Source organism: Macadamia integrifolia, chromosome 10 (assembly GCF_013358625.1).
Source record: "Macadamia integrifolia cultivar HAES 741 chromosome 10, SCU_Mint_v3, whole genome shotgun sequence".
In the NCBI taxonomy this organism is placed as follows: Eukaryota; Viridiplantae; Streptophyta; class Magnoliopsida; order Proteales; family Proteaceae; genus Macadamia; species Macadamia integrifolia.
The window spans coordinates 32,883,813-32,952,209 of NC_056566.1; the positions used below are offsets into that span (position 1 = coordinate 32,883,813).

Sequence of the window (68,397 nt, forward strand, 5' to 3'; positions counted from 1 at the left end):
GAAGAAGGATAAACCTCCTCACCCTCCCTACCCAAATGAAAAAAAAAATGAAAAAGGTGGATCTGATGTTTATAAATCCACTTTTATGATAGACCTGGATAGCTTTGAACATGAAACAAAAATGCGGTTTTGCTTCCTTCTTCATGGTGGTTATTTCCACTTCCATTAGGTTGATCTTGATGTCAGAGTGTCAGACTATACTTCAGTACCTTTTGGGTACCCGTGGCTACTTTACTATTTGGTGGGTCCCCAGACCCAAATTGGCGTGGGGATGGAACTGTAGATTTTAATAGTGTCTGGATCTTGGTATACATAGACCTGGAAAGTTGTTGACACCCTTGGTGGAGGCTTCTTGTGGTTGGTGCTTGTGTGTCATGATACAGTGAGGACCATTCTGTCTTCTTTTTCTACTTTGCATCTTTCTTTTGCCTTTTGTTACGTGAGCATTTGGGTTGGCTTGATTTACATAACTCTTCTATGATCTTTAAACTTCTTGATGGATTTATTGCCATTTTGGAATAAAAATTGTAGTCTGCGTCTTTTTCCTTCCATGATATTTTGATATTGCATTGAAGTGCTTGTTCTTCTTTGAGGTCCTACTTTTTCTTCAATTTGCTAGATGCCTACTTATGCATTTCATGTATTTATATGTTTTTCATTGTCATAGGCCACATTACAATGTCAATATGGAGGGGGTTGAGGTGGGTGGCGTTATTCTCAAAGTTCCTAGGGATGTATTTGAGACTGGGCCACGAAAAGGGACAGTAATTGATAGCGGTACAACCTTAGCCTATCTTCCTGAGATAATCTATGAGCCATTAATTAAGGAGGTGTGGAATAGTTTCTGAAGCTTGTTCTTTTTGGCAACCTTTATCTAAATGTCTTGCTTATTTTGTTTTGATATCTTTATAGATTTTGGCTCAGCACTCTAATTTGAAAATACGTACTGTCCAGAAGGATTTTTCGTGCTTTCAATATTCTCAAAGGTATGATCCACCCACCATATTGCCTTATTGTAGGTTCTCTACGAATAATTTAGATTAAAGCCAATTTTGGAAGTTGTGTATTCTTTCTGTAAGAGTTTGTACATATTCCAACTCCCTCCACCATTTTTTTTTATGTTTTTAACATATAATTTACTCCAAAAGATGCATTTGGCTTGAAAAAGGAGAGAGACCCTCATTGCTGGAGCATATCAATTTTATCGTTTTGATTTTTGATTTTTTTTAAATTTATAAGATTGTTCATATTTAGGCCTTTTTTATGTTTCACCATTTCTATTTTCTTATTATTTTCTGATTCTTTTTTATGCAAAAGTATATTCCAGACCTTTGTCAAACTTTTCCATGTTTTGACTGAAGTCTTGTATTTTCTGTAATTAACATTATATATACTATCAGAATCAAAACAGTGTAAAACTGAAACTTTAATGAAGTACAATGTTGGTCATTTCTTAAAAATTGAATTTTTTGAGTATGTTTTGGCTGAGATAAGCCAATTTTGGGGACAATGATTTAGAAATGTGAATCTCCAAGAGAGGGTGAGCTGATATTTAATCTAATGGGAGAACCTTCGAAAAGGCATCCTGTTTTCAGTTACCATCTCAAAGGGTGTTCTGAAGAGAAAAATAAAAAGAATGAGATTTTAATAAAATGGGAAAATTTGTTGTTGAAAAAATCACAAAAACAATGGTAATTTTTAACATGAAATTTATTCCTTTTAGCAACACCATTTTAAATGGGAATTGGTGTTTCATTAGAAAGCATATGAAAAAATGCCAAGAGTAAGAAAAATGAGAAATGGATGGAGAACTCCATGTAGCTGACCCAAATATAAGTGGGATAAGGTTTTGTTGATTTAGTTGACTTTATTATGGAGGCCTCAGTTGTAATCTTTGGGAAAAGAGGCATGTGGCTTTACCATTGAGCCATAACTTAAAAATATTGTGAAAGAAAACTGTAGTTGATATTTACTGCAACTGTTGCTTATTTATATTTTAAGATCATAGTCATTTGATCAGTGGTTGACTTGTGGGTCAACCCAGTGACCAGTCTTCTTGACCCCAGCACCCAGCTTCATTGTTGAGTCAGTTTGTGGACTGTGTATAAATTTGCAACCCAGAGACCTGCCAACCAAGTTGACTATCCTGCTGCCAATATTGCTTCATCTTACATGATTATACAACCACCCATAATTCACATTCTGATGTGGGGTCCTTTAATCAAAACTACTATGAAAGTTTACATATTGTATTGTGGTTCCAACGAAGGGACTACACTGTTTTTCTCATGAGAAAATCTAATGACACCACAAACCAAGGATATTAGATGATAAGTGATACTAGAAAACTCTGTAATTATCTCCTTAGTATTATGGGTTCTGTAGCAAGGTGGAGCACCAAAAGAAGTGCTTCTAGTGCTTCTCTGTATTCTTGAATCTTGGAAATTCGTAGGATTTTCCTATCAATTCCTTCTAGCATTCTGCAAAATTCGTATTTTAGAAACAATCATCCCTACAAGAGCCCCAAAAGGAGGGAGCCACACATGCACTGCCTACTTGTATCCCCCAAATGTTCTCTGATCTCACCAAGTTTATCTCTGCATGCTTTTCTGTGTGGTTTAGGGTAGGTTGGTGGTTGGATATGTGTGTGTTCATCCAAGTTTCTTGTGTGTATGTATATAATTGTTCTTCTCTGTACTTCTTTCAAGAAATTATATTGGATGTATGGTTGCAGTGTCCACCACAGTCATGTTGTACTTAATCATATATTCTATTTCATTTTGAAGAATTCAAGAATGGAATTCCATTCTTTATGTTTTTTATTTTTTATTTTTTAACTAATATAATCTTGGCCCTTTATTATTGCAGCGTGGATGATGGGTTTCCTGCTGTTACTTTTCATTTTGAAAATTCACTTTTGCTGGTGGTTTATCCTCGTGACTATTTATTCCAGATCTCGGTAAGTAAATTGAGGGGACAGTGTTCAAAGGTGTTCCTTTTCTTTTCCGTGTGTATGTTTTGGCCTCTTTTCATTTTCTGTTGTATGACAAAATTTGCACGTCTTATTGCAGTTATCTGGCATGTTTGTTATTACACTGTAGTTCTTTGCATTCTGATATTTAGGTCTATCATATACATGCTACAGAAGTTTAGGCCAATTATATGCTTGTTATTTGATATTTTCTGATGGAAAAGAACTGCTTGCCTGCTTACCAATTTGTGTTACACACACACACACGCACACACTCACTCACACAGACACACAGAGACACAGAGAGAGAGAGACAGGTGTAATCAGGTGTATTGGGGGACTTCTTTATCATTGTAATTAGTGCCATTATTTGTTTTGATTTTCCTCAAATTTTATTCTGCTCGTATACATTCTATCTCGATAAATTAGTTAACCTACTAGGATTTAGGAGAACAAAGACCAGAAAGAGAGAAGGCGTATTATTTTCATTCTACAGAACTGTCAGAACATAAGTCTTGTCACTCTTTATTTTAATCCTTATTTTTAGTAATAGATTCTGGTTTTCTAATAAGCTCCTGCATTGGTTACATCGTTGCATTCTTAATCATCTCAGTAACCTTCATTTATGATGCTGATTTTTTTTTTGACATATTTACAGGAAAACGAATGGTGTATTGGTTGGCAAAGTAGTGGGAAGCAGTCCATGGATTCCTGGAACTTGACTATTTTTGGAGGTATACAGCATCTCAGTTTTCATTTCAAGCTGCTGTTTTGACTGCATCATAATATATGCACCATTGTTTAGTATGGCTAATGTTTATATATTTTCAATAGCTAATATACACTAGATATTTGTTGACATTCAAATATTGATGGAGAAGTAGTTGTTCCCTGCAATTATGCTTCAATATCCTTCAGTGTCTTGCAACCAAGTAGAAGATAAATATTCATTAAGAAGCATATACATGTGCACATGCGGCACATGTAAAAAGACGTGTAGGAGTAGAAGACAATGAGACTGCACAACCTTTCTAATACAGAAACTGGGTCTAGCCTAATGGGTGATGTAGACTGTTGGTGGTTAATTTGGAGTGTTACCTCAGGCTTCTTGGCTTTTACTAGTTTCACTTGTTAATACCAGGTTGATTAATTGATCTATTTTCCAAAAAAAAAAAAAAAATCATAATTAATTGATCATTAAGATCTATTGGAATATATTAAGATGCACTGGGAGAAGATTCTACAGTTTGTTCACATGAATCAGGTTGCATACTCAACAAAAATGTGTTTACAAGATATTAATTTGCAGTCTCTGCCCAAGCTGAGTGTACTACTCACCCATCTTTCTCTTCATCCCTCCTTTAATATATACTTCTCTATGACCTTTTCCCTTTTTCTCAAAAGAGGAAAAATAATCGTGGTCCACATCCAGTTCTGAGGATGTCTATGAACTAAGTGTTCGAACAAGTCCTGGGTGCAACTTTTATGAGCTTTTTCTCAAAAGATGGAAAAAGAAATCGTGATCAACATTTTACAGTTCTAAAAATGTCTTTTGAGTGTTTGAACAAGTCCTTGTTGCAACTTTGAGATTGAAAAAACCATAGTTGTAATGGCGTTGCCTTGGCAGGCGCTTTGGAGTCCATGTGCCTTGACAACTAGGGTCGCCTCATGTCCAGGCCCCCTCCAACGCCCTGGGTTTCCTGTCGTACCAAAGGGGAGTGGGAACTGAGCCCCTTCCTATTTAAGGTTCAAAATTTTTATAAATAGTTTAGACTTGACCCTAATTTTTTACATTTTTATGGTATATATACAGAAATTTAGAAGTTTATTATGTTCTCAAAATTTTGTCAAAGAAAATTATGCCTCATTCATAGAGTTTTAACTATTGAAAATTTTACTGTGATTTTAATGGAAAATGTCTTATTAGATAAAACTTAAACTGATCACATTTTTTGCTATAAGGTTTCTTATTTATAAAATAATTAAAAAAAAAAAAGGCATACCTAGTGCATGAGGCTCTTGCCACTGCGGGGTTTGGAGGGGTCATAATGTATCCAGCCCTACCCCTGATTCGCGGAGACTGTTTCGTACTCAAACCCGCATCACTAGGTCCGCAATGGAGAAACTCTATAGTTTTTATGGTAATAATGTCTGAACTTTATATTAATGATGTAAAAAAAATGTTATGTAATAATACATATAATTTTCATCAACAAAAAGATAGAAATATGTATATATGAGATATGTGAGATTAAACTCTTGTTTTTATATATATATATATATATAATATTCATATTTAGTTTAATTGCAATGTTAATATGTTTAAAGTTCAAAAGATGGATTAATTAAGGTAAATATAGGATAAAGTAATAGAAGTACTTGACACGTTTGGTAGCCACTTATGGGTACTTCAATCCGAGCTACCAATTTATTACTCTATGTGGTTAGTATGTGGATGTATAACTATATCATAAACAAATAACATTCGGAGTCTCTGACTACATTATGGTTTGATAGATGTGCAACCATAACTACATTCATTGCCACTAAATGTTTGTCATAATGAGGGTATCTGCATAATGCCCAGATGTTGGTATGCATACCAACATAATGCTTGATATTATATTATGATAATCTAAACCAAGTATTTGAACTCTGTTGGGGAGAACTAGCATTATTTCCCCCTTTCTTAAGATAAGATGACAATTGAAATTTAGCATGGTACCAGAGCTCATCTATCATTTTGTATGTGTAGATTTCTTATGAGGCATCAATCATAGTCATGAATCTTGGTCAAAATCACTCCAATGATAAATGGAAGATGTAGTTTACAAATTTATTCATTTGCAAAGAGCTTGATGGACCAGATTAATGGTTATTTCTTGACATTCTATTTATTGTTATGTTCTCCATGCAGATTTAGTATTATCAAATAAGCTTGTTTCATATGACCTTGAGAATCAGGTCATTGGGTGGACCGAATACAATTGTGAGTTTCTTCCTTTTTCCTTGGTTGATCCCATGACTTTTTTTTCCTCTCTTAGAGAAGTTACTTAACATTGTTACTTTAATTATTTTATTTATTTATGTTTTATGAATAGTATTCTCATGTATGATGGCTATATGCTGTATTGATCTTCATGGAGTACTGAAACCTGAAAATTATCCAAACGTAATTGTATGGAACTTCTTGAAGTGAACCTGCACCTATTCCAGTTGAATGAGGCATATATTTGCAAATATACACTGTTTATCTATTTTTCCTTTACTTCCAAACTGAAATAGGTTCTATAGATATCATTGGTTTATTACAGGAAACATGGTAATGGAATTGTATGTCCAATGTGTGAGCTGCTTAGCTGAAACTGGTGATAAACATGTTCATGTCCGTATATGTACATATTATCTGTTTCTGTTTGTGTCTGTGTGTAAACCATCGCTATTTTGTCCAAGGTCAAAAATCACCCATCGTTAGTAGGTTCCAATAGCATATCAAACCATTCAGCCTTTTTTCCCCAATTTAATTGTGAGATGACGAGGCTATTACAGAATATTATCTTGGCCTTCTTTGAATAAACTTATTCTCCTTGTGGTACTCCTTTTCATTCTGGGCCTGGGCCTACTGTATCTGTATGGGGGATTTGGCTGGATTCTCTAGAAGGTATTTATGTATGATGTGGGAGGATCCAAAGCTTCAAATAGTGATTCTGTTTCTTTCGGAAGTCTATATTCAACTCAATGAGATCATGCATATATGGAACAACATTTTCAATTTCCTTTTTGAATTTGAAGTCATCATACTGGTTATTCCATTCAATTTCTTTTGGGCCAGCTTTCGGTGGTCAAAACTTGTATCTTTGGTCACTTTCTTTCAGACTACTTGAATGTTTATTCATTTACCTTCCATCAAGGCCAAGATCTTGAGATTCTTAGCTGTATTTGGGAAGCTATTGTCAAAATACATCGGTAGGGTATCAATTCGTGGTTGGATTTTTGTTTTGGTAATTTTAATTTGGTTAAGAATTCTGTTGGGAGACCATTCATTAAATTGACACTTTCATTTTTCAAGAAAAGGTTGAGGACAATTTGGAGTTGCTAAATTGTAATTGAAGCCTTATTAAAATGGGAGCCTGAGGTGAGGTAGCGCTTGCCATAGTTGCTTGCAAGGTCGAGCTAGCCCGGATATAGTCTTTCAATCCTTCTCTGATAAACAAGACGACTCATAGCGAAAAAGAGAGATTTATTTACAGAAAGATACCGTGCCATTTAGCCTAACATTCTTTTGTCTCATTTGCAAAAAACCATTAGAAAGTTCTTTCAGGTTTTGAGACCTTTAAACTACTCTTTTCTTTGCCAACCTATTTCATACTGTACTCGTCGTTGGAGCTGAAAAACAAAGATTTTGTCCATTTACCACCGAAAAACAATAATACCTTTGTGACCATGACGGATGCTAGACATCCTGATCATATTAGATGTTGTCTTATTGGGAGTTGAGTTGATTCTATGAGAATCATTGTAGTTCAGAGTTTTAGTTTTGGACACATGACTACTGGTTTCCTGTAGGATTCCTTGGATTTTGGGTCCCCAAGCTTTTGCTGGTGTTTGGCTATTTCTATTGCCGTGTGTTGCAGTTTGATTGCTTTCTTACTACTGTTCTTGTAAATTTTGTTCTGGTCTTCTCTTATATTCGAGCTTGTAGTTGTGGTTGTAAGAAAAATTGGCAAGCCTAGCCTTAATTTTGATTCTATGGGCCCCTTACCTACAAAATGGTTGGGCCACTGAACTATCCTATATCACCTTCGCTATTGTTTAGTGCCTTGTGAGGAAATGGAAAAATATTTTAAATAGTAACATGTCCAATCACCAATAAAAGGATTTGTGAGAATAGTTGGAATTACTCAATGGGGTTTTCCCCTATGCTTACGGTACTATGCTTTATAACAAATACAATAGAAAAGGAGGGGAAAAGTTCGGGGAGGATTACCATCTATTGGAGCAAGGGATAAGATGCTCTTTCTGGATCCAATGAAACACACTCCTTAAGTTGGTGAGAAAGTCTTAAACGTTCAGATCTCCTACTGCAATGGAATCTTTCCTATAGATCAGCAATCAACCTAAGCTGCAAAACTGCCCGACACAGGAGCAATGGCTACCCTGAGACACCGATGGATTTCCGAATATCGTCTGTAATTGAGTCACCAGTTCTTGGAGTCCCAGCATGATAATTACTACTCCCATGTGATTCCTGAAATTCCATCTTTACCCAAATTCCTATATAATATGTCCAACAGCCACAGAATTTTGGTCTATTCATGTTGGAGTGAGGATGGAAGCCCTGAATTCTCTGTTGGTTAGTGCGCTGGTATAGAATCTTGTACCACTTCCTCTTAAGAGTTTTTGGATATACACTTGAATAGGTTGTCTGTTCAGCTACAGTAACAGCAACTAAACTGATTTTTTTTTTTTTTGGGGGGGGGGTGGGGATGTTGTGGGGAGGTGGACTGAAAAAATATTGTTACATATTGCATTTCTACATTGTGTTCTTCATTATTACTTTGTTTCTATCTACCTTTATCTTCCTGTGCTTTTACTTAAATGTTTATTTGTCTAAATTCTGGATTTGATTCATGCCTAAAACATGAAGCTCACACTGTTGGATGTTGTACTGAAAAAAAATTTGTTACTTTGATGAGAGCATGGATCTTTTACGTCCTCATCCATGCATACATGTTGAGAAACTACATTAATTTCCAAAAACAGAAATAAATTCAAACACTACCAGTGGCAACACAATTAAGTGCTTACAGCCAATCAGAATCCAACATTGTTCTTATTGAAAAGCAGGGGATGTGGAGGTGTTAGTCTAGTTGGCTAGACTTCCAAGGACAAGAAAAAAAGTATATATAAAAGGGGAGAGGATTCCCTACACTGCCAGGGTGGGAGAAGTCTCCTACGCCACACCAATCACAGTGCAGGAAACGGTTTTGTCAGTAAGGGGGTCCACATGTAGAGAGAGAGACTACATGGTCAGGAAGTTGGCATGGGGATATTTTTCCCATATAAAAAATAACAAAAGCATTTCAATTGACTTGGCCCCTTGTTTTGCAGGTTCTTCGAGCATTAAACTTAAAGATGAACAGTCTGGAGCTTCATATGAAGTAGGTGCTAAAAATGTGTCTTCTTCTGCTGGGGGCTTGGATATGGGGAAGCGTATGATATTGTTTCTGACCACCATGCTGCATACTTTAGTTTACTGGAATCATTGCAACTCATGGGCTGTATAGGTTCCCTTGATGTTGTAGTATTATAATTTGTTTCATTAGCCAACCCCATTCAGTGGTGATAAGGCTGCTTTTTTTTCTTGATGTTTCAATGAAAATATCAAGCTTTTTCTACATTCGTACATGCCTGAATCTTGGAATGTGTATCTTCCCTAAAAAATACAGGTCTCCCATGGTTTCCATACCATTCGTATCATAACGTCCCCTGCCCCCACCGACCCAAGAATGGAGAGTGTACTCAATGCACAAGGCTCCTGCCACTATGGGGTCTTGGGAAGGTCATATGCAGTCTTACAATCGCTTAACGGAAAGGTTGTTCCATGATTCAAACCCATGACCACTTGGTCACAATGGTTCTCTTTCTCTCTCTGAAGGTAGAACCTTGGTTAATTTACTTTGAACTTGAGCTCTGCTGATGGCATTGTCAAAGGTCAAGTATCAAATTTTTTTTTTTTTTTTGGTAGAAAATGGACTACTCATTAGAAAGAGGAGCTCCTTAAATCAGAGTTACAAGAAGTCTGAATCCATGGAGTGTATATAGGTCAATCTATCCTACTCGGAATGGATAGAGCCTTCAGGCCAGGGCATCAGCTAAAGAGTTGCTTACTTTGGAAACATGCAAAAAAGAGCAATGTAAGAAATATGCGGACATCTAGACTATATCATTGATGATAGGGGAGACCAGCAAGCTTGGTGTGCTGAGAGGGCACTTGATGAAGGAGAGAAGCTCTTTATTATCTGAACAAATTTCGACCTTGTCAATGCAGTCTCCAATAGCCTAAAAAAGCCCACTTCGAACTGCCAACGCCCAAGGAGGATTGATTGGAAATCAGCAGCTTCAGAGGTTTCAGACTTCACCTCTCCACGATGGTCTTTTATGATATTAGCCCAAACCACCACAGTTGATATATGGGTTATGTGAAGCATCACAATTGATCTTGAAATGTCCCATAGCTGGGGGAGCCAAAGATTTGAGAGGGGTATTTCCAACAAGACGAGTAGGAGCTGATAGGTTGCAAGAATGATCACAAGCTTGTTGGAACTCCAATGCAGCCTGGTAAGCGGGTGATCACATCTGAAGGGGATTTTGAAGAACCCTTAAATAATAACTCATTTCGCGTAATCTAAATGTACCAGATAATGAAGCTATTTAAGGTCATATTCCAACGCCATTCCTTCTTCCCACTAATGTTCAAGGAATTCCAGCCTTCAATCCAGTCCCTCACCGAAGGATCAACAATAGTAGCCGCCCGCCGGGGGGGGGGGAGGGGGGAGTATACGATAGGGAGCTGCCGAACCATACGGCTCTCGCAAAGCTACAGGACAACAAAATATGATCAATGGTTTCCAACTCTCCCACATCTGGGGCATTGCATATCAAGAGGGATTCTCCTTTGTTGAAGAGCTGACCACATAAAATTTCTTATGAAGGGATGGGCAATGCCAAATTTTTTTCCAAACAGGGGCTGGAGTAGAGTGATGGGTAGGCCCAGAAGTGGAAGGTTTTTGGGCTTGCTTGGCATCTTCCAAATTGCACACAAGATGGTAGGCAGATTTAATACTGAACTGACTAGGGGTGTCAATTTGTGGCCCGAACCAGCTAAACCGACCGGGACCGACCGTTTATAGACCGGCCCGGCTCGGACCGTTTATTAAACGTGTCGGGCTTGAGCCCGGCCCGTTTATAAACGGTCGGTCTTGGTTTTGCTACTTGGACCGTCGGGCGCCCGACCGAGACCGACCGTTTAATACCTGACCGAGATCGGCCTATTGTGCACCGGCCTAGCCCGACCCTTTAATGATTGTAGAATACCTATTTTACCCCCCAAATTAAAAAGTAAAAACATGTTCACATTTTAAATAATGGTTATATTTGGTATCATTTATTAATTAATTGTCATTTTTTTGGGCTTGCATGAGTGGGCCGGAATATAAGAGCACATTTTAAAGAGGGCCCGTTTAAAAACCGATTGAAGCCCGTTTAACATTAAACATGTCCGTAGCCCGGTTAAGGCCCGACTAAAGCCCGATTAAGGTGGCCCGATTATAGCCCGAGGCCGACCGACCGAATATAAAGCGTACCATGCCCTCAATAACTAAGCCCGATTAGTTAAATGGGCGGACACGGTGTAGCCTTTGAAAGTCTTCAAGCCCGATTAAGCCCGATTGAAACCGAACCGGCCCGACCGGTTGACACCCCTAGAACTGACCATTTTTCAGACACACCCCAAATCAGATTTCCAGGATGGCCCCCTTGTCTTCAGGTTGAAAATATTCATCGAGAAGCTCCATCTTCCAGACAAGGTTTGCATGGTCGATAATATCGTACACCAAATGTAGAAGGCAATTAAGAGGTCTTGGATGCTTAAGTCTGAAACCTGGAATAGAGGGCACCCATTTGTCACCCCAGATGCTGATCTGCTTCCCTATTTCCACTTGCCATAGAGCACCTAATTTCACAAATTTTCTGCCTTCCAATGTGCTACGTCAAGCCGAAGAAGGCTGAGTCCCCATAGTGGCATAGATGAAATCAGATGTAGGATAGTAACAACAACAATCTCATCCCAACTGAATGGGGTCGGCTACACATAGATCCAATATGGAATACGAAAAATAGAAAATAAAGAAACATAAAAGATAGGTTAAAAGGAAGAAACATGGAGATAATTTCTACCAAAAAAAAAAAACGAAACATGGGATAATAGAAGAAGGCAAGTAGGGGCTACACCAAACCACCTTTGCAAACATCACTTGATTATGGAGTTTGGGGTACTTAAAATGCGTCAAAATCATGTGCGGTGAGGTAGTGAAGTATAGTGAGCATTCAATGGCTGTGGTGTATGGTTAGACTCTCCCAAACGTTAGATGCTCACTACACCTCACCACCGCTCACTACAGACAATTTGGACTCCCTTAAAACCCAGGCCACCACGTTCCTTTGATCTACAAAATTTCTTCCATGAGATCCAATGGATCTTTCTCTTTACTTCATTCTCTCCCCAAAAGAAAATCATAGACGGCCGATTTCAATTTATCAAGGTGAGCTGTTGGAAGCTTGAAGTGGGCCGATGGAAAGGAGATCATGGCAAGGGCTTTGGATTTCAAGAGAATTTCCTTCCCCAACTTGAGATAAGAATTGATGCTTCTAGCTCTGTAACAGACCAAGAGATATGTCGTTAATATCACAGGGAGACCTAGATATTTCCTAGGGCCGTCTCCATAGGGAATTTTTAGAACTCTGGAGAACCAGCGAGAGGTAGTATTTGGGCTAAAGATTAAGGAGGATTTCTTCAAGTTTATAGCTTGCTCACTGGCCTTACAATACTGGTTAAGGCAATCCTTAATGGTTGAGAGATAATTTGTTCTTGCTTATGAGAATAGAAGATAGTCATCTACAAATAGCAGATGACAATTGGAATGCCCCTATTTTTTACCTTGATTCCTCTAATAGAACCAGAATTGTAAGCCTCTGTCAATATAGCACTAAGTGCTTGGGCACATAGAATAAATAAGGCAGGGGACAGAGGATCCCCTTGCCTAGTCTCTCTAGTAGGAGTAAATAATCACACATATTCCCATTTATCAGCAACTTGTAGGAAGCCGAAGTAATGCAAGCCATCACTAAGGGCCCGTTTGATTTTATTTCTGCTATTTTCGTATGTGGAAATAGTAGAAACAGTTCTTCCGTTTCTGTGCTAAGAAACGATTTTTGTAATTGCAAAGGTGTTTGATTTTTCTGCTTCCTGAAATGTTTTCAACAGTATAGTCAGGTTCAAGACACGAGTGAAGGCACGAGGTTAGAGTTGCATGCATGCAACTCACGAGTGATGGTATGATGTTGGAGTTGTAGGTATGCTTCGTGGAGATGAGCTTCAGAAGGATGAAGGCAGAATGGAACTATGAGCTTTGCACAACTAAGTTGGAGTCATTGCTTTCGGATAGCAAGAAGTTTCAACAATGGGTTGGGGTTAGGGTAGATCGAGTGAAGTATCAGGTTTTTCACAATTTTTGTCTCTCCCACTTATTTCTAGAAACAGAAAAATTAGTTTGACTTGTTTCTCCATTCTTGTTTTCAGACACAAGAAATAGGCATAAATTTCTATTTCTAATTCGGAAAACAAGTGAAATGGAGTAGAAAAATCAAACGGTTTGGGGGTGTTTTTCCATTTCTGAATACAGAAAAATGGAAAAACACATTTCTGAAAACAAAATCAGATGGACCCTAAGTTCACCCATCTCTTGTAAAAACCCAATCTCAAGAGCATTTGTTCTATGAAGGACCCTTTTAGGCGATCATATTACCTTTTTCATATCGAGCTTGATCACGACAAACATCTTCTTTCCTTTCTTCCTCCTCTTTATATAGTGAAACATCTCATGTGTTGTATATGTGTTATCTGAGATGTACCTATCCGAAAGAAACATGGATTGAGCTGGAGAAATGATACTTGGGAAGAAAGCTTGTAAGTGGATGGCCATGATCTTCATTATAAACTTAGTGACAACCATAGTTAGCAAAAAGGGGAACGACAAGGAAACAAAAATGGATGGTACGGGTTTTAACCAAAGAAAAATTCCGAACAATAAAGTAAAATAAAAGGTAAAAAAATAAAGAACGGTAAAAAAAGGGAAAATGGGCGGTACATGTTTTAAATGTATAGATCTAAAACAAAATGAGACCAAAAAAATGGTACTATACTCATACAAATTAAGGAATTATTACATGAATATTTGCACCCAATGTTCAAAACAACTACAAAACCATTGAATTGTTGGCGGAAACCCAATTGCACAGTGGAAGGGATTGGATTGGGATCTCTTGTGTTTGAAATCATTGTACAAACAAAAATTAATTAATTGGGAACGAAACGGTTTACCTTAGAACCACAAGTGAAGTTCCTCCTCCTGATAATAACTTTTTAACAATCAAGCAATGCAAGGAATCGATTCCTTCAACTCCTTGAATGAACCAGAATCTCCAATGCTTTAATACACATTTTCTCTCTCTATTTAGGGTTAGGGTTTCACAAACCCTTTCTCTCAAGAACACAAGTAAGGAGAGGGGGAGAGATGACAAGCAAATTGGGAGGGGAAAGCCAAAAACGTGTAGCTCCTCTCCCCCTTTTCTTGCTTTAATAAAGTAACCCCCAAGTTAGGGATTGGTTGCCTTGTTTGACTAGGATTCAACTTTCCTTGTGTATATACTAGATATCTAATTCCAATATTGCTACTAAATAGTGAAATGGTAAAATCATAAAGGGATTCTATCTTTACTATTATGGGTGATAATATAATCCAATTATATCTTATCCACTTTCATAAAAAAAGATAATTAACCATTTAATATTCTCAAATTTTGTCATGCATAATTAAACTCTTTAATTTGCATATAAGACCCTCCACTTTTTCAATATCACATAATGAGCTATAGGACAAGTAATATAATGCTGCCTAACCCCAATTCATTATACATGTATGTTTCAGAGATTCCATGATTGTGATCGGACACCTAAAAATATTTTAAATAAAATTTAATAAATAAAATATTATTTTTCATATCAAAAAATAATTTCATAAATAATTTACAAAAATGACATTGGTACCAGATTTTTGTCTGATCAAGTGTAGACATTCTCTCTCCTAGATATTTCTCAATTAAGGGCAGTGGATTCCATGTTGACGATCTCTTTCATTAATAACATAGGAACCACGTGTCCAGCATACCGATATATACTCCGTTGGACGTCAATCATTGGTTTACCAAAACTCATGATACAACACTGTAACAAATATGATCTCTCAAGTCAAAGGTCAAGCGATGGGTACAAATCTCATCCTCACACAACTGGCAGTAATACATATGAGATTCTTACTAGATTCTTTTCTATACACACACAGTATGTGTACTTACATTTATGTACCAGAATCACATCCTTGGTGACATACAATGTAAACAGGATGCCCGGTCCTATCCCTAGCAGAGAACAATTTTGGGTTTTAAAACAACTTACAAGCCCAATAAATAAATTACATGCATAAATGAAAATAACAGTCTTATTAATAAACCGGGTTTGCTGGGACATATATATCTAACAATCTCCCACTTGTACATCAAACCCAATCTCCCATATGCTTTACACCCATAGATTTCACATGTTTCAAAAACATATTAGGAGCTAAGCCTTTAATCATGTGATCCGATAAATTATCTGTGAGTCAACGTTCATGACAATTACATCACCTTGACCAATAATCTCCCTTATTAGGTGATATTTTCACTAGCTACTTCACTGGCTGCTATGTATTCAATCTTAGTGGTAGAATCAACTATAGATTTTTGTTTTGTACTCCTCCAAATAACTCCTCCACCACCTATCATAAAAATCATCCCGATGTGGATTTTCTATCATCTTAGTCAATTTGAAAATTGGAATCCGTGTACCCCATAACTGATAACTGATCTGACCCATAAACCAATAACTGATTCTTAGTATTTCTTAAATACTTGAGGATATTCTTGATAGCAGTCCAATGCTCAAGTCCTAGATTGGACTAATACTGGCTCACAATCCTTATAGAATAGCAGATGTTTGGCCTGGTACACAACATAGCGTACATGAGACTTCCCACTATCGAAGCATAGGGAATTCTCTTCATCTCCTTAGTATCCTTTTAAGATTAAGGGCGTTGGGATTTGGAGAGGCTTACTCTATGCCACAAAGGAACATTTCTTCTCTTAGAGTTCTACATATTAAATCTGGCCAAGACTTTGTCTATATATGTGGATTGTGACAAGCCTAACATCCTTCTCTTGTGATCCCTCACAAACTTAATCCCAAGGATGTAACTGGCTTCGCTGAAGTCTTTCATGGAGAATGTAGTGGACAACCACTTCTTCACCGTTGAAAGCATACCTACATCATTCCCTATCAGTAGTATGTCATCTACATACAATAATAGGAAAAAAACCACACTCCCACTAAATTTCTTGTAAACACAGGGTTCATCCATGTTTTGTTCAAAGCCAAACGTTTTGACTATTTGATCAAAATAGATGTTCCAACTTCTAGAAGATTGTTTGAGACCATAAATGGATCTCTGCAATTTGCACACTTTGTTCATTTGATGATGCATGTAAATTTCTTTATTATAAATCCATTAAGAAACGCAGTTTGCACATCCATCTGCTAGATTTCATAATCAAAGTGTGTTGCGATTGCTAACAAAATCCTAATTGATTTCATCATCGCTATTAGAGAAAAGGTTTCTTCAAATCTATACCCTCTTGTTAGGTATAACCTTTAGCTACAAGTCTTGCTTTTAATCTTTCTAACGCTCCCATTCGCACCTCTCTTCCTCTTGAAGATCCACTTACATCCAATGGGCTTGACGCCTTGTGGTGGATCTACAAGAGTCCAAACTTGGTTTGAGCGCATTGAATCGATTTCACTGCGTATAGCTTCCAGCCACTTACTTACATCAACATCTTTAAGTGCCTCTGAATAAGTGTACGGATCATCATTCGTTTTAGTGGAGACCATGTGGAATTCTTCCACGGTCTTATCTTCTTCAGTAAGAAGAGTGAAATGATCGGGTGGCCTTATAGACCTCCCACTACATCAAGGCTCTTGAGTGCTAGCATGTGTGGGGTTTATGTCAACTAGTTCAACTATAGGTGCACATAGCATAGGCACAGAAGATTCTTCTTCTATAACCACTGGTTCAGTTCTTTTGGGGCCAAGGTCTTTCTCAAGAAAAGTAACATGTTTACTTATAATAACTTTTTGGTCAGTGGGGTCAGAGAAATAGTAACCAATCGTGCCCTTGGGGTATCCCAAGAAATGACATCTGGAAGTGCAAGGTTTCAACTTATTTTTCTGTTGTTTGCATACATGCGCGAGACAACCCCAAACCCTAAAATGATTTAGGCTTGGCTTGTGCCCATTCCATAACTCAAATGGGGTTTTAGGTACAGATTTAGATGGAACCCTAATCAAAATATAAATCTTAGTTTCTAGAGAAAAACCCCAGAAGGATAAACATAATTCACTGAAGGTGAGCACAGTCCTGACCATATCTAATAAAGTCCTATTGCGTCTCTCAGATACACCATTTTGTTGTGGTGTACTGGGATTTGTCAGTTATGAGACAATCCCTTTAGAAGTGAGATACCCTTTGAACTCATCTAACAAGTATTCTCCTCATCGATCTGATCGAAGGGACTTGATGCATTTATCTAGTTGTCTTTCGACTTCTACCTGAAACTCCTTGAACTTTTCAAAGGTTTTAGAATTTTTATGCATTAAATAGGTATAGCCATACCTAGAATAATAGTCAATGAATGTAACAAAGTTTTCAAAATCATATCTCACCTGAATATTCATGGGTCCACACACATCAGTATGTATAAATTCTAACAAACTATTGGTTCTCTTGCCTTTATTACTAAAGAGCTTCTTAGTCATTTTACCTTATAGGCATGATTTACAAGTTGGGTAAGGTTCAAATTTTAGACATTCTAATGGTCCATCCTTGACCAACCTGTTAATCCTTTTCCAAGTTAACATGACCTAACCTGAGATCCCATAGGTATGTAGAACTCACTGGAGCTCTTTTACGTTTCAAATCAATATTTGAAACCTCATTCATTTTCACATGAGAATCTAGAAAATACAAACCACTTTGCATATATCCAGAAACAATAAATTTATTATTAAAATGAATGGTGAGAACAGTATTAAAGGAAAAAGCATAACCGCCTTTAACTAACTTAGAGACAGAAATAATGTTCCTTTTAAAAGAAGGAACATGATAGCAATCCTTTAATAAAATATTACTAGAATCAAATTCTAAACTAAAGTCTCCAATAGCCATCGCTATGGCTTCAGCTCCAGTGACCATCCTTAGCTACACTTTATTTTTGTCAAGTCTTCTTGTTATCTTGAACCCTTGCAAGATATTGTAAATGTGGATAGTGGATCCAGTATCCACCAACCATGAGTTGGATTGTTTAATAGACAAGCTTAACTCATAAAAACGATAAGAGTGGTAAAATTACCTTCTTTAGGAGTTTTATCTGACTTCTTCTTTAAAGTAGCCAAGTATGCACAACAGTTCTTCTTCCAGTGGCCCTCTTTCGTATAAAAAACGCATGAACACTTAGGTACTTCTTTTTTCTTCGGTATCTTCCCACCCTTGCCCTTAAGAGTCTTACTCTTGCTGGCCTTCTTCTTCTTCCACTTGTTTTTGGAAATCAAAGACTTGACTTCTGTAGCATTGACCTCACCCTTTCCTTCTTTTGAGCTTTCTCCGCTTCTTGCAACATATTGCCTAGCTCAGTCAATTCAACATCTAGTTTATTTATGTTGAAATTGCAGACGAATGAGCTATAGGTTGAGGGGAGAGAATTTAAAATCACATTCCTCTTGTATTTAAAAGTGAAGGAAGTATCCAGGGATTCCAGTTTCTCGAATAGATTTCGTATCTTGATCACATGATCGATGTTACACTCGTGCCCTGACTCGGTCTAATTTAAACTGTTGTGGTAGGTCTTGGACCAAAGATCGGAAGCATGATCGGGTTTTGGCTTGCGGCCTCCCATTGTCGAAGGGGGAGAGATGACCCTAAGTGTTCGTGCATCACGTGTCAATCTAACTGGAGTGGGTTCGTACCTTTTGATCCCAAATGGTAAGTGACCCGACTCCTCACACATAAATCTTGGCAAGTATCGAAGTTACCAAAAGACCATGAGTGTGATCGAGGGCAACCACCCGTGCAAGACCAACTGTAGGATAGAAAGCAGTCAAGACAGAAAGCTGCCTTGACCATTGAAAATAAGCCACTTGATCCACTGGGGTAGAATTCGGTGGGCTATTTCTGGTGAGCCTAGCAGACTGCTGTTAAGGTTTCGATGCCCATAGGTCCCACCACTCGCATCGTAGACAGTCTCAAATGATCCCAAATCATCCTCCACACTTTTCTCATGTCATGAGCGTTACGTGGACCTAAGTAGTTGGGTTCTCGGGCTCTGAAAGTTGTATTAACCCGATCGGTCTGAATAGGGTCCAACCAAACAGACCCTGAGGTCCAAAATTGACACTTAACTAGGAAATGAGGATTCATTTCCTCATTTATTTAGTGTCCAATGTAAGAGAAGAGAGAAAGAGGAGAAGAAGGAAGGGTCTTACCTTGGTGCCGGCTACCGCCTAGTTGTCAGAATCATTGCCGGAGGTAAGTACACTCACTTTCACCACTTTCTCTCTTCATTTTGACCTAGATTAAGCTAGGTTTGGATGGAATCCTAGTGTACAAACCATGCTGATGTCGTGGAATGTGTATTCCACCCTCTCGATGCTGTTATCGAGCTCAAACCAAGCCCGGTGAACTCTGACAACAAGTATTGCCAAATGACCAACTAAGGTTTTGATCGTTCAATTGATGAGTCTCCCAAATGGATCGGTGGAATCATGATTTTTTGGCTTACAAGGATGCTAGGAACATTCTCTACAAACTCCAAGAAATAAATCCTGGTGATCAAGCCTGAGCCGAAAAGCCCCAAAATGGTTGGACACTTCTATACCACCACGGGAAGCAAGCCACCAGATCCACTGGGCCTACTTCCGGTGGGTTGTTTCTGGTGAACTATAGAGGCTTATGAGCTCTCTGTCACCACCTTTAGAAACAAAACTGATATTTTCAGTGGAAATATCCTATTTTCGGTGGGTGTTTTCGGTGACATTACTGTCACTGGGAAACCTTGTCTATACTTTATAGGGGTGACCCAAGTGGGCCTCTCCCAATCTTTCCAACACGTACTGATGTATGATTGCCTTTGTGTCTAGGACAGTGACGTGCATGTGCCCTGAGACCAAAACTGAGTGGATTGATCAGTGGCCTTATCTGAACCCTAACGCAAGTAGAGATCAACAAGGTGAGGGATGGTTGCTTTATTTTTTTTAGATTGTTTTATTATTATAGAATTGCTCACATGTGTAAGATTATACATGATTACTAAATTTTCAAATGATGATATTTTTTCACATATTTCATTTTTATAATTATGACATCAATTGTTATGGAGATGTATGGTGGGATCCGGTGTGGCCGAGGTGGTACTGGTACCGTGATCGTCGTGTGTTTGGCTGTATCTATGAGACAAAATCAGGTGTAGCCGAGGTGGTACTGGTACCATGATTTCCGTATGCTTGTTACATTCATGCATTGAGTATGTGCATTAGAATTAGTTGTAATCATGGATTACAGTTTGTGGCCGATGTGTTACCGATATTGTGTGCTCTGGGACTACATTTGGAAATGGATACGCTTCGTGGCCGATGATTGGTACTGGTGTTGCGTAGTCTATACTGAACTATTATATGCATGCTAGATTAGGTAAACAGTCTCGAATTTCACTTTTGTGGCTGATGTGTTACCGGTATCGTGCACCCGTGATTGTATTTGGAGATGGATTACACTTTGTGGCCAAGGTCTTGCCAGTATCATGTAATTCATACTAACTATATCATTATGAAGGCATGTAGCATATATGTGGTTAGGTATCACTCCCTATGCTACAAACCCTTACCAATAGGGGTAAAGGTGTTGGATAACCCATTGTGGTATGTTCGATGTGCCTTTTCAGAATGCCACACCCGCGGTACGATGTGATTGTTACCGGAGGCAGGAACTTGTCAGGCGTGGCCGATGATTGGTACCAGTGCCATGACAGCCAGGAGGGGATTATCAGGGGTTTGTTGGGTGACCCATAAACGTATATGGGGATTGGCAGGCTTTTATTTACGGCTAGGTTTTGTATCCCTGCATAGTCGATGGTGGTTCTGAGACGAGGGATACAACCTAATGTGCCGTAATGGCATTTATTAGACTTAATTGTATATTTAGGTGGATAATAAAATAAATGAATTGCATCATGAGAATATGAACTATGTGTTTAATTTTTGCAATCATGCATCATAAATTATTATTGCGATTATTATACTTGGATGTGCTTGAACCCCACTCGTCACTGAGCGAGTTGGAAAGCTCACCCCATGTATACACCCTCTTTTTTGATGATGATGCAGGTATGGTTGTGCCCGTGGCTAGTGATTCTCTATCCTCCAGACCCGAGTACGGAGTGATCGACTAGTGGATGTTGGACCCGGAGGAGCATAGCCAGAACTGTGCTTGTGATTTGTATATATACACGGCACTATGAGGTGTTCGACATATTTTTGGTGATTCTAATACGAGTATGTGGATGGTACATTTCTTTTAAACTTATTAGTTATACGACATGGATAATTCTAAAAGAATAATTCGGTTATGGATAATATTTTATCACTAGATAATTTCCCCATTTTATTGATGATTATGCTAATATACTATGATTCCACTACTTTTGGTTGATTTGTGATGTGAGATTATGAAATATTAAGGTACTACTATTAGAGATCCTGGTAGGTTTGTAAGACAGGTACGTATCTTACTCACACCATCGGTATTCTTAATGGTAAGTTGGGTCTACTAGAAGTGGGGTGTGACAGCTATGGTATCAGAGCACGATGCCCTGCCTTAACTCATAATCTCAGTCAAATCATGATTTTGGGGAAATTAGGATTTAAATAAAAATCTCAAAGACAATAATTTATAGAATTACGCAATTAGGAGACCAGCATAAGTGTTAAAGCTATTTCATTATAATAGAGAACTTGAATACACAACTTTCAGTTTTCATAAGAAAATAAATTGCTGAAAGCAGAAAATCCTAACTAGCCTAAGTCTAGGAATTTAAACAACTAAAGCAAATGACATGAAATGAAAGTTCAACTAAAACCTAAAACATCAAGCTCAAACAAAACTTAGAAGGGAAATCCTAAAAACCTACAGTGGCAAACATGCCACTACTCTTGCTGCAGTTGCTGCTGGTTCTGTCCTTGGCCCTGAGCCTGATTCGGACCATGAGTTCCTGGAGGAGGCACCAGAATACCAAGATGGAAGACCATCGCCTGCATCTTTGCCTCTATGGAGGCCACTCTATTGTCCATAAGACAATAGGTTTTGTCTATGCTCTCGAGGCGGCCATCTATGCTCCTCATTAGTGATGTGGTGGTGTCCAGATGGGCCATAACATCATTGAGACCGTAAGGCCTCACACCCCTAGTGGCCCGAGTTGTAGAAGCAGCCATAGAACCCATAGCCTTGGGGCCAGGTGGTGGAACACCTCCAACCCCAACAGCTCCTCTCCCTACTCCATCGGCACCTCTGCCAATGCCTCCACCAACATCACTGGCATCGCCATCAACATCACCGGCACTGCCACCCTTTGCCTCCATAGGCTGCTCACCCGCCTCTGGATCAAGTGTCACCTCCCTCATGTCAAGGGTCATCTTCCTCAGGGAGTCTTGGTTGAAATCTGTGACCTCATCACCCAAGCATGTTTCTCCCTCCAAATCCACCCCAAAGTGAGGGAAGATGTCTGTCAGTATCCTTCCATAGCATAGGTTCCCGACTCAATGATCCTATCCCTCAGACTAAATTACCATGGTCCACATCAGAAGGTAGGGAAGATGTATCTGCACCCCCATGTACACGCAGTAAGTCACATAGGCATGCAATGCAGATACCTCATCGTAGTGCCCACAGGTAGGGGAGGACGTTCAAATGGACCATACGACAGATAAATTTTGGAGTGGAAAAGTAGTTAATTGTGCTATCCCATCCATTAGCCTCCTTGGTCAATATATCATTTATCTCCTGAAAGGTGTCGGGACTCTGGAAGTCATAAGCTGGAGTCCGAGGAGGGCAATACATCAGGTCACCAGCATTGTCAACCATTAGAATGTTGGCCAAATGCCTCATGTCAAATGAGATCTCAACCCCCTTCATGTAGGATGTGATCCGCATCTCTTCGGTACCTCAGTTCATCCATTGCAAGTTAGAGTAGAACAACTTGACCAGTGTTGGGTAGTAGTACTTGTTGGGTTTCAAAATGCGAAACCACTTGACCGGCTAAAAGCTTTGATGGAGACGGAATGCACAGAAGTCTCTTATCCTCACATAAATTCCTGGGTCCACGTTGTGGCACTCGAAGAGTTCCCAATGATCTCGCTCAGCCATAGAGAGGAACAAGATTAGGTTGAACTGAGGGGCAACGACTTGCTCCTCTTGTTCAACGGCATGGAGGGTACGTACACGACGTCCAGAAATCGTTGCAAGATGATTCCTAAGAATTCAAGAGTGAGAACCTAGTTCAATGGCTGAAAGTAGAGCTCACAAAGAAGAAAATCACAGAACTAGGTTACAGAGAGGAGAAACGTACCTTTGGTGCAAATGTGGCACCGATCGATTGTGAAATAGTAAGAGTGAAGTGGGGAATGGGTTAAAAAACTCTCCTTGGCCATTTCCACACCTTTTCCACAAGTTAGAATATGGTTTTGTGACCTAAGACACAAACCTGAGCTATTTATAGGCGTTTTATGTCCACCGAAAAAACTAGACCTGCTTTTGGTGTTTATTTTCGGTGAGAGAAAGGGACCTAGATGGCTCTTTGTTTTGACCACCGAAAATTACACTGATATTTTTAGTGGATTAGTCCATATTTCTAGTGAAAACCCCTCCATTTTTGGTGGACTAATTTGGAAATAAAAAATATATTTTTTTCAAATCTTATTGTTATTTGTTTCCTCGAGTATGTGCTTCTTTGGGATATGCGTGTGAACAGATCCGAATATGTGTGGACCCCACATGCATACCCTAGCCCTAAATTTTGCCTACTATATACATGTGGGATCCACTATGTATGCATGTGTTCTAACTACATGTAACCTTGTATATGCATGTGAACTAATCAGATTCCTCCACAGGAGTCATATCACGCCAAAACATATGATCCCGATCTCAGTTATACTCGTCACATCCCGTTTCCCCTGCACGAAATTGGGGTAGCACTACAATGCACCCCTGGCTCCGTCGTTACTTACAACACATGATGTGGCATCCATCATGGATAATATGATGCGAGGAGTCGAAGAAAGATAAAATCAATTTATGGCCAGGATCGATGATAGGATCCAAGCGGCAATGAGAACCCGTAATGAACCGCCCGTACCACCTACTCCACAGATACCTGCTGGATCGGCTATCCTTCAAACATCAACTGGGGCACAAGTGCATGGGCAAGGGCATCTAAATGTGCATGGGCAGGTACAAGCTTCAATGCCGGATCAAGCCCAGGCTCATGTAGAGGGCTGAACGGACTTGATGAAGATGATGGAGAAGTTCCAATGGCTTAGGCCCCGATGCTTCTAAAATGTGGGTCAAGACCCATTGTATCCATCAAGGTGGATTGGTGGAATGGAGAAAGTTTTTAGACTGATAGGCTACATTGATGAGTAGAAAATTTTATGTGCAGGCTATCAGTTACAGCATGAAGCAGATGATTGGTGGAGTGCCACCGAGCCTATTTTGAGGGCTAATAACCCAAACCCTATTTGGGTAGACTTCAAAGGGCCCTTCCTTGAGAACTATTTTCTGAAAAGCTTTCGAGATAGGAGAGAGGGTGAGTTCTCTCAATTGGTGCAAGGATCTCGGTCTGTGTTGGAATACCAACAACACTTCGAGGAGCTGTTTCACTTTGGTCCTGAGCATCTCTGAAAGGATAGGGCTAAGGCCAAAAAAGTCTGAGAAAGGGTTGAGGCTGGATATTGGATCAACCATAGTTGGGTTGAAACTGTAGACTTATGCTGAGGTGGTCCAAGTGGCCAAGTCTATTGAAGACCCACATAGAGATAATTTCACGGCCCAGCAAGGAATGGGAAAGAGGCCAATGGGATCTACTGATTCTAAAGGAGGTAGAAAACCCTTCCGAGTGCCTTATATCAACCCAACTCTGGTGCAATTCAGGAAGCCTGAAGCTAGTCAGACTTCTCAGTCCTCCCAATCTAATGTTGTATCTCAGTCTACAGGATCGAGCCCGAGGTGCTTTCATTGGGATTAGCTAGGCCATACAGCGAGGACATGCCCCCACCGGAAGCCAGGTGATGCATCATACGCTATGCCACCTAGACCCCAGTAGACATATGCAACCTTAGACCAGCACAACCCCCACAAGGCCAAAGACCATAAGGCAGAGTATTTGCTATGACTGCAGAAGATGTTGAGGCTGTACCCAATGTAGTGACAGGTACATTATTGATATCATTATTGCCTACACATGTGTTATTTGACTCAGGAGCCTTGCATTTGTTCATGTCACCAACATTTGTGAAGAAGATGAGAATTCCACCTAAGGGACTGACTTAGTGTTTGGCAGTGAGTACTCTTACAAGGAGTGTAGTAGGTCTGAACTATGTGTATGAGCCTTATCCAGTGACCATAGGTGAACATGAGTTGAATGTTTACTTGATCGAGTTGGATGTGACTAACTTTGACATGATTTTAGGAATGGACTGGTTGTTTGCATACAGAGCCAGTGTGCTATGTGCAGAGAAAACTATCATTTTCAGACCTCGTGATGATGATGAGTTTGTGTTCCAAGGGGATAAGCCTAAGACCCAAGACGGTTATTATATCTGCACTCTAGATAAAGAAGTCGCTAGATAAAGGGTGTCAAGACTACTTAGCATCTGTGATGGATATTGAGATAGAGATTAGGCCATTGACTGAGCTTGATGTGGTGAGGGAGTTTTTTTATGTATTTCTAGATGATTTGATAAGTTTGCCCTTGGACCAAGAGACAGAGTTTGCTATAGACCTACTCCTTAGCTCGGCACCAGTGTTGAAAGCCCCTTACCACATGGCCCCCACAGAGTTGAAGGAATTACAGGTGTAAATTTCGGACCTTCTAAAGAAGAGATTCATTAGACCTAGTGTGTCTCCATGGGGAGCATAGGTGTAGTTCGTTAAGAAAAAGGACGGAAGTATGAGGTTGTGCATTAATTACTGGGAGCTTAATAAGCTAACCACCAAGAACCGGTATCCTTTGCTAAGGATAGATGATTTGTTTGATCAGTTGCAGGGTGCCAAGGTATTCTCCAAGATCAACCTTAGATCGAGCTACCACCAGCTCAGGATCAAGGATAGTGATGTTAGTAAGACAGCCTTCAGATTAAGGTATGGACACTATGAGTTATTGGTGATGTCATTTGGGTTAACCAATGCACCGACTACATTTATGGACATGATGAACAGGGTATTCCAGGATGTCTAGGATAAATTTATAATTGTGTTCATTGATGACATATTGGTCTATTCCAAGAGTGCAGAGGAACATGCTATTCACCCTAAGGTTAGCATTGCAACACTCGAGAGAGAAGCAACTCTATGCCAAATTCAACAAGTGCGAATTTTGGTTGTCACAGGTGACATTCCTAGGCCACATTGTTTCAGACAAGGATATATAGGTTGATCTAGGCAAGGTGAAGGCAGTCTTAGTGTGGGAGACTCCCAAGAGTGTAGCAGACATACGTAGTTTTCTGAGATTGGCCAGATACTATAGGAGGTCTATTTAGAACTTCTCCCACATTGCTACCCCAATGACCCGACTCACACGAAAGGGTGTGAAATTTGAGTGGTCTGATGCTTATGAGAAGAGTTTTAAGGAATTAAGGCAAAGGTTGGTATCAGCTCTAGTTTTTACTATTCTAACCGGTACAGCTGGTATGGTTGTGTATAATGATGCCTTCAAGCTAAGATTGGATTGTGTATTGATGCAGCAAGGGAAAGTCATTGCTTATGCATCCCGCCAGTTGAAGGATTATGAGAAGAACTACCCCACCCATGATTTAGAGTTGGCAGCTGTGATTTTTACACTGAAAATCTAGAGACACTACCTGTATGGTGAGAAGAGTAAGATCTTAAGTGAGCATAAGAGCCTCAAGTACTTCTTCACCCAAAAGGAGCTTAACATGAGACAGAGGTGTTGGTTAGAGCTGATGAAGGATTATGACTATACTATCCACTATCACTCAGGAAAGACCAATGTGGTAGCTGATGCACTTAGTCAAAAATCCCAATCACTGACTCTTGCATCATTGATCACCAATAAACATCTCATAAAGGAGGCTAGGAAACTAGACTTTGAGCTATTAGTGGAAGGTGTCATGTTATCACTATCGGCATTGGTGGTACAACCTAGTTTAGTGGATAGGATCACTGCAGTTCAAGATAATGATGAAGAGTTATAGAAGCTGATAGTAGAATGCCAGGTAGGAACCCAAAAGGATCTAGATTTTTCTATAACTATAAAAAGAATTTTCAAGTTCAAAGGGAGATTATGTGTGCTTAGTGATAGTGACTTGAGAGATACAGTTTTGAGAGAGGCACACAACTCTCCATACTCCATTCACCCTAGCAGCACTAAAATGTATAAGGACCTCAAAGGATCCTATTGGTGGAAAGGAATAAAAAATGATGTGGCTATACATGTGTCTAGATGCCTCACATTCCAGCAAGTCAAGGTTGAAAGGCAAAGGCCCCATGGTTTATTGCAGTCACTGCCTATTTCGGAGTAGAAATGGGAGAATATTACCATGGACTTTGTCACAGGCCTACCACGCACACAGAAGGGCATAGATACCATTTGGGTAGTTGTGGACCGCTTAACCAAGGTAGCTCACTTTATCCCAATTAAGATCACATTTTCTATGGATAAGTTGGTCAAGTTGTATGTTGATAACATCATCAGATTGTATGGTATACCAGTTAGTATCGTCTTTGATCGAGATCCTAGGTTCATTTCTAAGTTCTGGACATGTGTATAGAAAGCTATGGGTGCACAACTGAATTTCAGTACAACCTATCACCCTCAGACCGATGGTCAATCGGAAAGGATTATCTAGACATTGGAGGACCTACTTCGAGCATGTGCCTTAGATATAAGTTACAGTTGGGATGAGAAAATTTCCCTTATTGAGTTCTCTTATAACAACAGTTATCAAGCCACCATTAGAATGTCCCCATTTGAGGCACAGTATAGCAGAAAGAGCTGGACTCCACTCTATTAGGATGAGGTTGGTGAATGGAATATTTTGGGTCCAGACTTGATACAAGCTACTAGTGAGAAGGTGAATGTGATCAGAGAAAGGATCAAGGCAGCTCAGCCCAGGCAGAAAAGCTATGCAGATGTCAGAAGGAAACATCTAGAGTTTGGTGTTGGAGACAAGGTGTTCTGTGGATCTCCCCAGGTAAAGGGGTAATGCGGTTCGGCAAGAAGGGAAAGCTTAGTCCGAGGTTTATGGGACCGTACGATATATTGGAAAGGATCGGACTGATAGTTTACCTGATAGATCTACCACCAAAGTTGGAGGGTACACATGATGTCTTCCATGTATCCATGTTGAGGAAGTACATCCCCGACCCCACTCACATCTTGACTTACATACCCCGTGAGTTGGACAAGGATTTTACATACGTGAAGTATCTGGAGAAGATTATTGATCGGAAAGAGCATGAGCATGTTCTCTGTAACCGCACCGTTTCCTTCATCAAGGTGGAATGTTCAAGTGTTCTGGATTGTTTGATTTTCCAGGTATGTTGAATTTTGAGGACAGAATTCTTGTAAGGTGGGGGAAATGTTATACCTATGCCCTGACTCGGTTTAATTTGAACTGTCGTGGTAGGTTTCAGATCGGAGATCAAAAGAACGGTTGGGTTTTGGCTTGCAATCGCCCATTTTCGAAGGGGGAGAGATGACCCCAACTGTTCGTGCATTATGTGTGAATCTAACTGGAGGTGGTTCGTACCTTCCGATCCCAGAAGGTAAGTGACCCGACTCCTCACACATAAACTTCGGCACGTACCGAAGTTGCCAAACGACCATGAGTGTGGCCAAGGACAACCACCTATGCAAGACCAACTGTAGGATAAGAAGTAGTCAAGACAGCAAGCTGTCTTGACCACCGAAAATAAACCACCGGATCCACTGGGGTTGAATCCGGTGGGCTATTTTCGGTGAGCCTAACAGACTACTGTCAAGGTTTCGATGCCCGTGGGTCCTGCCACTCACATCGTAGACAGTCTCAGATGATCCCAAATCATCCTCCACACTTTCCTGGTGTCATGGGCATTTCACGGACCTAAGTAGTCGGGTTCTCGGGCTTCAAAAGTTGTTTTAACCCGATCGGTCCGAATAGGGTCCAACCAAAAGACCCTAAGGTCCAAAATTGACACTTAACTAGGAAATGAGGATTCATTTCCTCATTTCCTTAGAGTCCAACATAGGAGAGGAGAGAAAGAGGAGAAGAAGGAAGAAGAAGAAGAAGGGGAAGAAGAAGGACTCTGTCTCTTCATTTTAACTTAGATTAAGCTAGGTTTGGATGGAATCCTAGTGTACAAATCATGTTGAGGTCGTGAAATGCGTATTCCACCCTCCTGATGCTGTTGTCGAGCTCAAACCAAGCCTGGTGAACTCCGGTAACAATTATTTCCAAATGACCAACTAGGATTTTGATCATTCGATCGATGTATCTCCCAAATGGTTCGGTGGAATTATGATTTTATTGGCTTAGAAGGATGTTAGGAACATTCCCTACAAACTCCATAGAACAAATCCTGTGATCAGGCCCGTGCCAAAAAGCCCCAAAATGGCTGGACACTTCTGTACCACCACTGGAAGCAAGCCACCGGATCCACTGGGCCTGCTTCTGGTGGGTTGTTTCTAGTGAACCATCGAGGCTTATGAGCTCTCTATCACCACCATCGGAAACAACACTGATATTTTTGATGGAAATATCCTGTTTCCTGTGGGTGTTTCCGGTGACATTACTATCACTGGGAAACCTTGTCTGTACCTTATGGGGGTGACCCAAGTGGGCTCCTCCTGATCTTTCCAACACGTATTGATGTACAATTGCCCTTGTGTCTAGGACAGTGATGCGCACATGCCCTGAGATCGAAATTGAGTGGATTGATCGGTGGCCTTATCTGAACCTTAACGCAAGCAACAAGGTGAGGGATGGTTGCTTTATTTTTTTGGATTGTTTTATTATTATAGAATTGCTCACATGTGTAGAATTATACATGGCTATTAAATGTTCGAATGATGATGTTCTATCACATGTTTCATTTTTATGATTATGATATGAATTGTTATGGAGATGTATAGCGGGATCCGGTGTGGCCGAGGTGGTACCGGTATCATGATCATCGTGTGTTTGGTTGTATGTATGAGATGGAATCCAACGTGGTCGAGATGGTACCGATGTCGTGATTGTTGTATGCTTGTTGCATTCATGCATTGAGTTTATGCATTAGAGTTAGTTGTAGTCATAGATTACACTTTGTGCCCGATGTGTTACCGGTATCATGTGCTCCGGGACTACATTTGGAAATGGATACGTTCCGTGGCCGATGATTGATACTAGTGTTGCGTAGTCCATACTCAACTATTATATGCGTGTTAGATTAGGTAAACGGTCTCGGGTTTCATTTTGTGGCCGATGTGTTACCAGTATCGTGTACCCGTGACTGTATTTGGAGATGGATTACACTTTGTAGCCGAGGTCTTGCCAGTATCGTATAATTCATACTAATTGTATCATTATGAAAGCATGTAACATATATGTGATTATGTATCACTCCCTATGCTACGAACCCTTGCCAACAGGGGTAAAGATGTTGGATAACCCATTATGGTATGTTCGATGTGCCTTTCTAAAATTCCACACCCACGGTACGATGTGATTGTTGTCGGAGGTGGGAACTTGTCAGGCATGGCCGATGATTGGTACCGGTGCCATGGCAGCTAGGAGGGGGTTATTAGGGGTTTTCTGGGTGACCTATGGATGCATACGGAGAATGACAGGCTTCCATTCAGGCTAAGGTTTGTATCCCTACGCAGTCGATGGCGGTTCTGAGACGAGGGATACAACCTAATGTGTCATAGTAGCATTTACCAAACTTAGTTGTATTGTTAGGTGGATAATAAAATAAATGAATTACATCACGAGCATCATGGACTATGTGTTTAATTTCTGCAATCATGCATCATAAATTGTTACTGCGATTGTTATACTTAGATGTGTTTGAACCCCACCCCTCACTGAGTGAGTTGGAAATCTCACCCCACATATACACCCTCTTTTAGATGATAATGCAGGTACAATCGTGCCTATGGCTAGTGATTCTCTGTCTCTGGACCCGAGTACGGAGTGAGCGACTGGTGAATACCGAACGCGGAGAAGCATAGCCAGGACTGTGCTTGTGATTTCTGTGCATACGCGGCACCATGAGGTGTTCAACGTATTTATGATGATTTTGATACGAGTATGTGGAATGTACATTTCTTTTAAACTTATTAGTTATACGTCATAGATAATTGTAAAAGGATAATTCGGTTATAGATAATATTTTATCACTAGATAATTTCTCCATTTTATTGATGATTCCGCTACTATATTCTGATTCTGCTGTTTTTGGTTGGTTTGTGATGTGAGATTGTGAAATGTTAAGGTACTACTATCAGAGATCCTGATAGGTTTGTAAGATAGGTACTTGTCTTACTCACACCACCGGCATTCCTAATGGTAAGTTGGGTCTACTAGAAGTGGGGTGTGACAATCGATGACTGGAGTCCCTATTGTCATCTTAGTATTTTGGATAAGGCCAACGAGCTCATGGTGCTAATGCACGTCAGTCTGACTGAAAAGCTCCTTGAGTTTATCCATCATACCCTTGGCAGAGGTTATGCCTTTCACAGAGTCAATGATCGGTTTGTCAACTGATCACAAAATCTATAGCATGGCCTTAGAGTCACTTGAGTGGAAGAACTCATAAGCCTCTTGTTGATCATAATCATCACCAGTGGATTTTTCGAGAGCCTCCTCCTCAAGAATTGCATATAGACGTTATGCCGTTAGGAGTAACATAATACTTCTATGCTAGTCAACATAGTTGGGTCCTTTCAATTTGCAATCATTGATGAGGGTAAGTAAAGTAGAGTTGATTGAAGTTGACATTGCATAAAGATCTACACATGTACAAGATATAATCAAACGTATGAGTATTTAATGAAACTATTGAATTCTAATGGGAGAAACATAGATAATAGTTTTCTCATATTCAAGATTCCCTCATATCCTGAAAGTGAATTGGAATAAACCAATCCTTGCACATGTAGCTTACCCTATCAGGAATAACTACACATACGATCATTGGGTGAACTTTGCTGTCCACCTCTAAGGCTTCTAATATTATTGACCATCTGAGTGTCATGTCCATATCCTATCGGCTGACACACACTCAAGTCATGTGCATTCATATCAAAATAAATGAATCATAGTATCATGAGAGATGGCCCACTATCGCAGTGCCCCCTCACTATATGTGTCCATATCCTATCCATTAGGAAGTAGTGTTGACCATCGGCAATAAAAACTCTGACAACGTCCTATCGACTCTATTATGGGGCTATATTATAGACCTCTACATCCACCATTGATAGGGGCAATGGATATGATCTACCTATTAAGATTCATCCATATCACACATGCTTTTAACATTAAGGGTAATGTTATGACACATATATAAACATCTCATGCATTATAAGGCAAGCATCACAAGTATAAAAGATGGCAACAATATAAGATAATTAAATGTGGTTACGGGATGGCAAAAATAGTGGGAGTAATAAGCCTCTATTACTCCCACTTAATTAATTATTTGATTAATGTGTAATAAGATAAAATGCATCTTATGCATTAAGTGATGCAACCAACATGTATAATCTATATTTTCATCATCTTAATGCAAACCTCCATCTCTTCTTCTATCATCGCCGTCAAGGATTAAAGTATCGGTATCGGTCGCCGTATCGGTCGGTCAAAATTAAGATACGCATCGGAGGGTATCGTATCGTATCGATGATACACTAAGATACGCTAAAGATACACACATAAATGGATAGGAAACATTTTTTTAAACACTTTTGCATAAAGAATTTGTTAAAAAAAACTATTGATAACATGTATTATGCATAAACACTAAATTGAGGGTATCGTACTAAGAATTCAAGGTCTGTAGTTGTCCCATAAATGTAAAATTCTTGTTCTCAACCTTAACTTCCACTTTAGTTAGAGAGAAATATGGCTGACAGTAACTTTGGAACAAAAACCCTTCAAAAAATCAATTTTTTCTGAAAAATTACCCATATTGGCCATTATATGACCGTAGCGCCGATACGTATCGATACTCACCAATACGTACCGATATATATATATCGATACTCACCGATACGTGCTGATATGCACCGATACGTACTGATCGATACATACCGATACTCACCAATACGTACCAATACATACCGAAACGTACATTTTACCTTAATTTTATATTTTTCATAGAGTCGTATCGAGGCATGTCGTATCGTATCGATGTGTATTAGTGGTGTATTGATGCATATCGGTATGTATTGTAGGATATATATCGATACGAAATGATTTAAAAAATTCAATGTATCGTATTGGTGTGTATCGTATCGGTCGACTAAATTTAAGATACGTATCAGAGGGTATCGTATCGGTATCGGAGATACTTAAAACCATGATCGCCGTACTAGGATCTTCACCACTTTCTTCGTGTTTACAACAAATTGAAAAAACAACCTAAATCTATACATCTCTTTGTTTAAATAAGCCTCCTTAAAGAAACCAACTCACCATTTAGGCTGCTCAAGGGGTGGAGTACATAGATTTATAAAAAAGAATAAGAGGAGAAAGAGAGAGGGAGAGAGAAAATCCACATCACATTGATCTCATGCCATATGACATCTATTACGTCTCATGTAATAATAAATAATTTTTCCATCCACAAGATTTAGTTTTCAATCCCATAACCACAATGCATAGAATGATATGGTTCTTCAATATGTAATATAGAATTAACAATTAATTAACCATATTTTTAATAATTAATTAATTTATTATGATTTCACATCTCATGTGTTAAAGTGTATAAGTAGAAGTTTCTAAACCATTAAAGTGCCCAAATCATATTATTATGCAAACTAATATTATTTGGGTCCCAATAGTCTTACTAGGGTTTCTATTTAGCTAACAAGATTTAATATTAGTTTATAATAGCCTTACTGGATCCCTTGTACCGTACAAGGAATCCCACCAAAATCCTAAGTGAAGTTGGCTTTAAATTAACAATTTCGTAAATTATTAATTTAGAGAGTTTTTAGGCTAATGCACTAATATTAGTTATTAGAGTTTTGAGTTGGTCCAACCAATTGTGTCAAATCAAGTTGGTTCAAATTTTGGACTAGATTAATCAGTTAGTTCAAAAGATCCAACCCATGTGGGTACTTTAAACTATTTAAAGTAGACCCATAAAAATAAGGGTAATTTAAAACGCCACCCCCTGGAGAATGCCAATATTATATGGACACCCCCTCTCTTTCACCAAATTGGACTCGGACCCCCTACCGTCAGTCAACGTTACATGATGCTTTGAAATGACGTTTTTGCCCTTATGAGTAAAAACTGATAAATTAGACATTTTTCATTATCCTAAAAATACCCCTCCTTACCCTTTTATCTATCCTTCTCTCCTTCTCTCTTTCTCTCCTTCTCTCCTCTTCTCCCTACCTGCTACCAACGGTTCAGACGAGTTCCAGCAGAGATAGAGAGGGCAGTCGCTGGAAAATACCTCTCCTTTTGTCGCCGGCGAGTAGTGCTTCCCATCCAGTTTCTGTCGCAGGCGAGAAGATATGTTTGTTTGTTTTTGTTTTTGTTTTTTTTTTTTCTCTTCTCTATTTTCCCCATTTTGATCTCTAGTTCTCTATTGGGATTTTGTGTGCTCAACGAGACGCCGAAGATAGGCCCACGAACCTGCATATGCTCTGCCTAGAAACAACAGCAGAGAAGCAACAAGCACCTCTGAGAAGAAAAGTTTCAAGGCCCTTCCCAGTAAAGAGATTACTATTGTTCACTAATAAAAAAAAAATTCCATTATTCTACTATCAGTTGCAGTAGAAAAACACTAATCATAACAAACAACAGAACACAAAATTGTAAGTTTTGGACATGACTTACACAAGGTGTTTTGACCATTCATTAAGCTCAATGTGATAGGTAATACCAGGTGAAAATGAGATATCACCCAATATATTACAATATGAATATATATCAAATTGAGTGAAAGCCCCTAACTAATTATGACTTGTGTTTGTATGTGTGTTGCAGTTCATTATGTTCAGGTTGACAAAAACTGAGACCAAGTTAAAATCAGGAAATCCCTCGGTACCCTATTGAATACAGTGTCAAAACAGAAATGAAAATCAAGAAAAAGAAATCTGCCCACATGTCCATTCCACATCAAGAACAAAATCAAAAAAACTTGTCCAGCCTTGTCCACTCCACATATAAATGAAAATCAAAAAACCTTTCCAACATGTTCATTCCACATCCAAAATGAAAATAAAAAAACCTATACACATGTCCATTCCACATACTTGACAAAAATCAAAAGGCCTGTATACACATCAGAATTACACATATCGAAAACCTGTCCAGTCTAGTAATGATAATTTCCAAAATCAAAAGGCCTATATACACATCATTTCCCCCCCCCCAAAAAAAAACCCCCCTTTGTCCAAACTCAATTCTTGTTTGGCTTCTGCATTGCCTCCTTTTCACGTCTTCTTGCCCGAGCTGCTGTCGCTTTCGCTCTTTTCCTTGCTTGAACACTATCATTCAATGCAGTTGATGCATTATGTGATCTTGTCCGCTGAGAGACATTGACTTCAGCTTCACTAGCCCCCACATTTCGACTCTCCTACACAAGCATTTAGAACAATCCAAGTATAGTTGAGTAATTATGGAAGTATAACATATGTCTAAAATTTAGTAGAATTGATTACAATATCATAGGATGATAACTGAATGGTCTTTGGAGAATGAATCATGGTTACCTTCACAGTACTGCTTTTCCTTGCCCTTTTCCTCCTAATTTGACCCCCTTTACATGTTCTCCTGTTATGACCCTGAAGCCCACACTTATCACATCTTACTGATGTAGACTTCTTTCTATACTCACTTCCTGCTGGTTCACCATCCTCCTTTTTTCTAACTTTTTTGGGTCTGCCTGGGTGCCTTCTCAGAGGTGGAGGCTCCACCACTCCCATACTACTTGTTTCTTCCAACTCTGATATGTCAGGAAGTGGGTGTATCATGTTCTCATAGGCTTGTAGATATTTCCCTAGAAAATAAAAACTATCACAGTAATCTGATAGGTTTTCCCTCTTAAATGTAATACAGCAAGCTGCATGTCTACATGGCAGCCCGGTAGCCTCCCATACTTGACACCCACATTTTCGAGTATTCAAGTTTACCACAAATCTTGATGTGCCATTGTTCACCTCAAATTCATTATATCCTGCTGATAGGGCCACACAAGATCTTGATTGCTGGTGGATCACATCCATTCTCTTCTTAATCTTTGGTGTCAAAGTCCCCTTGTAAGAACAAGCTTGCTCAAACCTCTTATGTAATTTATCCATCAAACTTATCCGCACTTGATCAATCAAATATAGGATGGGTTTGTCTCTATACGGGCCTACCCAGTTATTGAAGGACTCTGTCATGTTGTTGGTTATGTGATCACTTTTTGTTTGGTGATTAAATGCCCATCTTGACCATGAACTAGGCTGGTTTTCCATCAGAAAATCATATGCTTTTTGATTTATACTCTTGATCTCAGCCATTGCCTTTGTCCACTCAATTTCTCTGTAAGCCCTTGATGCAGTCCAAAATAAAGCTTTTAGCTTCTCACCTTTATAATCTTTCCTGAAATTTGCATATAAATTCCTACTGCAATGCCTTGTATGTGATTCATGGAAAACCTCCTTAATTGCATCAGTTAACCCCTACATCAGCCACATCCCAATAAGAAAGAAAAAAAAAAAAAAAACAATATATCAAAATTCAATGAAAGTAATATAAAAAGAAGTAAAAACATTTAAAGAGAAATTGATAAGAAGGCACCTTTTGCTTATCTGACATGAAAGTTAAATACCCCATGTCATCTGATGTAGAATACAATGCAGTATACAGATTCTGAAGGAACCACAGCCAACTGTCTTTGCACTCAGATTCAACAACAGCATAGGCAAGTGGAAATAATCCATTGCTCCCGTCAACAGAAATAGCTGCCAATAGTGTCCCTCCAAACTTTCCCTTCAGATGGCATCCATCCAACCCAATAAATGGCCTACAACCATTAAGAAACCCTCTTTTGCTTGCTTCATAACAAACAAAACACCTTTTAAACACTGGATTGTCGGCCATGTTAGTTCTTGAAATGAATTGAAGATTAAACATTGAACCTGGATTGGTTTGCCTAACCATCTCTCCATACCTTGGAAGCTTGGAATACGACTTGGCATGGCTACCCTCATTTACTTCTTTTGCAAGAAGACGTGCCCTCCAAATCTGACTGTAACTTGGTTGAATCTTATAATCCTTCCATAACATGGCTCTAATACTATTAGTAGACAACTCAGGATCTACTTTGAGTTGTGGACCAAGTTTGTTAGCAATCCATCTTGATGTTGCATCCGGGTTTTTGTCTTTTCTTTGAGAACAAGTATGCTGAGGATTAAAAGACTTTATCATAAAAGTGATTTTATCTTCAGTCGGTGATGCATGAATTCTCCACTAACAACCATCATCAGCACAAATAACAGTTACCCTTGTCCTCTCATTTTTTATTCTCTGAAGATGAAAACCCTCTTGGATTGCATAATCTTTCAATTCTCTCCTAAAATGGTCCACATCATCAAATATCATACCATCCTCTAGTTGGACTTTTCCTTCAACATCAAAAACACTTCTTGGCCTACGGACTTGTGGTGCATGGAACTCATCGGAGTCATAATCTGATAAGTCATCAGTTCCAATAGATGCTTCATCACCTTCAGAGCCATCCCCATCTTCAAAGTGCACCTCAGAGCCATCCCCATCTTCAAAGTGCACCTCTTCTTCACTTCCACTTTTACTAATATCTTTAAAGCCATCATCACTTTGCATTTTCCAGTCTTCATCTTCCGAGTCAGACATAACATACTCACATCCACTTGAGTATGTATTAGTCACATCATTTGCCTCATCTATCACCTCTACCACATCTACAATAGATTTTCCTTTCTCACTATGACTTGAAATTATCCCGGGGATTGTACCACTACCATCTTCGCTTGATCTCATGTTGGATGCACCAGTTCTGCCTATAGAAATACCTGAGCAACAAGCACTCTGGACTATCGGTTTTGGTACTCTAGATGTACCAGTTTCATAATGAACAAATGATCCAATTCCAATGCTAGGAGGTTGCACTTCATTCCTCTATCTTCTTCTTGGAAGATCTCTACCAACAACTTTGAATGGATAGCCATTAATGGTATGACCACCAAAACCATTGTCAAACTGCTTCACATTTGACACATACACCATAAGAACCCTCAACTCTTCAAAAATAGACAACACTTGCATGAGTGTGTCATCGTTCCATATATCAATCATAACCCTACTATCAGGCAGCATAGCTTGACAAGTGAACTTGATAGACCTCCCATCTGGAATATGTGACAACACCGTACTGTAGATGTCGCATAGTAACTCAAAATAACTGAACTTCTCTCTATCAACAATCTTGTGCTCAACCTTCCCATCGTAATGGTAATACAATGTGTAAGGATCCATTCTACAAATGATAACAATGCAATTAGTAAAATTCATAATATTTCTCACACTCTCTTATAATAAACATGAAAATCATAGCAAAATATAGCAAAGCACAGTTTTACCAAATGTAAGAACCATATTTGTCTTATTCAGCAAATAGTTCACATTGAATTTTTTACCAAGAAAACTAATAGTAAAAGTTGTCTCTGAAACACAAGCATATGTTAACATGGAATTTCTTTTTTTTATTTTTTCAAAAAGAAAATAAAGTTTAAAGTGATGGGTTGTACCATACAAGAATGATTTATTAGTAGAAGTATAGATAGGAACCATTCCACATTCAAAAGGCCACTACAACATGGAGATAGTAATATTAACAGATGTAAAGAGACCCATAAAGCATAAAGCACAAGGAACCATTGTTTTGGAAACAGTAACATATTAGGAAAATAAGGAGCAGAGCCCAATAATGCCTCAGAAACCATTTACAAGAGGCATAGTTTAGTACATCTATGGGACCCTTAAAGCACAACCAAAACACATTTCAATTTTAGCCAAGCTATGGTGCAAGACAATAATAAGAATGATTTATTAGAATAGGAAAAGAAGAGGGGACCAAATGCTTAAAAAAGCCACAAGAAGTGATGGTACTGTCGGAACCAATAAGGCAGATACATATCATTTTCAATGGCTTAAAAAGGGAAAATTCTGTTCTGAAGCAGCTTGTGGACAAGAAACTAATGTATAATCATCCATGGTTGAAATCTACAGGTATAATCTGACAAAATGGTCTCAATTGTTCGATAGCTATTTGATGAGCAATTCGTGCATGTATTAATCATTATACAAGGTTATTCATATACAAAAGGATATCAAAACATTTCTCAATCATATATACCCAGTAATGAGAATAGAATTCAGATACAGAGTGAAGAGAGCCAGCAGAAGTAGCTGTTCCTATCAATCGATTTGGGGATGATCAATAAAAGGGTAAAATTTCAGAGATACCTGTAGTCGCTGGAGGGGGTTCGCCGCCGTAGTCGCTGGAGGGGGTTGGCTGCCGTAGTCACCGTCGTCGCCGTCGTCGAAAGAGTGTTCGCAGCCGCCGATCTGCAAGCCTACCCGTTCTTCTTCTCAACTCATTGAGGCTGATTTGTGACCCGTTAGAAGTGAGTAGTGAGTTAGGGTTGTGAAATCGATTTGGGGATGATGAATAAAAGGGTTAAATGAGACAAGGAGGCAGGATAACATACCTGTAATCGCCGGAGGGGGTTCGCAGCCTCCGTAGACGCTACCGGAAGGTGTTGCAGCCACCGATCTGAAAATTCCTATCAATCTTCTTCTCCGATGTTCTTCTCCGACGTTCTTCTCTTACTCAGTAACTCGCGCGACTCGTCATATTTGAGTTGTGAGTTAGGTTTTCCTCAATTGATTTTGGAAATAGAACCATTAAGGGCAATTTTGGTACTTCATTATTTTGAAGGGCAAAATGGAATTTAGAAAAAATATTAACTGCTGATGTCAGTATTCTTGGTATATTATGTAACGTTGACTGACGGTAGGGGGTCCGAGTCCAATTTGGTGAAAGAGAGGGGGTGTCCCTATAATATTGGCATTCTCCAGGGGGTGGCGTTGTAAATTACCCTTAATAAAATTGGTTATGATGCGAAGGTGATTTATAATGAAAGGGTGGATAAGGTGCCAAATCTTTAGCTAATGTGGAGGAGAGGGCTTTCTAAGCTTCTCTTGTTTTAGTATCTGATCAATAGCTTATTGTTAAAACTAATTGGAAGAATAAACAAATTATTCTATCAGTTATTCATGCAAGTAGCTTTTGGGTGAAAAGGAGGGAGTTGTGGATTCATCTTGCTTTAGTTCCAATGAGGGCCGATCCATGGCTTATGGTTGGGGACTTCAATGCCACACTTGCATTGCATGAGAAGAGAGGTTCGGGTGCCTTCAGTTTGGAATTGGCTACTAAATTTGACACCATGATAGATAACTGCTTAATGATCCAACTTCCATCTCAAGGACTAAAGTTTACATGGTCTAACAATAGCTGGAGAGGGAATGTGTCTGTAGTTCTAGACAGGGGTTGTTGTAATGAATCTTGACTGAATCACTTTCAGGACTATGCTCAAACAGTTCTCTAGCAAGATTTATCTGATCATTGCCCAATTTTGGTTATCTCTGAGACTTGCCTAGATCCAGATAACTGTCCCTTTCAAATGCATAAGTTTCGAATAGATTAACAATCTTTTCTTCTAGTGGTTAAAGATGTATCGTCATAGTATATCTGTTTTATGTGCTTATGTTTTAGCCCAGAAACTTAAGAAGCTTCAGCCAGTTATTTGGGTTGGTCTAGATAGGTCTCCCCCAACTTTGAATTAGAGATGATAAAAACCAAAGAGGCCTTGGTTGTGGGTCAGGAGATAATTGACATTTCAATGATAGATGATATCTTATTTGGGAAGGAAGTTGATGCAAAAACAGCTTACTTGAATGCATTGAAGAATCATGAAAAGCTGTGGGAAGAGAAATCTCGAATTAAATGTCTTAAACAAAAGGATAGGAAGTCAAATTTCTTCCATCTCTATACAAAGAAGGGCAAGAAACACTGTCAGAATGGTGCAAAAACCTGATGGGTCAAAGATCTATTATAGAGATGGGATAGTGGCCAATATGTTTGAGCATTTTGAAGCTTTCCATAAGAGCATGCTAACTACTGACCACTTGGAGCTCTTAGTTGCAATACCTACATTAGTTGACGAGGTAGACGAGCAGTTTGGATATGATCCCTCGCACAGTGGGAATTAAGAAGGTTGTTTGGGACCTGGACCCAGACAGCTCCCCAAGTCCAAATGGGTTCCTGGGTTATTTTTTTCGTCATTGCTGGGAGGTGGTGGTTGAAGACTCTATTCATGTGGTCAGAGAGTTTTTTCTCACAGGGAAAATTCCTACATGTATTAATAATAACTTTATTGCAATAATTCCCAAAGATGATATGGTGCTTCTACTCTTGATAAATTAAATTCCACCCTCTCTGCATGGGAAATTTTTTTATGTAAAATGATATAAAAAATATTAGCTATGAGGATATCATTTCTTTCTCCTAGATTGATATCAAAAGATTTGGGAGTGTTCGAAAAAGGGAAGTGATACACACAAACATTGGCTTATCTTCAGAAATGGAAAATGTTATGCTCTCAGCTACCAGAGGAGGGGGAATGGGAGTCAAGATAGATATTCAGAAAGCATTTGACACCATTTCGTGGGGATTTATTATTCATGTGTTGAGGTGATTTGGTTTCTCTGAAAAATGGGTGAACTGGATTTATCAGATGCTTTGCTCGGCAAAAATTTCAATTCTCTTGAATGGAGGTCTTGTGGGGTACTTTAATGTGGAGAGAGGTCTTCGGTAAGGGGATCCCATGTCTCCAATTCATTTTATTCTTGCTCAAGAGGTTTTATGCAGATCTGAGAAGGCTACTTCATGATGGAATAATCAAGCCTCTTCAGGGCCCTTGAGGTGATTTAATGCCAGTTCACCTATTATTTGCTGATGACATATTTATTTTTATGAATGCATCTATAAAATACATTAGAAATTTAAATGTCTTTCTAATGAAGTATCAAGACTTCTTTGGGCATTCATCCAATAAAAAAAAAAAAAGACTTCTCTAGGCAGTATGTTAATTTTAAAAAAAGTATGCTCTTTACTGCCCTACTCAAATGCGAGCTATTTCTTTTTTTCGCTAAAAATTCATGTGTATTAAAAAATGAAAAGAAAAAGAATGGAGATACAAGATGGGTCTAGAAAGACACCAGACACAGAGTGACATAGGATGGAGGAGATTAAGATCTCAGGCTCCTCTCCTCACCTTCGGCATGGCCATCAGCAAGGAAGAGGATCGACTACTCCATTGAACAATAGTTAAGAAAATCTATATCTTGGTCTACTCTCTGTATCCCTTCTAATCTCATCCCGCATTGGAGGAAAAGAGGGACAAAAGACACTAGATCCACTTTTAGCAGCACTTTTTACCAAGTAATCCACAATTGGATTAGCCTCGATAACAATGAGATAGTTTCCATTGAATGCTGAAAAGAACTGATAAAGAGAGCACCAATCCTACAAGACACCACGGGATTTTTTTTCAGTAAATAGGGCTGTTTGGGGAACTAATGGGTTTTTACCCAATACCGGGTTATTCCGCTATTCGCCACTAATGGGCCCACTTCGAGATGTCCCGCCACATTAATCAACTCCCTAACACATTGTTCCATCAATGTGGATGGGTTTGGGGTGCACGATAGTACGGTCTTGGGTCCCACGATGAAATAACCCAAAACTGACCTGTGCACTCATTGTATGGTGTTCACCGGTGGATGGAGCATCCACCGGTGATCATCAGTCGGTGAACGCTAAACTGGCCACTTTGTATGGAGATCTCTCCTTAGTTTGAGTGGGGCCTTCTCAAGGGTTTCTAGTGTGTGTGAGGTTCAACTGACCTTTCCCTTCGGGTCTGGAATCCCTTCCAATTATTTAAGCATGGGTAACAGGTGCAAATGGGGTCGTCCTTCCTTCCTCGGAAAAAGGTGGATGCAACCCAGTTCTCATTGGTACTGGTGTCCTCTGGTGTCGCACCTGAACATTAAAATAGGAAGTTTTAGGGTTCGGGTATAACATTCCCTCCTCACAAGAAATTTTATCCCCAAAATTTGACATACCTGGTGATCTAAACAACTGAGGATATTTCTTCTTCATTTCCTCCTCATGTTCCCACGATGCTTCTTGTTTGGAGTGATTCCTCCACTTGACTAGTACATAAGAAATAGTCCGATTGCGGAGAATGAGGTCTCTCCGGTCAATGATTTCTTCTGGTTGTTCTACATACTTCCAATCAACGTCAAGTTCCAAGGGTACATGTGTCAAAATATGAGCTGGATCGAAAACGTCTTCTTGAGCATGGAAACATGAAATACATTATGAGCTCCTTCTATTTTGGGTGGCACAGCGACCTGATAAGCTACTATTTTGACTCGACTCAATATCTCATAAGGTCCCATCTATCGAGGACTTAGCTTTCCCTTCTTGCCAAACCTCTTCACTCCTCTCATTGGGGAGACTTTCAAAAAGTTTTTATCACCCACCTCAAACTCTAAGTGCTTCCGTTTGACATCCGCATAGTTTTTCTATCTTGATTGAGCCACCTTAATTCTCTCCCTGATTACATACACTTTCTCACAAGTGGCTTGGATCAGTTTTGGGCCTAGGATCCTCCTTTCTCTAGCTTCATCCCAATACAAAGGTGTTCTGCATTTTTTACAATATTGGGCTTCATAAGGTGCCATGCCTATAGTAGCCTAGTAGCTATTTTTGTAGAACTTTATGAGTGACAAGTGCTCATACCAGCTATAGCTCATATCCAATACACAAGCCCGCAACATATCCTCTAGGGTCTATATAGTCCTCTCTGATTGCCCATCTGTCTGTGGATGGAATGCCGTGCTAAAATTCAGTTGTGTCCCCATTACTTTCTGTAGACATTTCCAAAAGTTGGAGGTGAACAATATTGTCAACATACAGTCGAGCCAACTTTTCCATGGAGTAAGTAATTCTCATAGGGATGAAGTGGGCCACCTTGGTCAGTTGGTCTACAATTACCCAGATTGTGTCATTCCCCTTCTGAGTACGCGGCAATCCTGTGACAAAATCCATGGTAATGTTTTCCCACTTCCATTTTGGTACAGGTAGGGGTTGTAATAAGCCATGTGGCCTTTGCCTTTTTGCTTTGATCTGTTGGCAATTCAGGCACCTGGCTATATGGATGGCTACGTCAGTTTTCATGCCACACCTCCAATAGGACTTCTTCAAATCCTTGTACATTTTTGTACTACCTGGATGGATGGAGTAGGGTGAACTGTGAACTTCTTTCAATATTAATTCCCTCATCTCTTCATCCTTTGGTACGCAAAGTCTATCCTTGAACTTGAGGACCCCATCTTCAATCAACTTGAAATTTAAATCTTTTTGTTCTTTGGTATCACTTACTATTTTCTGAAGATCCTCATCTAGTACTTGGGTAGCTTGGATTTTCTCCACTAATGATGGTTGTATCATAAGTGTAGCCAAGGTCATTGTCACCTCATTCGTTAGTAGTTCCAAATCCATTCTTCTAGCTTCCTCAATCAGCTGTTCATTCACAGTCAAGGCTGCTAGGGATAGAGTCTGAGACTTCCTGCTCAATGCATCAGCCATGATGTTGGCCTTCCCCGGATGATAATGGATGGTGCAATCATAATCCTTCATCAGTTCCAACCATCTTCTTTGTCTCATATTCAGCTCCTTTTGGGTGAAAAAGTATTTCAAACTCTTATGATCGTTGTAGATCTCACTCTTTTTCCCATATAAATAATACTGCCAGATCTTTAAAGCAAAAATGACCGCCGCTAACTCCAAGTCATGAGTGGGGTAATTCTTTTCATAGTCCTTCAACTGTCAAGATGCATATGCTACAACCTTGCCATTTTGCATCAACACACAACCCAAGCCCAACTTGGATGCATCATTATATACTACCATTCCAGCGTTGACTTCTGAAATAGTGAGTACTGGAGTTGTTATTAATTTCCACTTCAATTCTTGGAAACTTTCTTCACATTCCTTAGACCATTCAAATTTCACTCCCTTCCGTGTTAGTCGAGTCATAGGTCCAGAAATGCATGAGAAGTTTTCAATGAACCTTCTGTAGTATCCTGTTAACCCCAGGAAGCTATGAATTTCACTGACATTCTTAGGTGCCTCCCATTCTACCACAGCCTTTACTTTTCCAGGATCAACTTCAATGCCCTTATCTGAGACAACATGCCCTAAGAAATGTACTTGTGTAAGCCAAAACTCACATTTACTAAATTTTGCATACAATTACTTTTCTCTCAATCTCTGAAGGGTAAATCTCAAATGGGTAGCATGTTCCTCTCGTCTCTTTGAATAGATCAAAATGTCGTCGATGAACACGATGAAAAAGTTGTCTAACATATCATGGAATACTCTATTCATCAGCTCCATGAACACTATAGGGGCATTGGTTAGTCCAAATGGCATAACTAGGAATTCGTAGTGTCCATAACGGGTCCTGAAAGCTATCTTCTTGATGTCACCCTCTCTAATCTTGAGTTGATGATAACCAGATCTAAGGTCAATTTTGGAGAACGTGGTTGCACCTTGTAATTGATCAAAGAGATCATCGATTCTAGGTAACGGATACCTATTCTTGATAGTTAGTTTATTGAGTTCCCTGTAGTCTATGCACATTCTCATACTCCCATCCTTCTTCCTAGAAAAGAGTACCGATGCTCCCCATGGGGACACACTAGGTCGGATGAACCCTTTCTCTAATAAATCTTATAATTGTTCCTTCAACTCCTTCAGTTCTGAAGGTGCCATCCTCTATGGAGCTTTTGATATAGGTGCTGCCCCAGGAATCAGATCAATAATGAATTTAGTCTCCCGGTCCGGGGGTAGTCCAAGTAAGTCGTCAGGAAAGATGTCTGAGAATTCTTTCACTACTTCTATTTCCTCTACTGAATTGCCCTCCTTAGTTGTGTCAATCACAGATTCCAAATAAACCTCACATCCTTGCTCTAGTAATCTTCTCACTTCGAGTGCGGATATCACTAGTTTCTTGGACTTCTTGACTTTTCTCCCTTTGTAAACAAACTCACCTCCTTCTCGAAGTTTGAATATAATTTTCTTCTCAGCACATAAAACACATGCCCTATAGGCGGATAACCAATCCATACCTAAGATGACATCAAAGTCACGCATCCTTAATTTGATCAAATGAGCAATCATGTCCCATCCACAGACTTGAATAGGACACGGCTCATAAATCTCCTCTAATCCTACCTCACTCCCAGTCAGTGTGCTAACTACTAACTTGTGTGTTAACACTTTTGGCTTGATATTCATTTTAGCGGCAAAAGTGGGGGATACAAAGGAACATGATGCACCAGTATCAAACAAAACATATGCAGGGGTCATCGATATCAACAAGGTACTTGTGACCACTCCAGGCGATGCCTCCGCTTCTTTAGTAGTTAGTGCAAACACTTTCCCTTGCAGTCTAGCTCCCTGTGGTGCCTGAGCCGAACGGGTGGCAGATAATGGCTGCATTGATCTGGCTGGTCCTATATAGGGGTCACTCGGTCTTCTCTGTGAGCAATTCCTTGCAAAGTGACCCGTTTGCTAACAGACAAAACACCTTAAGGGGACCATCTAAGACTGTGCTACCATGGGTCTAGGTGGTGGTAGTGCTTGTCCTATTTCTGGTCTTCTATACTAATCTGAGGCTGCACTAGAATATGTCCCCTTACCAAACCTGCTAGGTGCCACTGTCCTCTTCCCTTGTATGGCATGATAGTTCTCTCTTTGTTTATCCTCAATGGATTTGGCAGCCTGAATCACCTGGGCATAACTGTGGAGGTACTGAGCCACTAACAAAGCCCCTATAATGGGTCTTAACCCTTTCTTAAATCTCTTCATCTTTTCCTGATCCCCCTTCAAATGCTCAGGTGCGAAGAAGAATAACTTCTCAAAATCTTGTTGATATTCTAATACAGAGTTGCACCCTTGTTTAAGCTCCATGAACTCTGTTTCCTTCCTCTCCCTCACACTGTCTGGGAAGTAGTTGTTGTAGAATGCCACTTTAAACTGTTCCCATGTGAGGTTAGGCTGTAAGGCCACTAGGATGGGTTCAGTGGACTTCCACCATGCATTTGCCTTATTTTGTAGTTGGTAGTCGGCACACATCAGTTTATGTTCTTTAGTGAGGGGTCATTACCTTAAATGCCTTCTCCATTTCCTCTACCCATTTGGTGGGTGCCAAAGGGTCCTGCGCAATCCCACCAAAGTAGGGAGGCCTAAACTTCTGGAACATTTCTATCACTTTCACATTGTCCATAGGTATAGGCAATATGGCTTGGCTTTGTGGTGTCATTTGCCCCTGTGTTAGTGGTGCATCAGGTCGTGGGGCATAATGTACATTGGAGCCTTCTGGGTGGGTTGTGTGGTGAGCCATTGGTGCTGGGACTTGTTGTGCCTGGGGAATAGTGGTAGGAGCAACGTTAAGTACTGGCTGTGTCTGTGGTGGAACAACCTGTGCCTCTCGAGTCTGAAACATAGCATTGATCTATGCATTTAGACCTGTCATAAACTCCAGTTGCTACTGTTGTAACCCTTGCATCATCACATTTTGTTGCTGTTGTAGTTCTTACAACATGTTGCCCATAATTGACACTACATCCTGGGTAGAAAGTATAGGTGGAGCAGGAGGGGCTGCCTGTGCTGTGGTATCGGGCACCTCTTCCCTACTTGGTTTCGAAGTCAGTGGCCGACCCATAGTAGATGTAGTAGCACGGCGTGGCCGTTTAGGCAGTCGTCCCACCTGTGTTTGGGATTTTTTAGGAGCCATGTGAACCTTCCTGTATAAGAGGTAACATAGGCAACTTAGTACAACTGAGCATGCATATTCAAGTCTTTTTATGTACTAGGCTCAGACACCCACATCCTTCGTGTCCACATATTAAGGGAAGGAAATAAATAAATGGACCACACATATAAAGAAAAGAAAATAAATTCTCACCTTTTTACCTTCATCGGTGGATGGTAATTATTTCACTGGCCAGCCAGTGAACACTTTTACTGTCTTTTAAAAGGGCTGACGAGAACTCCCATTTTCACCATAACCTCCTCCTTTTCTTGCCAAGAATGACCGAAGAGCTCTCCCAAGGTTGGAAGAACATCATTCGGTGATCTTTGCCACCAATCCACGCCATATTTTGCGTAAGGGGTAAGGTTTTCCTCTCATTTTGCTAGATTTTCCATTTTCCCCAAATTTTCTTCTCTGTGAAACCCTAACTAGGGATTTATATGAAATTTCTTGCATTCTTTTCAAATATGCCTTTCCTTTTGTATATACTTAATTGGATATGTATATTTATTATGTTTGTATGCAGCCATGAGTTCTAGAAGAGACACACGCAGTCGAAATGCTGCAGGATAGATTCCAGCTCCTCCAGAACCCAACTTTGACAGATTTTGGTTTAACTCTGAGGAAAGTGCATAGAAATGGGGGGTGTTTGGAAGTAAACTTGTGAATTCCGGGAAGGCAATATTGCATGGTCAGATGCCTTCCTTTTGTATAGCGAGGCGATTCCAGGCACTGGGTTGGTCACCCCTCTTGGACCTAGGGGACAAATGTTATCCTCGCTTGGTCCAAATGTTCTTTTGCAATCTGAGGGGCGAGGAAGTGGGGGAGAATGATTATCGTCTCACGAGCCGAGTTATAGGAGTAGACCTCTCCTTCACCACAGCCGATTTTGGTGCTATTATTGGGATTTCAAGCACCTGGGAGAGTGTATATTGTGCTCCCAAGACTAGAAGGGGAGCCTTCATGCCCTAAGATAGTTTAGATGAGATGTGTCAACAGTTGACTGCAACCACCGGTGGATGGACTAGGTTCAGTCACTTTAGGACTACGCCCAAGGTGCTTTGTAGGATAGTTCAGTTAAACATATTACCATCTGGAGGTCATTTCAATGAAGTTTCTCTTCTCCAGGTCTATGTTACCCTTTGCTTGTATGTGGGTCTCTAGATCAACCTCCCATACCTATTGATGCGGCATATGGCATACCGGGCCAAATACCCAAAGGACGGAAGTTTGCCTTACGAAAATCTCCTTACTAGTATTTTCGTACAATTTGGGGTCCCCTATGCTAATGAGCCTACAGATGGAGTCAAGAGGTATCCTTTCGATTTACACTCCTTAGTGAAGATGAATGTTGACCCTAATAATGGTAGTGATGCTGAGGGGGTGCCGATAATGGTCCCTATAGGAGGTGACCAGGATATGGATATGGAAAACAACGAGGAGGCCGAGGAGAGCGAGGAAGATGGGGAGGATAGTGAAGATGATGGACCTCCACTACATCAAGATCATAGGGGAACTACCCCACCTCCTCCTTACACTTCATCTCAATATGCCGGTGGTGCTTCTTCTTCAACCGCACCAGGTGATGCAGGCTATAAAATAGATTTTCGGGGTCTGAATACCCATCTGGACAGCATTGATGATAGGGCTCATCTGAAGGTAAAATCTGTAGGTGGGACATTTACTTCAGGCAAGCAGATACTACTCTACTTTCTTCGATACCACCTAGTGATCCACCCCAGCAGTAGTTTTTCCTAGGTCCTCCTATCTATCAATTTTGTTCTCAGGATTGTGATCATATTATGTTTTATTTATGTTATTAGTATTATAAACGTGAGAGTTATTCAACAGGTAGTTATCGTCTATGTAATTTGCTCCTAGTTAAGTCTTCTATTCTCCTCTCTCAAAGTTGTAAGCTGAATTTGTTATTAATGAAATGATAGGACTACTCTGCTTTAACCTGACCACATCAATATGAATGCAATTATATGAGTGCAATAACATGATCCATTTATTATCAAGCAATTCTAAGCAATAATTTCTAAGTCCAAATGGGGTATAAGTGCCACTACGACATAGGTGTTATCCCTAATCATGAATGTATGTTATTAGTCCCCAGGGATACAAGCTAGTTACGAGTCAAGAGTATACCGGTCCGTACATGGCTACTTCGGTACTCAGTAAGCCCCTATTAATAACCCTCCTATAATATCACTACATTGAATCCAACATCCCATGTAGGGTATACCCGTTACCAAATCAAACATCGTGTGAGGGTCTATTATGACACTGGCATCATCACACCTCAGTCACCGAAAATCGTCCTCAACCACGGACCGTTGAACGAAAGGATTAGCCAATACGTAAACCCCTATTGGCAAGGGTTGTAGCACTAAGGTGGTTATCCTAGCCCAATGCATTCTAATATGCCACAACACAATTCAATCACACTCACCCACACATGCACACCTTGAGTATACAGTGCCACCGACACCAACCGTTGGCCACCTTGCACCCCAGTCACACACACACACACACACACTCACCATGAGCATTCAGTGCCGTCGGCTCCAACCGTTGGTCACTCTGCACCCCAGTCTCCACATACACACGCACATACACCCTGGGCATATAGTGTCGTAGGCACCCACCACAGGCCACACTGCATCCTAGTCACACACACACACATGCACAATCATAATCCACCTTCTCATGCCACGTCCACACTTTACATAAGGAATAATATATTAATAATATTCAAAATGATAAAACTCATCCATATATGCATTATGATACAAAAATTCCATAAAAGCACACAAAATCCCCTCACCTCGTGTTCTAGATGGCGGTAGATAGTTGATAGTTTAGTGTTGCGTGCTCCCGTCACTTCTCAGTTTCACTCCTAGGATACATAATGTTTTTCGGTTATTCGGTTATTCAAAGAGGAGTGGGACATTAGGAATCGTGCCCTAATAAAAGGATAAAAATTTATCTTTAAAATGGTTCATCGATGGATGATTACCAGTGGATGGTCATCCGTCGGTGAGTTCACTGGTGGATAAATCCGAAAGGAATGCACATCCTGTAATATTTTCACCGGTGGATGGTCCCTGCCTTCACCGGATGGCCGATGACCATCAATCGGTGAAGTTAAAATCGGGGTTTTCTTGCCCAGATCAGCCCTATTGGCCCTATGGCCCCTACGTATGGTGGTGGAAATATGTATTTTTCAGTGGGGTGTTATTTCCCAACTCCATTCCTCCCTTCTCCCTCTTTTGTATAGTTTACAAATTGGGTTTTATGATTTTAGGGTAGGTTTTCATATAGGGCATCCTCACACACTTAGCTTAGGTTTAGGGAAATTAGTGAGCGGATCAACATAGGGTTTCAAGATACACCCAATTTCCTCAATACACAAGTCTAGATTAAGCTAAATTGGGGAAGACTTTGGTTGATCTCATGGAATGGTCATTAATGGCTCATGAAATCACTCTCACACACTATACATAGATTCAATTTCATTTTCCCCAACTTAGGATTTGGTTAGGATGTTAGGTCATAGAGGATTTGTTAAAATTCCCAAATCCTAGGGTTTTGGGTAGGGGTTTCATAGGGATTTTTCCTTAGACCCAAGGTTGAGTGAATAACCTTGCCAATGTAGGTCTCTGATGAGTACAATAATGTGTGAAATCTTAGGGATATAAGTGTACACTTTGCCCCACTTTGGATAGTACTACTTTTATTTTTCTTGTTTTTTTTTTTTTTAGTTTCCAAGTTTATAAGAGAAAGTGCTTAAAGTGAATCAAGAACCAATCCAAAGGTGGGACCCACTCATTGGTACCACATCATCTCTCCTACAAAATCCTAAAGATTATTCTCTCTCCTTGCCACCTCACAAGATCTTGAAGATACTATGCAGAGATTCCTTTCTGATTTAATCAAGATTGCAAGATATTGTTTAATATTGCAAGGAAGGAATAGAATTTGTTAATTTTGGAAACTGATTCTCTCTTCCTTCACACAATATCTCAGAGAATGAGGATTTTTACCAAGATTTTATTTTATTTTATTTTCTTTCTTTTCTTAAAGAAGACTTGTAGAAGGAAGGAGACAAGACAAAAGCCCTATAAAAGCCCCTTCCTCCCCCCTCCTAATTATTTATTCCCCTTATTTTATTTTCTAGTTTATGCTTAGTTTTCTTCTCTCTCTTCCTCTCTCTCTTTAGTTTTAGTTCTTCTCTATTTTTGCTTTAATCACTTTTGTAATAGTTTTTTTTTATGTCAATTAATGTAATTACTCTTTTATTCTTATTCAGCCTTTTATGTTTATGATTTATGTAATTGAGTTGTAATTTTTAAAGTTATAGTTCTAGGCTTAGATCTAGGTGACAAGATCACAAGCCGCGGAGCATTTTTTTTTTCAAGTTCAGTTTTTTTTGTTTCAAGATTTGTTTTCTCTAGTACTAAAAATTTTAGATTTGGTTTATTCCATATCTGGTTTTTAGTACTGGTAGTATCTCAAATCACCCAGGCTTTTAAGTTCAAGGGTTGAAGTTCAAGTAAGTAGGCTTCTTCAATAGTCTTCTCTCCCCCCTCTCATTCCCTCTTCTGACTACCCTTTCTTTCTTAATTTAGGGTTTTAATTTCAGTTGTTACATGCTATCCCTTTCCCCCAAGGTTCATGGCTAGTGTATGTGTTGGCTTTGCCCCTCCTAGCCATAGAACCATCAATTTATTGCTTTTATTTTAATTGTCTCCCTTTCCCTAAAGCCAAGTAGAGTAACCCTTGTAAGAGTGACTCTCTGGTCAAGTAGGGAAGCTCATATTAACTGTGTGGGTTGTTTATTTTCACTTATTTATTTATTTAATTTTAATTACGTGGCTTATGTCTTTAAATTCTTAGATGACAAATGGTTAGGACTTTATTTTAGATACATATGTTTAGGGCGGTAGTTAAAATTAGATTACAACCATTAATAGGTTCACTTTCGTATTATTAAAAGAAAAAAAAAATAAAGTGGCTGCTCTCTCTGAGTTCGACCCATAGCTACACTGATCCGTACGCTTGCGGTTACATTTAAAATCTCAAACAAATTTTTGGCACCGTTGCTGGGGAGACAGTTCCATGTTATTTTTTGCTTTCTTTTAGTAAATCAGAGTGCTTTGTTTTGTTTTTCCTTTTCTTTTATTGAATTCCTGAGAAGAACAACTTGCAATAATAGTTGTATCGGTGGAGGTTGTCATGCCTCATAGTATGATAAAGACAGGTTTCACCCTGTACCAGTACCTCAGGAATTGACCTACACAACCCCGGATCCCTGCCGATAAGCTCCCAAAAAGCCAAAAAAAATCAAAAAAAAATCAAAAAATAAAATAAAAAATCATTAAAATAAAAAAAGTTTTGTTATCCATTCTTTTGTGCTTGTCTTACTTTAGTTGTGGGTAGTTTTCTATTGCATGAGTGTTAAGTGGGTATGTAATACTAAGAATCGATTAGAAAGAAGAGATCCAACAAGTAGTGACCTTATATGTTTGCTCTCTTTAAAACCCTTCAATATGGGAGACCAATAGCAAAACCCTTCACCTAAATCTCTGAAAGATAGGTTCTACCCTGCTAGAACAGCCCAACCTTCCTGCATAGTTCTACCACAAGCCCAGGGCAATAATTTTGAACTCAAATCTCAATACATCACTATGTTGTCCCACTTTCATGGGTTGACTTCTGAGGATGCATACCTATTTCTAAGGGAATTTGAAGAGGTATGTGTTCTAATTAAGATCCAACAGCTTTCTGATGATGCTGTTAAGCTTAGGTTTATCACTTTTGTATTGAAAGACCAAGCTAAGAAGTGGTTGTATGGGTTACCCACAAATTCCATAACCTCATGGGAACAGTTCACAGTTGTCTTCCTTAAGAAGTTTTTCCCAACTCACAAGACCAATAAGCTTAGAAGTGATATCCTTCAGTTTAGGCAAAAGCCTAGTGAGTCATTTTCCAAACTTATGGAGAGATTCAAGGATCTACTCTAAGAATGCCCTCACCATGGCCTAGACCTATGGCATTTATGTCAAATAATTTATGAGGGTATTGATTACCCAACTAAACAAATGATAGAGTCTATGTGTCCTGAGGGATTCACATCCTTTATAGATGAAGGAAAGGCATGGGAATTCTTACTTGACTTAGCTGACAAAACCCGTTAGTTGGAATCAACCCAAGAGAGTGAAAGAACTATAGGAGGAAAAGGATATTTTGTGGATGGGATAGTAGCCAAGGAAGCCCATTTGGATAGCCTAATCAAGAGGATTGAGGCTATTGTTCCTAGAGAGCCATCATTAGTCAATTTTGTTAAGATTTGTGCTTGGTGCCAGTCCCCTGGACATCTCCTAGAAGAATGCCCCAACACCTCTGGGGCCACTTCTAATGATAGTGTTAATGCCTTATACCAGAACAATCCATATAATAATACCTACAATCCAGGATGGAGAAATCACCCAAATTTCTCTTGGAATCATGGCAACCAAGCAGGGCCTTCCAATTTCCATAATCAAGGTCAACCTGGACTCCAAAGGCCTCCCTTTGCACAATAATCTTTTTCCCAAAATACTTTTCCTAGGTCAAATGTAGGACCTCAGGCTAGTTTTCCTAGGGCCCCTCTCCTATCATCTTATCAGCAACCCCCTGGGTTTACCAACACTGGAGAGGCAAGTAGAATAAGTGACTTGGAAAAAAATATGGCCCTCCTCATGACAAGCCATCAAAATCTTACGAGAGAACTCACTCAAGTTGTCTCAATTATGCATGAGAGGGAGAAAGGAACTTTACCCAGTCAACTAGAGCCTAACCTTAGGCATCATCAGCCTGTTAGTTCACAAACATCAACTAATGCACCACTGAATATAGTACAAGGTCAGACCCAACAAGGGCCCTCTAACCAATGTAATATTGTTTATGCCCTTAGGAGTGATAGAGAGTACCAACAGAGCGTTCCTAAATCTTCCTCATCTATTACTCATGTTAACTCTCCTTCAGTTGAGGACACAAGTGTGCCTCTTGTTTCAGGTTCGTCTGATGAACCTAAAGATTTTTCTAAAACTAAAGATGATTTGGTTGAGGAAACCAAAAATGATTCTTCTGAACAAGGGTAAATCCCTAACAGTCCTTATGTTCATCCTGTCCCATTTCCTAATCGCTTGGTAAACAAAAGGAAGATTGCTTTCATGGACAAAATTTTAGAAGTCATAAAAAATGTAGAAGTGAACATCCCCCTTCTGGATGCCATATCCCAGATCCCCGCCTATACAAAGGTACTAAAAGATTTATAAACTCACAAACGTATCACTAGTGTGCCCAAAAAGGCATTCTTGGCAGGTAACATTAGTTCCATAATTACTCAGCCTATAGCAGCCAAGTATAAGGATCCAGGGAGCCCTACCATATCTTGTGTCATAGGCAACACCTACATTGAGCATGCCTTACTTGGCCTTGGCGCAAGTGTGAATCTTTTACCTTCTCATGTGTACAAGCAACTTGGATTGGGAGAATTGAAAGCCACTGGAACTACTCTTCAGTTGGCAGATAGGTCTATTAAAATTCCTAAAGGGATGGTTGAGGATGTCTTACTAAAGGTGGGGGAATTTATTTTCCCTGTTGATTTCATTGTTTTAGATACCAAGCCCTTTCCAACCAAGGATGAGATCCCAATAATTCTAGGAAGACCATTTTTGGCTACCAGTAATGCATTAATCAACTACCGAAATGGTTTCCTAAGATTATCTTTTGGTAACCAAACTGTTGAGTTTAACATGTTTAGGATAGGCAAGCAACCACATATGGAAGAAGAGATTAATATGATTGAGGATTTTATGGATTTTTCTGATGATTTAATTACCAACTTTGATATTAATTTTGATTCAAAATTCTAAAAGTGTATGGATGAGTTGGATGATGATAGTGAAAATTTCTTTTCTAAGGTCTTGACTCTTCACACACCTGTGGAGCCCTTAGGACCCCTTTCCAATTTCATTCTCAAACCTTCCATAGTTGAGCCCCCTAAGCTAGATCTTAAGGAGTTGCCATTTAATTTGAGGTAAGCTTTCCTAGGGCCTGACCAGACTCTTCCTATAATAATTTCTTTAAATTTGACTTCTAGCCAGGAAGAGGAGTTACTTAAAGTGTTAAAAGATAATAAGGAAGCCCTAGGTTGGACCATGGCTGATATCAAGGGTATAAGCCCTTCTATTGTGCAACATCATATACATCTTATGGAGGATTCCAAACCATCCACGGAACCCCAAAGAAGAGCTAACCCAGTGATGATGGAAGCTATTAAGAAAGAGATCCTAAAGTGCTTGGATCATGGAATAATTTATCCTATTTCTAGCAGCTAATGGGTAAGCCCAGTTCACATAGTGCCTAAGAAGTCTGGTGTGACTGTAGTTCCCAATGCCAATAATGAACTAATTCCAACCCATGTCCAATCTGGGTGGAGAGTATGCATGGACTACAGAAAACTTAATGTGGCAACCTGGAAGGACCACTTTCCATTGCCATTCATTGATCAGATGTTAGAGAGGTTAGCTAGACATGAATACTATTGTTTCTTGATGGATATTCCGGCTATAACCAGATCTCAATTACTTTAAAGGACCAACATAAGACCACTTTTACATGCCCATATGGAATATTTGCTTACAGGAGTATAAGCTTTGGGCTTTGTAATGCCCCTGCTACGTTCCAACGATGCATGATGAGCATATTTTCTGACATGGTCGAAAAATTTTTAGAAGTCTTTGTGGATGACTTTTCAATTCATGGGAATTCTTATTCTGAATGTCTTCATCATCTTTCTCTAGTTTTGAAAAGGTGCATATCTAAGAATTTGATTTTGAATTGGGAGAAATGTCATTTCATGGTTAAATTTGGTATTGTTTTAGGCCATGTAATATCCAAGGAGGAAATTAAGGTAGATAGAGCCAAAGTGGATTTAATTAATAATTTACCACCTCCTCAATCTGTTAAGGACATCCGATCTTTTCTAGGGCATGCGGGCTTCTACAGAAAGTTTATTAAGAACTTTAGTCAGTTAGCCCGACCTCTCACTTCATTACTTGCCAAAGATCAAACTTTTGAGTTTTCTAAAGAATGACTAGAATCCTTCAAACAACTTAAGAAGGAGTTGACCAATGCACCCAATGTTCAACCACCTGTTTGGACTGAACCTTTTGAACTGATGTGTGATGTTTCAGATTTTGCCATAGAGGCAGTTTTGGGTCAAAGGATTAATAAGTTACCCACTGTCATTTATTACGCTAGTAGGACCTTAAATGATGCACAACTCAATTATACAATCACTGAAAAAGAATTTTTATCGGTTGTGTTTGCATTAGAAAAGTTTCGATCTTACTTAGTTGGTTCACATGTGGTGGTGTATACTGATCATTCTGCTCTTAGATACTTAGTTCAGAAGAAGGATGCAAAAGCCTGTCTCATTAGGTGGGTTTTACTTTTGCAAGAGTTTGATTTATAAATTAGGGATAAAAAAAGAGTTGAAAACCTAGTTGCAGACCATTTATCCCCGCTTCCCAATTCCTTGACTGTCGATTCTCCAGTTAATGAGAACTTTCCAGATGAATAGTTATTTGCAGTGTCCAGTGAACCATGGTTTGCTGACATTGTCAACTTCTTAGTTTCAAGTGACTCTGGATCACTGGTCCACCTAAGATAAGTATAGGTTTCATTCCCAAGTTAAGCACTTTTTCTGGGATGATCCTTATCTTTTTAAGATATGTCCAGATCAAATTATGCGACGATGTGTTCCTGATCATGAGCAACATTCTATTCTCTCTTTTTGTTTTGATCATGCATGTGGTGGACACTTTGGACCTAAAAAGATTGCCGCAAAGGGTTTTCAATGCGGATTTTATTGGCCCACTCTTTTTAGAGATGCTTTTGATTTTTGCAAGGCTAGTGAGAAGAACTACCCCACTCATGACTTGGAACTAGCCACAGTCATTTTTGCCCTTAAGATTTGGCGACATTACTTATATGGGGAGAAGTGCGAGATATACAGTGATCACAAAAGCCTTAAGTACTTTTTCACCTAGAAGGATTTGAACATGAGGCAGAGGAGATGGCTTGAGCTCATGAAGGATTATGACTGCGACATTCAGTATCATCCTGGCAAGGCTAATGTAGTGGCAGATGCGTTGAGTCGAAAGGCACAGACTGTGTCACTCTCATACTTAGCAGTCAGCCCACCACTTGTACATGAGGCGACGCTAATGGATGAAGCTCTCTTATATGAAGGAGCAACCTTAGAGTTTGAACGTCAACCAGAAAACCTTAAATGGTTGACTGTATCCTTGGTGGCTCTACAGGTGCATCCGATTATTAGGCAAGAGGTAATAATGAAACAACCTTTGGATCCTGAATTGCAGCGGATCAGAGTTAAGGTTCAAGATCGAACAATGAACAACCCAGATTTTGTTTTAGCCAGTGATGGAGCATTGATGTTTCGAGGCAGATTATGTGTACTGGATGATTTGGATATACAAGACAAGATAGTGCGAGAAGCATATAGCTCCGAGTACTCACTCCACCTAGGAAGTACAAAGATGTATAAAGACCTCAAACAAAATTACTGGTGGCCAAGCATGAAAGTCACAATAGCTCTATATGTAGTGACTTGTCTTACATGCCAGAAAGTAAAAGCTGAGAGGCATTGACCTTATGGTACTCTTCAGCCACTCCCAGTACCAGACTGGAAGTGGGATAGGATCACAATGGATTTCATCACTAGACTACCATGTACACCTAAGGGGATGGACACGATATGGGTGATCGTTGATCAGCTTACTAAGACTGCTCATTTCATTCCCATCAAGACCAAGTTCTCTACGGCCAAATTAGCACAACTTTATATAGATAACATAGTGCGCTTGCATGGAGTGCCAGTGAGCATTATATCAGATAGGGACCCAAGATTCACTTCCAGATTTTGGAAAAGCTTCCAGCATGCCTTAGGATCACAATTGAATTTGAGTACTACTTTTCACCCATAGACTGATGGTCAGTCGGAGCAAACCATACAGATATTAGAAGACATGCTCAGGGCATGTGCAATGGAAATGAGTGGTAGTTGGGAAGAATATATACCCCTTATAGAGTTTGCCTATAACAATAGCTACCAAGCTACAATTGAGATGGCTCCGTATGAGGTATTATATGGTAGGAAGTGCAGAACTCCTCTGTATTAGGATGAGGAAGGCGAACGCCGAATGTTAGGACCTAAAATGATACAGATGACTTGTGACAAGGTCGATGTTATTCGAGAACAGATTAAAGCAGCTCAGTCTCGTCAAAAGAGCTATGCAGACAACCGCAGGAAAGACATTGAATTTCAGCCAGGAGAAAAGGTGTTTCTCAAGATCTCCCCTACTAAAGGGTTGCAAAGATTTCATAGAAAGGGGAAGTTGAACCCAAGATACATTGGCCCATTTGAGATCTTAGCCCGGGTTGGCTCGGTAGCCTACATGCTTGCTCTGCCACCTTCACTCGGGGATGTTCATAACATATTTCATGTATCCACGCTGAAGTGATGCATCCATGATCCATCTCATGTATTACCCGTGGAACTAAAATATCTAGAAGCTGATATGACCTATATAGAGCAGCCAGTTGAAATTTTGGACCGAAAGGTGAAAACCCTTCGCAATCGCTCCATTTCCTACATAAAGGTGCGATGGGCTAATCATTCACTTGAAGAAGCATCTTGGGAGAAAGAGGATGAAATCCAAGCCAAGTACCCTCATCTTTTTGAACAACCAAGTACGTCAATTTCGAGGACGAAATGTTTAGAAAGGGGGGGTAAATGGAATACCCTACTTCTTAAATCTGATCTGATTACACGGTTGACCCGATTTAACCATGCAGGACCCGAACCGGAGAGGGTTAAGGCGGGTTCCTTATGGACCATGATGGCAAGGGTGACTTTGAACATCGGCTGGCCAGACAAGTCCGAGTCAGTGCCAGAGGAGACGGGTGCACCCAAGCCGTGTACATGCACATATCATAAGGCCATATACGGATAAAGCAGGTATGTAGCCATATCTTAAGGCGCATACATATATTACATCTTATGTTAAGAGTGAGATTCGTACCGAGAGTCGAATTCTGTCAAAATCTCACTTGTTGGCCAAGTTTTGGCCCTCAGGTGGGCGGTCACAGGTGGGCGCATCCGCCCACCTGTGTGACCCATCCATGAGGTTGCAAGATGTTTTAAAAGGTATAAATAGCTATCATTATGTTTTTCCTTTTTCTCATTTATGACACTCGGGCGTTTGGTGAGAAGAGTAAAGAGGAGAGAGAAAAGAAGGAAAAGAAGAGGAAAAGGGAAGGAAGAGGAAGAAGAAATGGATTTTAGTGGCGCCAAGGTTTGATCTTCCCATTTCGACGCCGAAAAAGTGATCTCCAACACGAGATCTATGTTTAGAGGTGAGCAAAGGCTATATTCCCTAAACTTTCACCATACCCAAGTAAAACCCTTGATTTAGATAGTGTTTCTTGAGGTCTTGTAAATCCCCCTTGAGATGATGAATCTAAGGTTTAATAGATGGTTTATGTGTTGATTTTGAAGGATTTGAAGAGGTGTTTATAAGGTTGGAGAAGCATTGATGATTTGAAGTGATTTTGAGGTCTTTGAACGAGTTCTTGAGCAAAGAAGGTAAGATGGCTTCCATTCCTTAAATCGAATCTAGATCTAGGTTAGAACCATCTTATGAGACCTTGAATGTGTGGAGAATGGGTTTGGAAAAGCCCCATTTGATTCCCCAAAGGTTGGGGAAGGTTTGGGGAAAAATGGCATTTTCTCGCCAAGACCAGTGGGCCAAACCGGTGGGCCAAATGGCCCACCTGAGGGCACCCGCCTGAGAGGGCAGGCCCTCGGGGCCAATTGATGGGCTGATCGGTGAGCCAACCTACCCTCCGGTCCTAGCAGGGCCCTCGAGGCCAACCGACGAGCCCAACCGGTGAGTCGACCTACCCGTCGGTCATAGCCGATGGGTCTGACTGGTGGGTCAAGACAGGTGGGCTGTCCGACCCACCCGAGAGGCTCCCAACATGATGTTTTCATCCGAATGGACCCAAAACGGACATGCGACCTTCTTTTAGGATTTTAAACTGTTGTTTTATGGTTATCCTTGTTGGCAACTCGGCCACGTGGCAGTGATAACGTGGCCAGTTTGGGTGACATGGATGAAAATTATGACATGGTAGTGTCCAGTGTCATCGATGAGATAACAGAGCAGCTTGGTATGCATGGAGTGGTTTAATACATCATTAATAGGTGGTGCGGGTTTCTGGGTCAAAACTGGTAAAATTGGTCTATTTACGATCGAGGGCATTTTCGGTAGTAAAAATAACATTTTTGGAAGATTGATTCTTCATGAAAAAGATAGATTGTAATTTACCTAGTCCAGTTCATTTGATTTCGTCACATTCCGATACCGTATGAAGAAGTTACGGCATTTGTGGTAGTCGAGGGTAGTTTCGGCATTGAAGATGAATTTTTTAAAGGAAGCGTTCTACATGTAACAATACAAAAAAAATACAATCTTTCCAACGGTTCTAATTTCATCACATTCCGATTCCGTATGAGAAAGATACGTCATTAGAAAGGTATAGGGGCATTTTAGTCTTTTTACATGGATGATTCAGATGATTGAGTCTTCTGAAAAGTCGTAGCGCATCTAGTTGTGATTCTAACGCACTTCGTTTCATCTCGATCGGATATCGTATGAAAAAGTTATAAGTGTTTCCGTAAATTCGGTTCGAAAATCCAAACAGAAAATCCATCAGTTGCTCTCGGTGTTGGGTGGATTTTTCGGAATTTATTTTTGAAATTCGAGGGGCTTTTGTGTAATTTAAAGATTTTGAAGGTCTGAGTTGCAAAGGGTCTTTAAGCACTGAAACATATGGAGGCAGGGGCTTGATTGTAATAAAGAGGAGTAAAGGGAAGTGAAATGGATGGTCAAGATTCGACCACGTAGGCTTGATGCCCATCCAAAGGCTACTGAGATTTTGGTGTGATATGGACGAGATAGATGCTTGCGCGTGGGATTTGATTGGTTAGATGCATAATTCTTGATGCACTGGCGCTACACTATATCAAGGTATGTTATTGTGTTTCGCACGTGTATAGAAGGTACAAAAAGGATTCCGATCTTAATGATCTCATGAAATCTGATTAAAGCCATCATGGAAGATTCGGATCCAATGGTCAATATGCATTTTCACTTTTGTGAGTGGGAAACAAGCTCCCTTAAAATTCGGAAAAGCAACCAATCATAGATCGACAACACTTCTGACGATGTCAGCTCCTACGTCATGATGATGTCATCGAGATTCAAATCTAACGGTTTGGATCTATTGTCTGTTGGTTTAATTGGACGGCTTGGATTGTAAGATCTTTTATATGAGATCTATGGTCAGATTTCGCCCCTGTTGCGTGCGCCGCCGGTGTAGCCTACACCACCCGTACGAAGATTCCATTTCAGGCTATCTCATTGCTCCAACTTCAAAAGGTCATATCTCCCTCATTTTAAGTCGGATTTGGGTGAACCAAGTTGCAGCTTCTTCATGTTTTCAATCCCTACACCATGGAAGTAAGAAAAATGGGTTTTGAGTGAATGAATGCTACGGTTTTGGTAGGAGAATCTTCCCCCTCTTTGTTGGTCCTTGAATGAACATACATTCTTGAGGATAAATGTTCTTAGGCCATTAAAGGAGGTAAAAGAGGTGGTTGAAGTGTGTTAATGGTATATTAACTCAAAGCCAAGGAAGAAGAGAAGAAAGCAAGGATGTGTTTGCTTTGAAGAGCAAGAAGCCAAGGAGAGAGAAGGTGTGAGCACCAAACTTGTTAGTACAAGTTTCCAGTCATCCCAGGCAATCGGTTGTGAGATTCTCTAACCTTTGATTTTACATTACATGTATGTATGTATGTTAGGGTTAGTTGTGGATGAATGTATACATGCTAGGTTAGTTGTGGATGAACTGTAAGCATGCTAGCTAGTTGTGGATGCATATGCTAGGCAGAGCTTGACTGTAGGGCATTAATATAAGCCCAATTTAATTATATTATTTATTGTGTGCTTAGTGGGTGCTAAGCACCGGGAGTGGGTGCTCCCGTGTAGTGGGTGCTACACATTGTATCGGCACTACGAGTGCCATCTCAGCTTCGGTTTGAGAAAATTGGGTGTGGGTGCTCCCGACTGTGGGTGCAGTCAAAAGTAGTGTATTGAGTAGGTACAAAGCCTTTACAGGCACTACTCCGGGGATGTAGGCAAATTGCCAAACCTCGTAAAAATCCTGTGTTGTGGGTGCTTGTTGTTTGCATTTTATATTGAAGTGCGTGGAATGTGGAATGGGTGTGCACACTTGGAAGTGCCTATGAGAGGCTGAGTGTGCATACGACTGTGTGCAAACAGGGACAGGTATATCAGGTTTTTCTTGGCCAGACATCAGACAGGTTTTTGGAGATCGGAATTGGACTCACTGATTCACCCCCCCTCTCAATGACTGCCGGGTTACAACAATTGGTATCAGAGCCGATACTCAGTGATAGTTTGATCAACAACTGAGTGATCCAGAGGTAGCGGCAGTGACAGTATGGCAGGTGAAGGTTATTCAGGACATGCACCAAAGTTTAATGAATCTGATTTTATCTTGTGGAAGAGGAGAATGCAGTCGTACCTAGGTTCACTAGGTTATGATGTTTGGGTATCAGTTCTGAATGGATACACAGAGCCTGAAGGAGGTCCGATTGACAATGAAGCTAAAAAGGCTTATTGTTACAATCAGAAGGCTGTGAATGCAATATTCTCAGTATTGGATAAAAGTGTGATGGCTATGGTAATGGATTGTGACTCAGCTAAGGATATCTGGGGAAGACTAAAGAACATTTATGAAGGAGATGAAAAGATAAGGAAAGCAAAGCTTCAGACCTTCAGAGGCCAGTTTGAAAGTCTACTAATGTAAGAAGGAGAAAATATTGACACCTATATGACCAGGGTAAATGAAGTGGTCAACTCTATTAAGGGTCTGGGAGCTAATCTAGAAGATTCAGTTGTTTGTCAAAAAATCCTGAGATCTTTGTTGCCCAAGTATGACTCCAAGGTGTCAGCTATTGAAGAGGCAAAGGACCTAGACACTATCACTCTTGATCAAGTGCATGGAACTTTCACAGCTCTTGAAATGAGATGGAAAAAGGGCAAGTCCACTGACAAACAAGCTGCTTTGAAGGCAATGAAAAATTTGAAAATTAATAAGAAGAAGAAGAAGCAGTCTATGGAGGATACTGATGAGAGTGAAGATGAGGTTACAGCTCATTTCACCAGAAAGTTGAAAAGGGGAACAGGAAAATATGAAGACAAGTTGCCTTTCAAATGCTTCAACTGTGGAAGGGTTGGACATTTTGCAGCCAAGTGTCCTAACCAAGGAAAAATAGAAAGTGATGAAGATGAAAGTGAAAAGAAAATTCATTTCAAGGGAAAGAAGAAATTCTTCTCAAACAGATACAAGAAAGGCAAGGACAAGAAAAAAAATTTGGTTTCTAAGAAATGCAGTGATACATCTGATGAAGAGTCTGAAGAATCATCTAATGATGAAAATGATGAGGCTATGTTCATGGTCTCAATAGATATGGAAGAAAACAAAGAAGATTCTTCTAATAAGGAAGATTTTACAGAAGAAGAAGAGGAAGATGAAAAATCACATCTAGAGGCTGAACTTACAGTTGCCCTTAGAGAGCTTAAAAGAGAAAGGAAGAAAGTGAAAAAGGTCACTCAAGACCTTAAGGGGCAAGAACAATTAGTTCTTGAGTTGAGAGATCAAGCCAATAAGTCAAGGAAGATCTTAGATGATCTTGAGTATCAACTCTCACAGAAGACCATTGACTGCAACACTCTTGAGTTAGAGAAAGTGGCTTTGAAAGCACAACTAGAGGAGCAATATGAGATTCTTGCATAATTTGATGGTTATACAGATGAGCTAGCCTTATTAAAGGCTAAGGTTGAAGAATATGGGAAAACTGAGATTGAAAGAGAAGACTTAGAAAATGAAGATGTTGAAGATGACTCTACTCCAAAAGAGCATCCTAGCAGTAAGAAGCTCAATGACATTATCAATGCTCAAAGATCGACTCACATCAAATTTGGACTTGGATTTGTTGGGGAGTCTTCCAAAAATACCAAGGCAAATGGTAAGGGAACAGTACATAATCCTATCAAAATCAATGACAGGAATGCTCAAAGAGGAAAGGCACATGTTACTACTACTGGCAATGTCAAGAGAGCAGTACAAAAAGATAAAGTGCAGACTGGTCCAACTAGAAGAGGAAATCCATCTATATTCCATAAGACTAACCATGCTAGACAACCACAGTTGGCAAGGCCAAGCAGGAGAGTAGAGAGCTATGGATACAGTCAAGGTCCTCAACAGAGGCCTAGAGCATTTGACAACTTCAGAGCTCCTTACAGATGGCAGATGGAACCTGTGATGCAGAGGCACACCTTTCAAGGTTATTGTTACAAATGCAACACTTTTGGACACAAGATCTCAGATTGCAAGTTCAACATTGGTCCAAGGAGTTAAGTGGACAAAAATCCTTTTGCACCCCTTATAGAGGAAACAGTTGAATGTTACAGATGCAACAACCTTGGACATATTGCAAGGAATTGTAGAACTGTGTTTCCCCCACAAAGATAGGAGAACAGAGGTAAGCAGAGAGTTTTCAGAAACACAGAAGATGATGAGATGGAGAGACAGTTCTCAAGACAGAAGAAAGCAAAGAAATCTAAATCTGTCAAGAAAGTTTGGGTTAAGAGAGAGAGAGAAGAAGATGAAGAAGATGCAGCAGCATTTGTTATTCATAGAGCTTTTAAGGCTCAAGGAGACTCTAATCCATGGATTCTTGATAGTGGTTGCTCAAGCCACATGACAGGAGATAAGGAAAGGTTTGAACAATTACATGACTTTGAAGGTGGATCCGTGAAGTTTGGCAACAACAATGGTGCCAGAATTACAGAGAAGGGGTCCATAAGTTTGAACCATGGGAAGTTGAAATCCCTTGATGTCTTGTATGTTGAAGGACTCAAACACAATCTTCTCAGCATCAGTAAAATTTGTGACAAAGGGCATGAAGTAACTTTCACTAGTAAAGGGTGTGAGATAAGAAGATCAAGCAGTGGAAAAGTTGTAGCTACTGGACAGAGAACTTCAGGGAACTTGTACACCACAGAGTTAGAGAAAGATTCTTGCATGGTCAGCATAGATGAGGAGACATGGTTGTGGCACAGAAGGCTTGACCATATTGGTTTCAAGAACCTTGCTAAGATTTCTTTAAAGAAGGCAGTGAGAGATGTTCCTGAGTTGAAGAAGCTCTCCAATCCTATATGTGCATCTTGTCAAAAGGGAAAGCAAACCAGAATCTCCTACAAGTCTAAGGAGTATTATTCCAGTTCTCCATTGCAGTTGATTCACACAGACCTATGTGGTCCTATGAGGACACCTAGCACCTCAGGAGAGAGATACATCATGTTGTTTGTTAATGATCATTCAAGAATGGTGTGGGTGATGTTCTTGAAACATAAGTCAGAGGCTTTAGAAAGATTTAAGATCTTTAAGAAGCAAGTTGAGAATCAGACAGGGAAGAAGATAAAGTGTCTGAGATCTGACAGAGGAGGTGAGTACAGTTGGGATGATTTTGAAAAATACTGCTATGAGCATGGTATCAGAAAACAAACTTCAGCTCCAAGAACACCCCAACAGAATGGTGTTGCAGAGAGAAAGAATAGATTAGTGCAAGACATGGCTAGAACAATGTTGGCAGAGAATGATATGGGTAAAAAGTTCTGGAAGGAGGCAGTTCTAACTGCAGTGTACATCCATAACAGATGTATGTTGAGACCTCATGAAAGCAAGACTCCATATGAAATCTGGTTTGGAAGAAGGGCTACAGCAAGACACTTCAAGGTCTTTGGTAGCAAGTGTTATATCAAAAACACAACCCAAGATTTGGGTAAGTTTGATGATATGAGCTGATGAAGGTATATTTTTAGGTTATTCTACTTCAAGTAAGGCCTATAGATGCTATAACAACAGACTTGGAAAAATTATAGAGAGTGCTGATGTCACAGTTGATGAAAAAAGGGATATTCCTTCAGGCTCAGGAAATGAACTTCCAGAATTTGAAGATCTTGATGATGAGAATGACCTGGTTGATAGTAGACCCAAAAGCAAAAATGAGATTGATGTTGAACAAGCTGAGGTAGATTCAGATGAGCAGAGGAGACACAACAGAGTTGATCAACAGAAAACAGATGAGTTAATCATTGGTGACCCCACTGTAGGTGTTCAGACTAGAAGAATGAAGACCAACACATACTCTCTTCTTTCGAAGATTGAACCAAAAAACTGTTGATGAGGCAAGCAATGATGAGAGTTGGATGAAGGCCATGAATGAAGAACTTGATCAGATAGAGAGGAATCACACTTGGGATCTAGTCCCTAGGCCAGTTGACAAGAATGTGATTGGTACTAAATGGGTTTTTAGAAATAAACTCAATGAAGATGGTCAAGTGGTGAGGAACAAAGCAAGACTTGTGTGCAAAGGGTATGCTCAAGTGGAAGGCATTGATTTTGAGGAAACTTTTGCTCCAGTGGCAAGACTTGAGGCTATCAGAACGTTCTTGGCTTTGTCAGTGTACAAGGGGTTCAAGGTCTATCAGATGGATGTCAAATCAGCTTTTCTAAATGGAAACTTGGAAGAGGAGGTTTACATAGAGCAGCCTGATGGGTTTCAGCTGAGTGAGGACCCCACTCTTGTGTGCAGATTGAAGAAGGCATTGTATGGTTTGAAACAAGCTCCAAGGGCATGGTACTCCAGATTGGACTCTTACTTATGCAAGTTG

The 68,397-nt window shown here is 39.9% G+C and overlaps 3 protein-coding genes and 1 non-coding gene across 4 annotated transcripts in view; 1 reads left to right on the forward strand and 3 right to left on the reverse strand.

Moving 5' to 3' along the window:
• The window catches only part of LOC122090709 (aspartic proteinase 36-like), a 37,568-nt gene extending 28,197 nt beyond the window's left edge, over positions 1–9,371 (forward strand). The window contains exons 5-10 of the mRNA XM_042660391.1: positions 668–830; positions 913–986; positions 2,869–2,959; positions 3,630–3,705; positions 5,889–5,960; positions 9,083–9,371. Of these exons, the coding sequence (XP_042516325.1) occupies positions 668–830; positions 913–986; positions 2,869–2,959; positions 3,630–3,705; positions 5,889–5,960; positions 9,083–9,258 (652 nt within the window). The 3' untranslated portion in view covers positions 9,259–9,371. The remainder of the gene's footprint in view (positions 1–667; positions 831–912; positions 987–2,868; positions 2,960–3,629; positions 3,706–5,888; positions 5,961–9,082) is intronic.
• A 26,115-nt stretch (positions 9,372–35,486) lies between these two features.
• LOC122090491 lies at positions 35,487–36,598 on the reverse strand. Its single transcript, XM_042660110.1, has 2 exons — positions 36,167–36,598; positions 35,487–36,030 (listed from the first exon to the last, which is right to left on the reverse strand). Exons 1-2 carry the CDS (start codon positions 36,425–36,427, stop codon positions 35,854–35,856), a joined length of 438 nt encoding a protein of 145 aa, XP_042516044.1. The 5' UTR covers positions 36,428–36,598; the 3' UTR covers positions 35,487–35,853.
• On the reverse strand, positions 36,454–37,903 carry LOC122092398. Its single transcript, XM_042662709.1, has 3 exons — positions 37,239–37,903; positions 36,587–37,120; positions 36,454–36,480 (listed from the first exon to the last, which is right to left on the reverse strand). The coding sequence occupies exons 1-3, from the start codon at positions 37,866–37,868 to the stop codon at positions 36,454–36,456; spliced, it is 1,191 nt and encodes a 396-aa protein (XP_042518643.1). The 5' UTR covers positions 37,869–37,903.
• Positions 37,904–54,372: 16,469 nt separating this feature from the next.
• Positions 54,373–54,479, reverse strand: LOC122092562. Its single transcript, XR_006144215.1, has one exon. It is a non-coding gene; the product is annotated as a small nucleolar RNA R71 (small nucleolar RNA).
• Positions 54,480–68,397: the final 13,918 nt, after the last annotated feature.

Excerpts from the sequence above, each read along its gene's own strand:
- LOC122092398 (XM_042662709.1), bottom strand. The coding sequence starts at position 37,868 with ATGATAAAGTCTTTTAATCCTCAGCATACTTGTTCTCAAAGAAAAGAC. Across the intron at positions 37,121-37,238 it reads TCATGTCAGATAAGCAAAAG|GGGTTAACTGATGCAATTAA; the intron begins GTGCCTTCTTAT and ends TGGCTGATGTAG. Across the intron at positions 36,481-36,586 it reads ATGGCACATCAAGATTTGTG|ATTACTGTGATAGTTTTTAT; the intron begins GTAAACTTGAAT and ends AAAACCTATCAG.
- LOC122090491 (XM_042660110.1), bottom strand. The coding sequence starts at position 36,427 with ATGATACACCCACTTCCTGACATATCAGAGTTGGAAGAAACAAGTAGT. Across the intron at positions 36,031-36,166 it reads GGAAAAGCAGTACTGTGAAG|GAGAGTCGAAATGTGGGGGC; the intron begins GTAACCATGATT and ends ATGCTTGTGTAG.